We start from the raw sequence: 72,089 nt of genomic DNA on the forward strand, positions 1-72,089 counted from the left end.
AGACGCCATCATCCGAACTACTACTGTCGCACGTTCGACGTCTCTTGGACGCTACCGCAGTGACGGGACGGGCGAGAGGGTTCTGATCCCCGCCCTTCGCAAGAGGAATAGCAGGGAACTCGTCGGCAAAAGGTTTTTCATGTACAGTCACAGTGTCAGTGGAAAGGGACGGCTCATTACTTGGTAATTGGGTGCCTGTCACTAAATCAGCTAAAGTGAGCCTCTTACGTTGTTGGAAAGTAGGCTTTAAGACTGTCATTCTTTTAGGGCAATGTTGCCGTAAATGACCACTTTCATTGCAGTTAAAACACGTAGAAACTTGCCCAGAATATGTAACCTGCACCTTATACCCACAAACAAATACATGGGAGGGGATGTTGACTTTAACTTGCATCTCAACCGATCTGATGCCAGAAAAACATTGCAACTTATGTTGCCTGGACCACTTTTCAAGTCTAATGTTACGCACTTCGCCATATTTCGTGAGCACATCTTTTAAGAAACAATTGTCTACTTCAGGGGGCAGGTTGTAAATACGCACGTTAGAGATCTCGACATCCGCGTTAATAACTTGGACAGTACTCACAGTGCCATCGCGATGCCGGAACTCGACGCCGCCGCCATGTTTCTGCAAAAGTCGTTCCACTAGGAGGGGATTCAGGAGCTTCACGAAAAAGCAGTACAAATCCAGGTCGTAGTAGGCAGTGTGAACTTGATCAGTGGTTATGCCTATTGTATCGACGATCCATTCATGAACTTCCAGCGAACTTGGCTGAACTGATCGCGTAGCCTTGTCAAACTCGAACTGCAGGGTATTTTTCCTTGGAATCGTGGGAACCATCGTGCAAATTAACTCAAATGGGCTAACTGCATACAGCAAAACACTGAAAACAATGACACTAACACACAACAACGCACAATCACGTGAAACAAAAACCACAAATGCAAACGTAAAAAAGCAAGTAACACTGAGCGCTCTGAACGTCCGCACGCTGCCGCGTCTCAAGCGGTAATCCCGGTTTAGGAGACCGATGCCTTATCCATTAGGCCACAGAGGCTGACTGGCGTTAACCTGGCGGTGTGCTCGCTCAAAACACTTGCCAAGTGTACCCTTCCTGATGCGCTACTCTACGTCTGCAGAGAGTCAGGACGTCGCATGAGCCTTTCCTGTGTGCCTGTACATACTCAGACGTATCGAAGTCCAGCCACCTACTTTCTGCTGGCAATTCTTATACCTGCCGTCTTAGGCTATTCCCTTTCTGAACTGTAAGTCCTGCACACAAGACAGGTAAGTGACTATTCATATGGGTCATACCGTTTACCAACAAGTAATTTTAAAATAGCGTTTCCTTCCACAGCGCCATCACGCTTTGAAACACTTCCGCAGCTAACAGGTAGATTGATAATGGCCATCGTTTCGTTTCACGTTGTCAGTAAGTGCGTATTTTCATATCGTCGTCATACCTGTGATACCTGTAAGCACTCACAAACACCAACTTTCTCAACTATTACACCTGTATGTGGTGAGACTGATTTTGCCCCAGTGAGTAAAACGTGTACCTCTGGTGGGACTCGAACCCACAATCCCCGGTTTAGGAGACCGATGCCTTATCCATTTTTTTTTTTTTTTTATTTCTATGGTCGTCGTGTGTCTGCTTCCCTAGTCTATATTCTGCTGACGGTCACGAAACAGTAGCTATATTGCGAGCAGGACGGGAAACGGCCGCTCGGACAGCTCAAACTTGTCACGATTCGTGTGGAAAAAATTCCGTTCCGGTACCGGGAATCGAACCCGGGCCTCCTGGGTGAAATCCAGGTATCCTAGCCACTTTTTTTTTTTAATTTTTTTATAAGTAATAGGCAGAAGGAGGCAAAGTGGGCAGGGGTCAAGAATAATCTGAGGCCTGGCCACAATGTCTCCACCATACCCATCACTGATTTTCGACCTTGTCGCTCCTATGATCCAAAAATACAACTGCCCACTTTAGCAAATTTATTTTTTTTGTTTTTTTATTTTTTTCGTTTTTAATTTTTTCTAATTAGTATTTCCTCTTTTTTTATGGTTTTTTATATTATCATGATTAAATGAAAGGAATTCGTTCGTGAAATAAGTAATGGCTCTCCATGTGCATAAAATGAAAAATATAACTCAATCTTCTACTTGTTGTTCCTGCCTTCATTTTTTGTTTAATTTTTTTAAATTTTTTATTTGTTGTCGTTTTTGACCATTTTGTCATAGTGGAAAATCAACAAAAATGAAAGTATAAGAAATGAAACAGACAATAATTCTGCACATAGTAATATAGTCACTCAATACTGTGTGCTTTAGGTTGATGGTGTTTAGCCTATCCCCATTCTATCAAATATAATTTGTAGCATATTACCATATTTCTTCTTGTGGTCTGCATACGTACGTATTTTGTGGTATTTGCACTGTAAGTATATCTTGAAATCTGTAACGGTGTCAGTTCCAGCGTCATGAGTTACGTAAGTTACATAATTTCCTAGGAGCCAATAGACGGCATTATTCTTCGTCTCTGGAAAATAACGGTCTTGTGGTCTGTGCAGCACTGACAGCGAGATGTACTGAGGTGAAGACCTTGTAATGAGAGCTATTTGCACTTTGAGCCAATTCCAGATATGTATATTGCCGCCAAAAGTGTATCGATGGATAATTGTGTCCACTAGTCGACATCGTTGACATAGATTGGTGTCACTGAGGCCAATTTCATATAATCTTTCGTTGGTGCTAATGATATTATTAACGGCTTTGTACCATGCTGTTCTTATGTCAGAAGATAAAACTTTTAAATTGATGTTTTGCCAGATAGCAGTCCAGTGTATGTGAGGAAACTGTCTCTCTACTTTATTCTTTCCTTCACACGTCTCCCAGACCCGCATAGTATCTCTTGACGTTAGCTGACGTAGCCGTGTAACTTCGTCCCTCAAGTAGCTAAGTTCAATATAAAAGGCTCGCACGTGCTGGAGACGATTGTTAATTTTTTGCACATCAATAGGAGGCTGCAGGCTGCGAGGTTTTAGAATTTCAAAAAGTCGGCTTGAAATACTTTCCGGTACTTCTCTAATGATAGTTAATTGCCTTTTGACGAAGAGTGCAGAGGCTTTGTTGGTAATATTGATGAGACCTAAACCACCATTTCGGGGATGTAAGGTAGCCACTTTGGCGGTTACTCGAAACAGTTCTCCTTTCCACAGAAAATTTGTGATTCTGGACGTTATGTTCTTGGCTATCATTTTGGGTAGTGGAAAGAGCTGAGCGGTGTGGTATGCTGTAGCTAAGATACACGTGTTGATGTACTTAATCCTCTGAATCTGATTCATATTCCGTGATAAATTTTCCATTATAGCACCCTGCACTTTCCGTGCCGCAGCTTTCCAATTCAACGCAGTCATTTTCATTGGGCATGCGGTCAATGTGACACCAAGCGTCGTATGCTGCCTGACCAACTTTGCCCACTCTACGTTTATGTGCTCAAAACCCCTAAGATGTAAAATTTTGCTTTTCTTTTCATTTGAATTTGCCCCAGACGCACTGCAGTAAGTCTGAATCACTGCAGCTAACGTAGCTACATCGTCATTATTTCTGATTATGACGCCTACATCATCAGCATAAGCTTTTATAGCTGTTTTGCACCCTGACAGTGTTATACCTGTTAATTTATCGTGAATACGTTTAAGAAATGGGTCCAGTGAAATGGCAAATAGTGACATAGAAAGGGGGCTTCCCTGAGGAACACCGCGTCGTATTTGGAATTTTCTCGTAGCCTGACTTTCTTTAAATTCAGAGGGTATCATTGCGCCCTGAAGAACTTCATTTACAATCACTGTAATTGTCCCTCCCACTATCGGCCAATAGCGGACGTAAAATTCTGCAGGTAGACCATCAGGCCCTGGGGATTTTTTCAGAGGGGAGGTACACAGAGTCACTGCTATGCATGCGTTTATTCCTGTCGCCACGTTTTTTATTACTTTTAAGGCTCGTTCCTGGAAACCGAGCTTTTTTAACGTCTTGAAAAGGTAGATATGATTCACGAGATCGAATGCTTTATGAAAATCCAGGAAAACCAGGGCACATTTGATGTTAGTGACGGAAGTGATTGCAATTATATCCCGAAATTCCGCTAAATTGTGAAACAGAGTTTTACCTGCAATGCAGTGTTGATACGGACTAATCAGTCTACTTGCTAAGGATGAAATTTTCTTGTTGAGAATTCTTGCTATTATTTTATAGTCCGCATTGAGCAACGAAATCGGTCGGAAGTTAGTAAGATCTTTGTGTCCTTTAGTTTTGGGGATAAGGACTATTTTACTTTCTTTAAATTCAGAGGGTATCATTGCGCCCTGAAGAACTTCATTTACAATCACTGTAATTGTCCCTCCCACTATCGGCCAATAGCGGACGTAAAATTCTGCAGGTAGACCATCAGGCCCTGGGGATTTTTTCAGAGGGGAGGTACACAGAGTCACATAAACGTCCTCATTACAGACGTGCGACAGGAAGGTAACGTTGTCATCATCCGTCAGCTGTGGCACAAGAAAGTCGAGGAAATCATCAATAGATTCCTCGCAGCTGGAATTTTCGGAATATAAGTTATCGAAGTAGCGATAGATCTCATTCAAAATCTCTTTCTGTGTCCTAAGACTTGTACCATTCGTCGTCCGTAATTCGTCGATAAGCATTGTTCTTCTGTTTTGAGCGTGCTTCAGAAGGTGGTATAGGGAAGTTGTTTCGTCCTCTGAGACAGATTTCGCCTTGGATTTTATTTTAAGTCCTTCCAGTTGATGCCTCTTAATGCTGAGTAATTTAGCCCTAATTTTTTTGATATCTGTCAGGCGAAGATGTGAACGAGATGTTTGACCGTATAGCTCTCTGAGTACTGAGTAATAGAACTCTATAGTGTTCTTAAGATCTCTGGCCCTCTGAAAGCTATATTGCATTATCGTCTTTCTAAGTTTCGGCTTTGTCATTTTTGTCCACCATTCTATGGTAGTCGCGTATCTAGGAAGAGCACGCAGGCATAACGTCCATGCGTCTTTTATCTGATCTTCTAATTCACGGTCTTGTAACAGCGAGACATTTAAATTCCACTGGTTTTTGAAGCGGCGTATTGGCTGCGCTTGTAAATTTATACAGGCCAACACACCGGAATGGTCCGAAAAGTAGACAGGAACCGTTTCTGTTTTCAATAAAGCCGTTTCGAGATTGTCGGTAATGTAGAATCTGTCGATTCTGCTGCATGCATTGGAAGTTGAATAAGTGTACTCGACAACAGCAGGGTGTTTGCATTCCCAAGCATCCTTTAGCTTTAAGCTAGTGACGAGATGTTTTAATTCAGCAGAATAATTAAAATTTGGACTCTGATCTTTCCTGTTGAGGACGCAATTAAAATCACCCCCCATTATAAGGTGACTGGGGTTTTTGCGTAATAAGTATATTACCTCGTCTTTAAAAAATCGTGTTCTGTCAGATCTATGTGAACTGCCGGAAGGGGCATACAAGTTAATAAGGGACACGTCATAAATCTTGAGCCCTATTCCCCTTCCAGATTCCAGTCGTTCTACTTCCGTTACTGGAATCCCATCCCGGATTAAAAAAGCTGTCCCCACGCTAGTTTCGTGGGAGACATTGAGGTGAGCAACATACCCGGGAATATTTAAATCCGACGTGACAACTTCCTGCAGCAGGGCTATATCAGTTCCCGAGTCATATAAAAATTCTTTTAGCGCTGCTATTTTCAATGCCGACCGTATTTTATTAATATTGACAGTAGCAATAGTATAACACTGGGTCATTGCGTTATTACTCGTTGGATGTTAGGACAGTGAGTAAATAACATGCGACTAAATTATTACTTAGAAGACACAGAAAATTTAGACAGAACAAAACGTCCCATTGAGAGGTTGCTAATTACAGTATTAATGCAGTCTAGGTTTGAGATTTCCCTCCTGAATCAGTAGAAGATAGATTATCAGGAAGTTCCTCAGGAGATTCTTTCAATGACCCGTGCCTGACAGTTTCGTAACGCACATTTTGGGGTTTCGTGTCACTTTTCACGCTCTTTAACTTCGCTTGATTACGAGGAGCATTGACATTCGGTTGTGGCTTTAACTTCCTTCGTGGAGCATCCGAAGGCTCTGTGACGGGTTTTGTGGTGGTCGGTTGTGACGCCGATCCCGTCGGGTCGTCCAACTGTACGACACGGCCTGTACTGCTTAGCCCTGTCGTGTGGTCAGTACCCTTCGGGGAAGCACTAGCCGTTACAGAGGGTTGATCCAGACACACTAATTGTTTCTCGTGACTGTCAGGAGGCTGCTCGTCTTTGCAAACTGTGTCCCCTCCTGATGTTTCGCGGTTATTGCTAGAAACATCCCCATTTTCGCAGTTTCCCACCAATTGTTTACGTTCTGATTGTTTACAAGCTTCCATCTGCATTTCCTGGAGTTGTGGCAATACTTCCTCCTCGCATTGTTTTTGTTTGCGTGCGGAGTGAGATTTGTCAGACAACTCTTCGTCAGAACAGCTATCAGTTATCTCATGGGGCCGTTTCTTTGTCTGCAATTCGGAGGATGCGGGGGTGTCAACATCAGCCTTTTTACCTAAACATGGAAATTGAGTAATATCATTTACGGATATATCAGAGTGGTTTGCTTGGGCAGTATCCACACCCAGCGGGACAGATACATTATTTGGCAAGACATCATTTAGGGTAAGTTTCTGGCGTTGCGTTAGATTGCTTTTCAATACAAAAACCCGCCGCGGACAATCCTGTCTAAAGTGGCCAGACTCATTACAAACATGACAGGTCGGTACTTGACCTGAATACACAATTTGCGCCCTGTAGCCATTTACAAATATATGAGACGGAATATTGGTCTTGATGTCCATCTCCTCAGATCGAATTCCGTTAAAACACTGCAGTTTGTAGTGTCGAGACCAACGTTCATTATTAACAGATTTCACGTCACCATACTTGCAAAGCGCATCCTTAATGAAATCATTATCAATTTCAATAGGTAAATTAAGCACGCGAACGGTAGTGTAAACAATATCAGCTCGCCAGATCCGAACTTTGCTCTTCGAGCCGTCTCTGTGAATGAATTCTACTTCACTACCCCACTTTGCTAAAAGTCTATCTATCGTCACCGAGCTCTCAAACTTAACAAAAATACAGTATTTATCATTGTCTAACTGCATTGTATGGACGGAATCAGAGTTAACACCAATTACCTCAGTAATCCAATCGTCTATTTCCAGTGACGTTGGCTGGATATGACGGGTTTCCTTGTCGAAAGCGAAGACCAGTGTGTTTTTCCTGACGTTCGTCGACATGATTCAGAACAGGGATGAAACTCCGGTTAAAAAACCGAAATTCCGGCGAATGACAGAACGGTGATGAACAGCCAAACACTTACGACGATACACAAAAACGAAGATGAACGGACAGCCAACAAAGGAGACAGCAGCAGAACACGTATGTAAACAACACAATCGGAGCGCAGCAGTACACACGTCCACGCGGTAGCACAGCTGAAGCGCGACTGTCCATTAGGCCACAGAGGCTGACTGGCGTTAAACTGGCGGTGTCCTCGCTCAAATCAACACTTGCCAAGTGTACCCTTCCTGATGCGCTACTCTACGTCTGCAGAGAGTCAGGACGTCGCATGAGCCTTTCCTGAGTGCCTGTACATACTCAGACGTATCGAAGTCCAGCCACCTACTTTCTGCTGGCAATTCTTATACCTGCCGTCTTAGGCTATTCCCTTTCTGAACTGTAAGTCCTGCACACAAGACAGGTAAGTGACTATTCATATGGGTCATACCGTTTACCAACAAGTAATTTTAAAATAGCTTTTCCTTTCACAGCGCCATCACGCTTTGAAACACTTCCGCAGCTAACAGGTCCATTGATAATGGCCATCGTTTCGTTTCAGGTTGTCAGTAAGTGCGTATTTTCATATCGTCGTCATACCTGTGATACCTGTAAGCACTCAGAAACGCCCACTTTCTCAACTATTACACCTGTATGTGGTGAGAGTGATTTTGCCCCAGTGAGTAAAACGTGTACCTCTGGTGGGACTCGAACCCACAATCCCCGGTTTAGGAGACCGATGCCTTATCCATTTTTTTTTTTTTTTTTTTTTTTTTTTGGTAGGTCAGGGGGCAGAGTGGGCAGGGGTTGTACTTGGAGGCCTGGCCACGGTGTCCCCGTCCCCTGATAGGATAAGGGAGAGGCAGCAGGAAGGAAACATTGATATTGTAATTTTTTTTTTGTTTTTTTTTAGTAACAATAATATTTTATTTATTCATTTAATTTTAATGTCCCAAAAGAAAAATCATATATAAAAAAGAAGGGAAATAAATATAGGGCCGAAGTGACATCCTCGTCACCTCACTGGGAGTAAATCCTATCCCTCGATCCAACGTAAACCTGGGACTCCCCACCGCTCCGGGGGGTTATGAAACATGCTGCCTAGAAAGTTCGCAAAATGCGTTTTATATTTAGAGTGGCGTCTGATGATTTCGTGTTGTTCTAGTAGATAATGCCAATAGTCCATGACCGATATCAAGGTCCGCGAGAGCACGTAGTGTGATGCGTGTCCTCCAATCCATCGGATTGCCGATGTTTTGTGTGAGGGGAAAAAGACAGGGTCAGGGAAAAATAAAGCGTCCGTCGTGATCGTGGATTCGTCGGTGCGTCGGAGGAGGGCCATGATGCGTTGCGTCAGCCGCCAAACATCCTTTGCCTCACCGCACTGCAGAGAATGTTCGTCGGTGTCCTGCATGCCACATATAAGGCAGAGCGGGGAATCTACCATGCGAATGTCGTACAATCGTTGGCGGTTGACTGTCTTGCGGTTGATTAGTGTATACCATGACGATCGCGCTGCTGTGGTGAGGAGAGGTGTGTGGACAGCTCGCCAAATCTGTCGCCAGTTTTGTGTTGGGTATTTAAGTTCGACAACATTGCTGCCATGATGACGCCGCAAGTATCGATATATCTCACGGGTAGTGGGGATTCTGGTAGAAGGTATCTGTAACTGAACATAACTAAAATCAACAAAAAATCGCGCGACGTGAGAAAACGAGGGCGAGATGGTGCCTACTGCTACCGGTGGTTCAAAGGACGTGGGAAGAAGCACATCCAGGATGGCCGACGTGATGGCGTGTTGCCGCTGGTTCCAAGTTCGTAGCGTCGCTCGCAGGTATAGAGCTAGAGCCTTGTTCCGCACATCCGTGAGGTTAAGTCCTCCAGAGTGGTATGGGAGAGTTAAAGTCTCGTATTTGATCTTAAACAACATTCCTTGGCTGACATAGTATCCAAAGGCCGCCATTAATCTGTCAGCGAGACCATGTGGCATTGGCAGTACCTGTGCCAAGTGCGGCAGTCGCGAGGCCAGGTGAACATTAGTGTAGTCCACCCTTTGGAGCAGGTCGTGCGTTCGGAGTGAATTGTTGCGTATGTGCAGTCGGACGTTCTGGAGGAGACGTCGATAGCTCGCCGCCGCTGATTGCCGTAGCGATCGGGTGAACAAGACACCTAAGCATCGCAAGATGTCCACCGTCGTAAACGGACTTCACAGAGCGTCCAGCCCTCGACCGATGTGCATGATCTTGGTTTTATTCATGTTGACCCTGCTTCCCGCAGCTACCCCGTACGTAGTAAGAAGGGTAACCACCTGACTTACTTCGTTCTCCGACCGGACGAGTATCATCAAGTCGTCGGCATATGCACGACACGTGAAGGAGCTCGCACGGAGTCGGACGCCTGTTAGAGTTCGTCTAAGAGTCTGCATCAATGGTTCGAGCGCAATTGTAAACAGTATCATCGACAAGGGACATCCTTGCCTAACTGAGCTGCGAACAGGAATCGTTCCTACCTCCCTGCCATTGACTCTCACCGTCGAAGAAGCGCCGCGAAGGAGGCGCATGAGGACGGTAATAAAATCCTGTGGTATCGCCATGCGTCGCATGGTCGAGTCAAGGAAATCATGGTTGATCCTGTCAAAGGCACGATCAAAATCCACCGATACGAACGCCGCTCGCATACGACAAGCGTCCGTCAGGGAAATTACGTCACGGTATTCGCCGAGGATAGAATGTATGTTGCTCCGAACCCCTAGACAAGCCTGGTCTGGTGGTATTGTTTTGGATATTACAATCCTGAGCCTTGCCGCCAACATTCGAGCAAAGATCTTATAGTCAGTATTGAGCATCGTGAGCGGTCTAAATTGATGGGCGCTGTCACTCGCTGTCGATTTCGGTATTGGTATAAGCAGTCCCGCCATGAACTGCGACGGAACATCCGTGTCAGGGCTCAATAACTCGTTATACATCAATACCAACTGAGACATCATTAAATCCGCAAATGCGCTGTAAAATTCGAGTGTCAACCCATCTGGCCCAGGGGATTTATGCACCGCACCCTTCGCGAGTGCGCCCCGGATGTCATCTTCCGTTAGGGGTGCCATCCATTAGGCCACAGAGGCTGACTGGCGTTAAGCTGGCGGTGTGCTCGCTCAAATCAACACTTGCCAAGTGTACCCTTCTTGATGCGCTACTCTACGTCTGCAGAGAGTCAGGACGTCGCATGAGCCTTTCCTGTGTGCCTGTACATACTCAGACGTATCGAAGTCCAGCCACCTACTTTCTGCTGGCAATTCTTATACCTGCCGTCTTAGGCTATTCCCTTTCTGAACTGTAAGTCCTGCACACAAGACAGGTAAGTGACTATTCATATGGGTCATACCGTTTACCAACAAGTAATTTTAAAATAGCTTTTCCTTTCACAGCGCCATCACGCTTTGAAACACTTCCGCAGCTAACAGGTCGATTGATAATGGCCATCGTTTCGTTTCAGGTTGTCAGTAAGTGCGTATTTTCATATCGTCGTCATACCTGTGATACCTGTAAGCACTCACAAACACCAACTTTCTCAACTATTACACCTGTGTGTGGTGAGACTGATTTTGCCCCAGTGAGTAAAACGTGTACCTCTGGTGGGACTCGAACCCACAATCCCCGGTTTAGGAGACCGATGCCTTATCCATTAGGCCACAGAGGCTGACTGGCGTTAAACTGGCGGTGTGCTCGCTCAAATCAACACTTGCCAAGTGTACCCTTCCTGATGCGCTACTCTACGTCTGCAGAGAGTCAGGACGTCGCATGAGCCTTTCCTGTGTGCCTGTACATACTCAGACGTATCGAAGTCCAGCCACCTACTTTCTGCTGGCAATTCTTATACCTGCCGTCTTAGGCTATTCCCTTTCTGAACGGTAAGTCCTGCACACAAGACAGGTAAGTGACTATTCATATGGGTCATACCGTTTACCAACAAGTAATTTTAAAATAGCTTTTCCTTTCACAGCGCCATCACGCTTTGAAACACTTCCGCAGCTAACAGGTCGATTGATAATGGCCATCGTTTCGTTTCAGGTTGTCAGTAAGTGCGTATTTTCATATCGTCGTCATACCTGTGATACCTGTAAGCACTCACAAACACCAACTTTCTCAACTATTACACCTTTATGTGGTGAGACTGATTTTGCCCCAGTGAGTAAAACGTGTACCTCTGGTGGGACTCGAACCCACAATCCCCGGTTTAGGAGACCGATGCCTTATCCATTTTTTTTTTTTTTTTTTTTTTTTACGTGGTGAGAAAAATTAATGTCTCCATCCAAATGAACTTATTCTGTAACGTTGGATGGTTGTTCAAAATGACTGAATATGATGTGAAAATTGTGAATAAAGAAAGAAAAATTAATGGGAAAACTGAGAAACGTAGGCTTCTTAAGGACACACACAATACAAGACACTGATCTCAGAGTTACCCCTAGACCAACGAGCCCTATGACACGGCGAATGCCAAATATTCCGGTCCCTCGATGTCGTCCAGGGTGCCTTGGAAGTCTCGTGTAGGCTGGCGGGATGTGGGTGGCGCGAATTCCCGCGGTCGTCGGCCTTCCTGGGCTATGGTTTTTTTTTTTTTTTTTTTTTTTTTTTTTTTAGCATGGGTATAGAATGCAAGGCCGTTTCAGGGTTCTGCGAAGGCCTTCACGGCTACCGTAGCGGCCCTGGGGCCCACGAAGTCACCACCGTACTTCGCCCTTAGCAGCAATCCCCTACTTTGTCATCGCAAACTTTGATAGTTTATCCGCGATTCGTCATGGCGTACTTCATCCGATGCCTTGTTTGTCAAATAATATTTTTAGCATATTACCATACAATGTCTTGTTGTGTCGTTGTCCACATATTTTATAATATTCCAGTAATACATGTTGCTCATAGTCCAGTACGTCGGGCAGGCCGAGGTTATTAATGACATAATTGACATAGTTCCCCAGTAGCCATAGGGTAACATTATTCTTCTGAATAGGGAAAGCAACGCTTTCGGGGTTGACGAGAATGTCGACAGTAAGGTGTCTGCCGTCGTTCCTATTGATAAACGCCACCTGTTGGCGGACTCTGTCCCAAATGGGCTGGTAGGCGTTGCATATGAGACGATGCCGTAGGGTGTCTATCACATTACAACGTGGACACTGATTTGTGTCACTCAATCCTATAGACTGTAATATTTCATTTGTGGCAACGGTATTATTGACAACCTTGTACCAGGCACCGCGCACATTGGTGGACAGTACTTTATTGTTTATATTCTTCCATATATTTTGCCAATTTCGGGTGGGGTATTTTAATTCCATTCTGTTTAGGTTGTCCTTTGTAATAAGGCAATCCATGATGAAACTACAGTTTCTTTTGGTCCTATCCGCGACAATGCAGTGAAGATAACTGAGTTCTAAATAGTAGAATCTGATGTGCTGCAATTTGTAAGATATTTTACTTATATTAATAGGTGGTTCCATACTCTCCGGCTTAAGGATTTGGAAAAGTTTCGATGATAAATTATTGTGGCGGTCTTCTAAAAGCTGAAGTGTACGCTTGATATAAAGAGCCGTAGTTTTGCGGCGGATATCGGTCAGTCCGATGGCTCCTTCTCTCGGTTTTAAAGTTATAGTACTGGCCGCCACTTTAAATATCTCACCTCTCCAAACATACTTGCTTATGTAGCTCATGATGGTTTTGGATATCGCTTTAGGTATCGGCTGTATTTGACCTACATATACTGCTTTCGAAAGGACAGCGCAGTTGATTAATTGCACCCTTTGGATAATGTTCAAGTCTCTAAGTCGGTTCATTATTAAAGTACCTCGGATACTATGTAAGACCTTCTTCCAGTTGAATGTCGTTGTTTGCAGGGGGCATCGGTAGAACCTCACACCTAACGCAGTGTGATGGTCTACAGACCTGGCCCATTCGAGGGCAGTGTTCCTGAAGCCATGGAGATTGAGAAAGGAGCTTTTCATATCGTTGATTTGCGCTCCCGTTGCGAAGCAGTAAAGGCGAACAATCGCTCTCAGCCTTACAACGTCGTCATTGCTTCGGACGATGACTCCGACGTCGTCGGCGTAAGCGTTGGTAGCGGTACTGACCCCTGAAATTGAGATGCCTTCTAATTCCTTGTTTAATCGTTTCAGCAAAGGTTCTAGTGCAACCACGAATAGCATCATTGATAAAGGACTTCCCTGCGGGACACCATTTGCTATTTCGACATCTTGAGTATAGTGTCCATTTATTTAAATTTTGGTTTTCATGCCTTGCAATAGATTTTTTAAGACAATTAAAAAGTTGTCGTTAAAACCTATATGCATCAGAGTGGTAAATAAATATTCATGGTTTACCCTATCAAAGGCTTTAGAAAAGTCGATAAAAACGAGGCCAGCCTTCGTCAATGTCGTTGAGAAGATACTGATTATGTCCCTGTATTCGCAGACTGTTTTAAAAATATTCCGACCCGGGAGACACGTTTGATGGGGACCAATTACTGTATCAAACACCGGTCGGAGTCTGTTTTTTACAACCCTGGCAATAATTTTATAATCAGAGTTCATTAAGGATATCGGTCTCATTTTGTTGAGCTGTTTGACATCGGAATTGTTTCCCTTAGGAAGTAAGACAGTGACACACTCTTTCATTTCGTCAGGTATGTGCCCTCCACGCAAGATTTCGTTGACGACTTGTGTGAATTTATTCCTTATAATATGCCAATATTGGGAATAAAATTCTACGGGTAAACCGTCGGGCCCAGGTGATTTTTTAACAGGTGAGCTGTTAATTACTTCGAAAATGTCTTCAGACAGGATTTCAACAGTGAGGCTCCTGTTGTGTTCTGCAGTTACTAGTTGTTCCATATCACAGTTTCGGAGCAATTCCCGTCCATGATCTGGGTGATACTGGTGAGCACTGTACAATTGATTATAATACCTATGAGCCTCGTTTAAAATATCTTTTTGTTGAGTTAAAAGACTTTGATCTTCAGAGAGCAATGACTGAATAAAATTTCTTCGACGATTTTTTTCGTGCTGGAGTAGATGATAGAGTGAAGCGTGTTCTTCGTCCACTGTGGTTTTAACTCGTGATTTTATTGTCAGTCCTTCCAGCTGTTTGCGTTTAAGACTAAGAAGTTCGGCCTTGACCTGTTTGATACCCGTTCTGACAGCCGCGGACATGGGCATATCATAAAGGTCACGCAGACAACTATAATAGAATTCGACAGTGCGCCGAGACCAAAGTGCCCTTTCCCTGCTGTAAGAAATTAGAGTAGATCTAAGTTTCTTTTTGGCGCATAAAGTCCACCAATCTATCGTTGACCGGTATTTGTGGCTTTGTCGGAGTGAAAGTTGCCAAGAAGCTTCTAACTGCTCAGTTAGGGCGTTATCTCGAAGCATGGCGATATTTAATTTCCAAAAAGGACGGCCCCAGTATGTCTTCTGTTTAGGAAGTCCAATGCTGCACCTTAGTGCTAGATGGTCGGAAAAGTAAGTTGGGATGCGTTCGACGCCACTGATTTTGCTGGCTAAATGTGAACTTACGTATATGCGGTCGATCCGACTTTGCGCTTTAGTGCTAAAATATGTGTACTGGACAGACACGGGGTATTTGACCTCCCAAGCGTCCTGCCATTTCATTGTTTTCACAAGACCATCTAGTTCTGGGGAGTAATTGAAATTTGGCGTTTGGTCTTTCCTGTGTAGGACACAATTCCAGTCACCTCCGACTATTACATCAACGGGGTTTTCCTTTAGTAAAAACACTAGATCATTTTTAAAAAAATTGGCTCGTTCTGTTCGACCACTGCTTCCCGAAGGTACATAAACATTTATAATCGTAACACCGAAAATCTTAAAACTGATTCCCCGCCCCGATTCCAACATGGTTACATCTGTTATTGCAATACCTTCCTTGACCAGGACAGCGGTGCCGCAAGCGCCTTCTGAGGCGACATTGAGAATTGCAGTAAATCCCGGAACACACAAATTTGAAAAACACACTTCTTGAAAAAGCGCAATATCGGTATCGAACTGATATATGAAGTCCCGGAGGGCAGCAATGTTAGTTGCACTCTGGATCTTGTTAATATTAACAGTCATAACGTGATACGTTTGATCCATAAGCAAGAGCTGTTATTGGTTACTGGACTTTCCGGCGATTAGGCATATGAAGGCCGAATGCACATATCATTCGTGGGTTCAAAGTATAGTCGTGAGCTTGAGAGGTTGCGGTTAACATGCCATACCATTGTTCGCAGATACATGTGGCAGTGTTGTCTCCGTATCGTCTGCCCATTCAAAACGACTATTCTGGGGAGATTGTCTACGTTGGGAAGTAGGTACGTCCTGATGGTCTGAAAATTCGAGGCCTGGTGCTCCTTCGTCCCGGACACCGTTCTCAGGTGATGTCCGTAGATGCGATGGTATGCTACCGACCTCAGGTTCCCTCCGGCCATGGTCTTCGATCGTTGTCTGTTCCTGAATGCTCCTCAACCTATCCCGCAGAGCCGTGGCTAAGCTTTCAGCAGCCTGGTGTGCTAACCGCTTTTTGCGACGTTTCCTAGCTTTCCGAGGCGATCTTGACCGCTCTGGAGACGAATCAGGGGACTTTTCGGACGAATGCGGAGACGAAGTCGGCGATGCAAGCCGGTCTTGTGTCCTAGTCGAAGAGCCAACGCTGCTCTTTTCACCAGGCGTGGAAGAAAGGACTACCGCAGTTAGACTCGCCTCTGTCGCAGGGGGCCTGTCAGCCGCGCTGTGGGAAGCAGAACCGTAGTCATTGACTCCTTGTGTCAGTTTCATGATCGAGTGATCTATGATCATGTCTTGCCCAACAACAGTCTGAACTGGATCGTCCGTTGCCGCTACTTTCGTGGTGGTCTCGTCCTGTCGTGCGCAATCAGGCGGTTGCAGGGAGGGATCCACAGTAACCGCAGAAGGTTCTGCTCGCGAGCTACGAGAAGGCTCGGCACAGTCGTAAGGTACCTGACTTTCACTGGTGGTACACTGGGGCGCTGTATGGTTAGTCATAGCTACGGATCTACCACTGTCTATATGGCTGTTAACACTCTCGGGATGCTCGCATTGGTCCCCCAGTTCGAAAGATGCCTGCCGAGCTGATCGCAAAGGTGACGTGGCAGCAGCGTACGTCATCTGCAGGTGAACTACAGGCCCTGCACCTTCGGATTCTACACTTGGTAACTGAGGAACCCTCCGTCTACTGCACTCAGCACGCACGTGCTCTGTCGAGTTACAAATGGCACAGGTACGAGGCTGTCCATCGTAAATGATCAACGCACGGTATCCTCCAATAATTACAAAGGAAGGAATGTGCTTGAGAAGTTCCATCTTAACCTGGCGAACGCCATTCAAAACGGGAAACATGTGTGGTTCTGACCACATTTCCGCAACATTGGAAATTACTCTGCCATACGCCCCGAGAACACGATTGATTTCGACTACAGGCATTTCAAAAGGAAGCTCAAATACTCTTACTGTTCGTATTCCCATCCCAGCATAGGATACTACGACATCGCTAACTGAGCCGTCTAAGTGATTAAACTTAATAATACCTCCACATTGTTCAACAAGTGCGACACATTTAGCAGGATCTGCCAATTTCACATATGCCGAGTTAGTCACAAACGATAAATGAACTCCAACTAAATCATCTTTAGTAATGCCAACTTTTTCTGTGAGCCACAATTTGATTTCAAAAGCTTTCGGCCGTACGAAATTTCTATCGAAAGCGAATTTAATCGTGTCTTTCCTCATTTTCATCAAACCAATACACAAGTAAGTGAAGTAATGCGCTTGCGAGCCGGCCTACCTGGCTCGCAGGGAAACAGCCTTGTTGACACGAAACGTCCGCAGCGGCCGCCACACGTCCGTCTCGCGCCGAAGACGAGGCGCGAATGTATCCATTAGGCCACAGAGGCTGACTGGCGTTAAGCTGGCGGTGTCCTCGCTCAAATCAACACTTGCCAAGTGTACCCTTCCTGATGCGCTACTCTACGTCTGCAGAGAGTCAGGACGTCGCATGAGCCTTTCCTGTGTGCCTGTACATACTCAGACGTATCGAAGTCCAGCCACCTACTTTCTGCTGGCAATTCTTATACCTGCCGTCTTAGGCTATTCCCTTTCTGAACTGTAAGTCCTGCACACAAGACAGGTAAGTGACTATTCATATGGGTCATACCGTTTACCAACAAGTAAATTTAAAATAGCGTTTCCTTTCACAGCGCCATCAAGCTTTGAAACACTTCCGCAGCTAACAGGTCGATTGATAATGGCCATCGTTTCGTTTCAGGTTGTCAGTAAGTGCGTATTTTCATATCGTCGTCATACCTGTGATACCTGTAAGCACTCACAAACACCAACTTTCTCAACTATTACACCTGTATGTGGTGAGACTGATTTTGCCCCAGTGAGTAAAACGTGTACCTCTGGTGGGACTCGAACCCACAATCTCCGGTTTAGGAGACCGATGCCTTATCCATTTTTTTTTTTCTCTTCTTGTTCATTAAGTGCTCTGCCAAATTTTTTTTTTTAACCGTTACACCATTTTTTTTTATTTTTTATAGTTGCCACAACGCAATGTCCTAACCACTTTTTCTTTTTCTTTTTTTTTTTTTTTTACGAGCGGGGCAGGCAGATGGCGGCAAGGAGGGCAGGGGTCAATTAGTCCGAGGCCTGGCCACGGTGCCGCCCTCATACCCGTCATCACTCACATTGACTGTAAAGGAACATTGATTTTTTTAATTTTTTATTTATTTATTTATTTATTATTCCTTTTTTTTTTTTTTTTTTTTTTTTTTGGAAAATTATCAATATGGGATTGGAGCCAGCTCATTCGGTTGATACATAAACGGTTAAGGTTTTATAGCTCGAACTGCTATCCAATACCTGTTCTATTGAATGCAATATGAAGCATATTACCGTACTTGCGACGGTGATCCGCGTAGTTTCTAATTTTAGTATATTCCGTTTCCATGTGTAACTGAAACTCGCTGTAATCTTCGCCCGTCAGCCGATTGAAGACATGACTTGTATATTGGCCCAACAGCCACATGACGGCATAATTTTTAGTTGGCGGAAAATATTTGACGTCTGGTCTGTGCAGTAAGTTCGTGTCGATGTTATTTTCAGAAGTCCTAGTTATAAGGGCGACTTTTTGACGAACCCATTGCCAATTGCGCATGCGGTGACTGCAAGTATATCTGTGGGGCACATTATCCACTTGGTGACAATCTGGACAATGGGCTGTGTCGCTTAGCCCAATCGCATGCAGGCGCTCATTTGTGCTAATAATGTTGTTAACCGTTTTGTACCATGTCGACCTGACCAAGGACGGAAGTACACTGCTGCTGATGTTCGCCCACAGGACATCCCAATTGACTCCAGTGTGCTTTTGTTCGATTTTGTTCTTGCCCTCATATTGTTTCCTGTGCTCCAGAATGTCCTTGGCAGTTAAGGGTCGATGTTGGGGAAGGACCTCGCTCAAGTAGCTCTTTTCCAGATAATATGTGCGGATGTGGGAGAGCTGGTAGTCGATCGTCTGCACATTGATCGGCGGTTCTACGCTTTTCGGCGCGACTGCCTCAAACAACTTTGCCGTAAGGATGTCAGAGTAGTTTTGGATTAAGGATGTCATCCGTTTAATGTACAAAGCCATTGCTTTGGCGTTCAGATCGGTCAGACCCATACCGCCATGCAGAGGGTCGAGGGTCACAGTCTTCACGTCAACTCGAAATATTTCCCCCCGCCACAGAAAATTGGTCAACTTGCTCATTATCTGTTTGGCTATGACAGTAGGGATTGGAAAGACCTGTGCCACATAATATGCTCGCGACAGTATACATGTATTTATAAATTTAACCCTCTGAATTTGGTCCATACTGCGATAAACGTTATCTATTAAAGCACCCTTGACTTTAAACGAGACATCCCGCCAATTTGCCGTTATCATTCTTTGTGGAGGGACCGTCAGTATCGTCCCAAGAGATTTGTGTGCCGTAACATGGGTAGCCCATTCTAGGCCGACATCGTCAAGTCCCCTTATACGTAGAAATTTGCTTTTAGTTTCATTCATTTTTGCGCCAGAAGCGGAACAATAGCTTCTGAGGTCTGCCTCCAGTTGAATCACGTCATCCCTGTTCCTCACGACGATGCCGACATCATCAGCATATGCCCCAACTGCAGTTTTCTTCCCGGCTATCGTTATGCCCGTCATGTGCTCTTGTACTAGCCGCAGCAATGGTTCTAGTGAGATGACAAAGAGCAACATGGAAAGGGGGCTTCCTTGGGGGACACCCCTTGCGATGGTAATTGGTCTTGTGAGCTGGCAGTTGACGGAGATCGTGGCGGCCAGACCAGTGATCATATTGCGCACGACAGCGATGGAGTCATGCCCGAAGCCCATCCTCCGCATCGTTGCGAAGAGGTATTTGTGGCTGACACTATCGAATGCTTTATAAAAGTCGACAAAAAGGAGGCCGCAATTAATGGTGCTGGCAGACGACAGAGCGACGATATCTCTATATTGTGCTGTAGTCTGAAATATTGATCGCCTATAAGCACAAGTTTGCTGTTGCCCAATTATGTTTGCGGTCAACGGCATCATTCGATTGTTTAAAGCTCTCGCGATAATCTTATAATCTGAATTAAGAAGAGAAATCGGCCGGAAGTTGTTAATCTTTTTACATCCCTTATTTTTAGGAATCAACACGATTTTACATTCTTTAAGTTCTAATGGTACAAACTTTCCCCGCAGTACGTCGTTAACGGCTTGTGTCAACTTATCACCTATGATACTCCAATATCGTTGATAAAATTCAACCGGAAGGCCATCAGGGCCCGGCGATTTACTTTTAGGGGAGCCACGAATTATTTCAAGAACTTCATCCGGACTAAAAGCTGAAAATAAGCTAGCGTTGTCGTCGGCAGTAATTGTGGAGGTTGTAAACGCAAATAACTCATCCAAATCGTCCTCTTGCGTTGCTTCTGCCTCATACAGGGCGCTGTAATACCTGTGGATTTCTCTGACTATCTCGTTTTGCACAGTGAGGACAGTACCGTTTTCTAATTTAAGTTCGTCCATGAATATCCGTCGTCGGTTCTTGCGATGTTTAATCAGATGATATAACGCAGCCGTTTCGTCCTCGCTAACAGATCTGGCTTTTGACTTAAGTTTAAGACCCTCCAGTTGTTTTCTCTTTAAGCTTAATAATGTCGCTTTAATTTTCTTGATGTCGGACAAGCGCCTGTCTGAGCCATCTGCCTGATCATACAAATCCCTTAAGACCATGTAGTAAAATTCCATTGTACGGTGAACTGCCCGAGATCTCTCTATACTATAAGATATAATTACTTTCCGTAATTTGGGCTTCGCCTTGCGGGTCCACCACTCCAAAACACTCGGAAAGTTGTGTACAGAGCGCAAGCAAAATTCCCAAGCTGTCTTTAATTCGACCTCGAGCTCGTCGTCTGTTAAAAGGCCGACATTCATGCTCCACTGATTCCTAAACCAGTGAGTGGGTTGCCGGTCTAAGTTGATGCAGGCACTCACACTACAGTGATCAGAGAAGCTGACTGGAGTGATTTCCACTTGTAGCAAATTCCTCACTATGTGACTTGACATATAGATTCTATCAATCCTGCTACTGGAATTATGTGAAATGTGCGTGTATTTCACAAGCGTGGGATACTTAACTTCCCACGCGTCCCTCAGTTTCATTTGGGAGACAAGAAAGTTTAATTCAGGGGAATAATTAAAATTGGGGGATTGGTCTTTATGGTGCAATACACAATTAAAATCGCCTGCAATGATCAAGTTTGGAGAGTCTCTCCGCAGTAAGTAAATGATATCCTCCTTAAAAAACTTCGATCTATCAGCGCGCCGAGTACTTCCAGATGGTGCATACAGATTGATTACACTGACGCCCATGATATTCACGCCTATGCCCCGTCCAGCGTCTAACTTTTCGACATCGGTTAGAGGTATTCCTTCCCTGACTAAAATCGCTGTGCCAGCACTGAATTCAGGAGCGAAATTGATTATTGCAACATAGCCGGGAATGTTAAGCTGCCATGTTGCAACCTCTTGTAAAAGGGCAATATCTGTACCAGAGTCAAACAAAAATTGTTTTAATAAAGCAAGTTTTAACTCTGACGTAATCCTATTGATATTAAGGGAAGTGATAGTATAGGCCTGTAGCATATATGTAATGAGATGTAAAAGTATAACAAAACGATGGCATCGAGCTCAAGAGTGCCGGCTGCAGGATTAAAAAAAGGTATAATGTGAGCAGCCACGAGAGGATTATTGAATCAAGAAGCGAAATAGAAACCATAACAAGTGATACACTACGAATCATAGGCCGGTTGTAGCAAAAACGACACAGTGAATGCTGCGAACCATAACCGGGTAAAAGGACAGAAAAAACACGAAGAAGCTTTGCAGCCTTAGGCCTTTGTACCAACGGAATTACTACTGTGGAGGATGGGCTTCGCCGAGTTCTTTGCTGTTGTCATCACCGGATCGTTCCCTCACAATTTCATAACTAATATTTCGGGGTACTACATCCGCTTGCGAGGAAGTGGAATTTCCCTTGTTGCGAGGAGCGGAGAGATTTGGCTGTGGATTGAGCCTTCGTCGTGTGGCGTTTTGAGGTCCCGAAGTTTTTGTGGATTCTTTGAGACGCGGTCGTGTCGTTGTCGCAGCACTGCCGCCGGCAGCTGGCAGGTTGGTAAACACTTTCACTTGTTTACTTCCGCCCGAAGCTTGTTGTCGGGCGTCAGCTGTAGCGCGTTGTTGACACAACACTTCCTCACTGTGTGCGCGTTGTAGCGGCTGTTGTCCTTCGGGCGCGGCACTCAAAATTGGAGGTTCCTGTTCATGACCCGGCGTCTCAGAATTCGGCATCCCCTCAAGTCCATCCGCACTGGCTTCAAAATCGACCCGCATAACATCATCTGGTACTAAATCCTCCGCGATTGATGGTTTTGGTTTCCGGGCTGCAGGAGTCGTGGGAGATACTTCCTCATCTGAATGCTCATCACTACGTTCCAGCGGCCTTTTCTTTTGCTGAGATTCACTTTCAAGACAAACTGGCGCAGCAGTTTGCCGTCCTACGAGTGGTGGAAGCGCATCAGCGGTTATGGGCGGAGTCTCGGAGGTAGTTGCCTGGGGAGCATCAACATCAGGGTGCGCAGAAGAACCAGAAGTTTCTACTGCCATTACCTCGTTAAGTGTTAATCTACGCCGCGGATGCGGGTTTATTTTTTTAAGACAAAAACTCGACGGGGGCAGTCCTGGCGAAGATGGCCTAGTTCATTGCAGATATGGCAGGTGGGGGCTTGACCAGAATATATAATGTGAGCCTTATAACCATCAACTGTGATGTGAGAAGGAATGTTCATTTTGACTTCCATGTCCACAGATCTAATCCCATTGAAACATTGTAATTTGTAGCGAGACGACCACTTTTCGTTGACAATTTCTTTAACCTCACCAAACTTAGAAAGTGCATCTTTAATTTTAGCGTTGTCAATCTCTATGGGCAAGTTAAGGACTCGAACTGTCTGAATCGAGGTATCGGCACGTGTTACAGTAACCATACTAGTGGTACCGTCGCGATGAACAAAAGGGACTTGTTTGCCGATTTTTTCAAGAAGTCGATCAACTGCTACTGGACTGAGAAACTTGACAAACACGCAATAACGATCAGAATCTAACTGGGTGGTGTGCACAGAATCAGAAGCGATGCATATTACCTCGGTTAGCCAGTCATGAATCTCGAGGGCGGTCGGTTGAACTCGGCGGGTATCCTTGTCAAAGCCAAAAACCAGGGTGTTTTTCCGGATGGTGGTAGACATGGCGCTGAAGCTGTATGGAATCCGGTCAAGCCCGAATCCCGTACAAGATCGGCAATTTGCTGACGAAAAGGACGACCACAAAAAAGTACAATGCACGTGAATCACTCAGTACACAGAAACACACGACGGCAAACAGTAAACACTGGCAACGACACCGACGACGCGGAGCAACCAGCTAGCACGTCCGACCGTGGCGTCAGCGAAAGCCGGAATGTGGGGACTCGAACCCACAATCCCCGGTTTAGGAGACCGATGCCTTATCCATTAGGCCACAGAGGCTGACTGGCGTTAAGCTGGCGGTGTGCTCGCTCAAATCAACATTGCCAAGTGTACCCTTCCTGATGCGCTACTCTACGTCTGCAGAGAGTCAGGACGTCGCATGAGCCTTTCCTGTGTGCCTGTACATACTCAGACGTATCGAAGTCCAGCCACCTACTTTCTGCTGGCAATTCTTATACCTGCCGTCTTAGGCTATTCCCTTTCTGAACTGTAAGTCCTGCACACAAGACAGGTGACTATTCATATGGGTCATACCGTTTACCAACAAGTAATTTTAAAATAGCGTTTCCTTTCACAGCGCCATCAAGCTTTGAAACACTTCCGCAGCTAACAGGTCGATTGATAATGGCCATCGTTTCGTTTCAGGTTGTCAGTAAGTGCGTATTTTCATATCGTCGTCATACCTGTGATACCTGTAAGCACTCACAAACACCAACTTTCTCAACTATTACACCTGTATGTGGTGAGACTGATTTTGCCCCAGTGAGTAAAACGTGTACCTCTGGTGGGACTCGAACCCACAATCCCCGGTTTAGGAGACCGATGCCTTATCCATTTTTTTTTTTTTTTTTTTCACCGAGATTCGAACTCGGATCACTGGATTCAGAGTCCAGAGTGCTAACCGTTACACCATTTTTTTTTTTTTCTTTTGCAGAACTGGAAAAAGTCGACCGTGACAGGATTCGAACCTGCAATCTTCGGATCCGAAGTCCGACGCCTTATCCATTTTTTTTTTTGTTTTTTTTTTCTAAACGAAGGTTCCACTGAGATTCGAACTTTGGTTTTTTTTTTTTTTAATTCTGTCGCCGTAACCACTTTTTTTTTTAATTATTATTTTCCCCTGTTTCTTTTGACGCCTTAACCACGTTTTTTTATTTTTTTTATTTTTTATTTATTTTTTATTTTTTTTAATTTGTTTTTTTTTTAAATGAAAAACGAAACCCTTAACCTTCTATGAAAATAAATTGGAATGGTGAAAATGACAACGAAAAGTCTTCGCCCTTGGGCATAGTAGATGTGCTGCTCGAAGAATAAACGTAACATAAACACAGCTTCTTATCTCACTCAATGAAAGTTCCTGTATCCAGTGTCCAGCGAGTCAGTGAAGGCCGCGGTGTGAGGGGGAGTCCAGACGCGACACAGAAGCAGTGGGGCCTCTTCGCGGCACTACTGGTGTCCCGCGGCCCGGCCTCACCCCGTCACACTCAGTTGACCTATCCGATACCCATGCGATGAAACGCTATTTTAAGCATATTGCCGAAGAGTTTCCCATGATTCGGGTACGTGCAGGTTTTGGCGAATTCGATAGCCATAAACATCTTGAATTCCAAATAATTGTCACCGCCAAAATTATTAAAGACGTAGCTGGAATAGGTACCCAGCAACCACAAAACTGCATTGTTTTTCGTCTGCGGATAAAAATGCACATCGGGACGAGACAGTAGTGCTGACGAAACATTGGCGGTTGTTTTCCTGGTAATAAGAGCTATTTTTTCTCGAAGCCAAACCCAGTTCTGGAGACGTTCCCCGCAGGTGTAACGGTGGATAACTGTATCCGTCAGTTGGCAGCGACGACAGAGAGGGGTGTCACTGAGCCCGATTTTGTGTAACCTCTCGTTTGTGCTAACCACATCATTGATGGCTTTGTACCAGGCAGTGCGAGCATCGGAACTGAGGACACGGGAACTGACATTGCGCCATACGATATCCCAGTTCATGCCACCGAGCTTCGTTGCCAATGGATTCGTCCCTTCGTGTTGTCTCCAGTCCGCTATTATGGCTTGTGCAGTTAAACGTTGAGAGGTTATGACCTCTTGACTGACGTAGCTCCGTGAAAGGTAATAATCTCTGATATGTTTTAGCCGATAACTGATGGGCTGAATATTCAGCGGTGGGTCAAGACTTTGCGGCCTGACGGCAGTGAATAATTGCGCTGTAATGCCGGAAGGATCATTGTTAATTATAGCGGCCGTCCTTGTAACATAGAGAGCCATCGCTTTCACCTTGATATCTACTAATCCCATCCCTCCATTCTGGGGGTGGAGTGTCGCAGTTTTGGCAGACACGCGAAAAATTTCCCCTCGCCAAATAAAATTGGTTACCTTCGACATAATTTGCTTAGCAATGACTGCAGGCAGTGGCAGGAGCTGCGCCATGTAGAAGGCTTTGGATAAAATACAGGAGTTGACTAGATGAATCCGATCAAATTGATTGAGGCTTCTGTGGGAATTGTCAATGAGAGCACCGTTAAGTTTACGCACTATTTCCCTCCAGTTTGCCGCCGCCATCTGTAAAGAGGACGCCGTCAATATGATGCCGAGAGCCTTGTGGACGCTGACTTCCTGAGCGTAGCCAACTCGCAAATGCTGGAGGCCGCAGAGGTTAATAAATTTACTTTTCTTGTCATTCAATTTAGCCCCCGACGCCAAACAGTATTGCTGGAGGTGAGCCGCCAAAGTGGTGACATCATTCTCATTGCGGACAACCACACCCACATCGTCGGCATAGGCGCCTACGACAGTTTTTTCTCCTGAAAGTGTTAGCCCTGTGAGTTTCGCCTGCAGTTGGAGTAACAGAGGTTCGAGTGAAAGAACAAAAAGTAACATGGACAAAGGGCTGCCTTGTGGAATCCCTCTGTTGATTTGAATCGGTTGGGTTAGTTGCGAGTTGACAGAAAGTCTTGCGGTGATCCCCAGTGCCATGTTTGTGATCATGTCAATCGCGTTCTGCAAGAAACCGAATCTTTTCATGGTTTCAAGGAGGTACTCGTGAGCGACGAGGTCAAAGGCTTTAAAAAAGTCCAGAAAGATCAGCCCACACTTCACGTTACTGGCGTTCGTTAAGGCAATGATATCCCGATAAAAGGCTGCCGTTTGCAATACAGTTCTCCCGAAGGCACATGTCTGCTGACGTCCAATGAATTTTGCAGTGAGGGGCATCATTCGCGTGTTGATTGCACGGGCGACTATTTTATAATCGGAGTTTAACAATGAAATGGGGCGGAAGTTGGCGATATTTTTGGTACCTCTGCTTTTAGGGATAAGCACAATTGTGCATTCCTTAAAGGCAAGTGGTATAGGCTTCCCTTGAAAAACTTCGTTCACTAATTGGGTGATTTTGTCCCCGATGATGTGCCAATACCTCCTGTAAAATTCAATGGGTAATCCGTCAGGACCAGGGGACTTCCTGATCGGCGAGTGGCAGACAATCTCCAAAACATCTTTATTACTAAATTCCAAAGAAATGGTGTCATTGTCTTCCCTAGTTATAGTAGAGGAAATGGCACTAAATAGTTCGTCAGAGCAGTCGTCATGAGTAGCCGCTGACGTGTAGGTGTCAACAAAATAGGCGTGTAGTGCCTTGATAATCTCTCGCTGGGTGTCGACAGTCGTGCCATCACCGAGTTTCAGGGCCTCAATAAAAGTCCTCCTTCTGTTCTTAGCATGTTTGACAAGGTGGTATAGAGCGGCTGTTTCATCGTCCCTGACCGACTTCACTTTAGATTTGATCTTAAGACCTTCCAGTTGCATCCTCTTAAGATTGATTAATTTCGCCTTTATTTTTCGAATGTCGTCTATTCTGGTGTTCGCGGCCTCGGCTCTATCACAGAGGTCGCGTAAGATAGTGTAGTAGAACTCCATCGTCTTCTTTATCGCGGCGGCTCTTTCAATACCGAAGAATATAACAACTTTTCGCAGTTTGGGTTTTGCATGCTGAGTCCACCACGCTATGGTGCTACGAAAGTTTGTGGTAGTGCGCAAGCACTGCTCCCAAGCGCGTCGCACCGCCGCCTCTAGGTCAGCATCCGTTAATAAGGAGACGTTCAAGTTCCATTGATTTTTATACCAACGCGTTGGTTGTGGCAGCAAATTCAGGCACGCAACGACACCACTGTGATCAGAGAAGCTGGAGGGTATCGTTTCAATTTGTAACAAGACATTCTCTAAAACGTCGGAAACATAAATCCTGTCAATTCTGCTGCAGGAATTCGCGACGATGTGTGTGAATCGTACCAAAGTCGGATACCTAATTTCCCACGCGTCTTTCAGTTTGAGGTCGGTCACGAGACGCTTTAATTCAGGCGAATAATTAAAATTCGGGGACTGATCTTTCTGGGATAAAACACAATTAAAATCACCTCCAATGATAACACGTTCGGGATTTTTCCGTAACAAATAGATGATTTGTTCCTTAAAAAAGTTTGCTCGTTCCGCTCTATAGGTACTGCCAGAAGGCGCGTACAAATTAATGATGGTGACGCCAAAAACGGTGACACCCACACCTCTACCGGAATCTAATTTGTCAACCTGAGTGGCGGGAATGCCTTCTCTAAGTAAGATGGCAGTCCCCACGTTCGAATCGGGGGAAAAATTTGTAATAGCAACAAAACCAGGAAGAGTTAAGTGTGGCACGGCCACCTCCTGCAAAAGAGCGATATCTGTTCCTGACTCATAGAGATATTGTTTTAAGGCACTGAGTTTCACCTCCGACCGGATTTTATTAATATTTAATGTCGTGATCGTATATGCCTGCAACATAATGACAGTACGTTGGAGAGGCGGAAGGAGCAAATATCTTTAAAGGGCAACATCTTCATGCCATTCCATATTTGTGGCCGGGAAATTCGTGTCTGTGACGTCAATGAGTTGTATTCTTGCGTCTTTGTTCTTACTCTTTTTACGCACAGCATTTACATTAGGTTGCACTCGGATCCTGGGGCGGACACTGTGGAGCACCTCCGCAGCTGGCGGCGTGGGAGGGTCGTGGGTGATGTCAAGCTGCTCTCCCGGCACATCCCGCGAAGGGATCGCACGCGGCGACACCGCCGGCGAGCGAGCAGCTGAACTATCACCCGCACTATCAGGCTGTTTGGCAACATTCTCTGCCCGCAGCTGTTTGTTGTCACCGACAGACCCGGACAGCTGTGTTTGTATTATTTCCTGGAGTTGTTGACATTCCCCATGTTGTGAGTCCTGAACCGAAGCGGCTGCCACGTGATGTGTACCGTCGGCGCTCAGAGATGTTTGTATACCACCATCACAGGCCTCTGTGTGTGTACTTCCTGCAGGAATGTGAGCTACACGTACAGGTTGGTCGGCCGGTGTTGGCTGTCGCGGAAGTTCTAAGGCACTAGCCAGCGGCAACTGCTTAACTTCCACGGAAGTATCGGCACTTGAAATTGTGGGAGGAGAAGCGTCCACAATAGCCTCACCGATTGGAGCGTTCGCTTCCGAGCCGGATTCCTGATCGTCCATTTTCGCGGTCTCATGCGCACTAGAGGTGTCGTTATCAGAGCCACTGCTGTCACAAGTCCTGCGCCTCTTATTGGTCGCGGCATCGAGTTTTGCAGGGGGCAACGCACCTTTTTCTCTCCGAACCAGAACCGGAAACTCCTCAGAGCGAATTTCCTGTTGCTGTTCCGAAGGCATTTCAGAACTAGGGAGCCCAATCTCTGTCCTCGGGTTGGCTGCCACTACATCCGCTAAAGTAAGCCTTTTACGCTGCTGGAGGGAATTCTTTAACACAAACATGCGCCTGGGGCAGTCTTGACGCAAGTGACCACTCTCATTACAGATATGACAGGTCGGTGTTTGGCCAATGTAAGTAACGTGAGCCTTATAGTCACAAACAAGTATATGGGATGGAATATTTTGCTTGACATGCATTTCTACAGATCGAACGCCACTGTAACATTGCAACCTATGTTGACTTGACCACCGTTCATGTCGAATCTGTTTAACGTCACCGAATTTGGACAGTACCTCCTTTAGGTAACAATTTTCTACTTCAGGGGGTAAGTTAAAAATACGCACGTTCGTGTAGTCTACATCGGCATTGGAAATGAGCACTGTACTTACAGAGTCGTCCCGGTGTCGGAAAATAGCACTTCCTCCGTGCTTCGTCATGATCTTCTCCAGTAATACAGGATTCAGTAATTTAACGAAGAAACAATACTGCTCGGTATCATAATAGGCGGTGTGCACTTGGTCAGATGTAATCCCAATAACATCAACGATCCAATCATGTATCTCCAGTGAACTCGGTTGCACAGATCGGGTGGACTTGTCGAACTCAAAACGGAGTGTACACTTTCGGGGAAATAACCTGGACATTGCAGCAGATAGCGAGCGGTTAACCCGCTATAATAAGACCGCAACAAAAATACAAATAGAAAACGATATAAACTGCAGAATAACACAACACTTGTAATCAGAAATATGAGTGTAAACACGCCTTGTGAACACGCGGCGGAGCGGAGCACTAATACGTCCGACCAGCAAGATGTCGCAAGCGCGACTGGTCCATTAGGCCACAGAGGCTGACTGGCGTTAAGCTGGCGGTGTGCTCGCTCAAATCAACATTGCCAAGTGTACCCTTCCTGATGCGCTACTCTACGTCTGCAGAGAGTCAGGACGTCGCATGAGCCTTTCCTGTGTGCCTGTACATACTCAGACGTATCGAAGTCCAGCCACCTACTTTCTGCTGGCAATTCTTATACCTGCCGTCTTAGGCTATTCCCTTTCTGAACTGTAAGTCCTGCACACAAGACAGGTGACTATTCATATGGGTCATACCGTTTACCAACAAGTAATTTTAAAATAGCGTTTCCTTTCACAGCGCCATCAAGCTTTGAAACACTTCCGCAGCTAACAGGTCGATTGATAATGGCCATCGTTTCGTTTCAGGTTGTCAGTAAGTGCGTATTTTCATGTCGTCGTCATACCTGTGATACCTGTAAGCACTCACAAACACCAACTTTCTCAACTATTACACCTGTATGTGGTGAGACTGATTTTGCCCCAGTGAGTAAAACGTGTACCTCTGGTGGGACTCGAACCCACAATCCCCGGTTTAGGAGACCGATGCCTTATCCAGTAGGCCACAGAGGCTGACTGGCGTTAAGCTGGCGGTGTGCTCGCTGAAATCAACATTGCCAAGTGTACCCTTCCTGATGCGCTACTCTACGTCTGCAGAGAGTCAGGACGTCGCATGAGCCTTTCCTGTGTGCCTGTACATACTCAGACGTATCGAAGTCCAGCCACCTACTTTCTGCTGGCAATTCTTATACCTGCCGTCTTAGGCTATTCCCTTTCTGAACTGTAAGTCCTGCACACAAGACAGGTGACTATTCATATGGGTCATACCGTTTACCAACAAGTAATTTTAAAATAGCGTTTCCTTTCACAGCGCCATCAAGCTTTGAAACACTTCCGCAGCTAACAGGTCGATTGATAATGGCCATCGTTTCGTTTCAGGTTGTCAGTAAGTGCGTATTTTCATATCGTCGTCATACCTGTGATACCTGTAAGCACTCACAAACACCAACTTTCTCAACTATTACACCTGTATGTGGTGAGACTGATTTTGCCCCAGTGAGTAAAACGTGTACCTCTGGTGGGACTCGAACCCACAATCCCCGGTTTAGGAGACCGATGCCTTATCCATTTTTTTTTTTTTTTAAGGGAGTTAGTTGTCTAGTGAGTTCCTCTTATGGCATGCACTAGACAACCAGAACAGCTACAGGAGAGAGTCATTTTGTTGTCAGCGGTAGTTGCATTATCACCAACGCAGAGCAATTCCATTGGCGTTGCATCAAAACGAATACCTGCCGAAATCCGGGTTCGAACAAGGTACCTTTAGATCTTCAGTCTAACGCTCTCCCAACTTTTTTTTTTTTTATGGCTTATCCATTTTTATTTTTTTTATTTTTGTATCGCTCTGCCAACTTTCTTTTTTTTTTTTTTTTTTTTTCCGGATCCGAGGTCCGACGCCTTATCCATTTTTTTTAACCAACTTTTTTTTTTTTGCCTTATCCATTTTTTTTGCCTTATCCATTTTTTTTGACCACTTTTTTTTTTTTTTTTTTTTTTAACGGGCCGCCCACGTCGAAAGTGAGCATTCTTCTACCCTTTTATTATTACCATTTTTATTTTGTGTTTTATTGTATTTAGTTATTTTTTTTATTTTTTTATTTGTTGTTTTTTATTTTATTTTTTATTTTATTTTATTTTTTTTTTTTTGAAATGAAAGAAGGAAATTTATTTGAAGATCCACTTCGGGAAAAGCATGAACTGGGATTATAAATGCAGCTGCTATTAGTGATACCGCCGGAAGCATAGCTGTTTCGGGGTTCTGATGAGGACTTCACGGCTACCGTAGCGGCCACGGGGCACACGAAGTCCCCACCGTACTTCACCCTCACCAGCAGTCCCCTACTTTAGCTCGCTTCGTCCTGGGTATGATTGATACTGGGACATCTTAACCTACTCCCTGTTTGTGGAACAGGATTCTTAACATATTTCCAAAATTCTTTTTGTGATCCTGTTTGTGGAGTATTTGGAAGTATTGCTCATGGAGATATGTCCGGTATTCCATAATATTATCGTCACCTTTCGAATTGACAATGTAACTTACGTAGTTCCCAAGAAGCCATATTATTGCATTATGTTTTGGTGTAGGAAAAAAGACCTTTTCTGGGAAGAAAATTAGATTCAAATTTAGCTCTCTCCCATCGCTGCGGGTCAGAAAGGCGACCTGCTGCTTTACCTCTTCCCAAATATCTTTACACCCTTTGCAGACAAAACGGTGATCGAAAGTGTCAGTCTCGTTGCATTTCTGACAAGTGTTTGTGTCACTGAGACCTATGGAATGGAGTTTCTCGTTAGTACTAATGACGTTATTCACCACTCTGTACCATGCCACCTGAACTTCCGTTGGTAGTAACTTGTTGTTAATGTTGTTCCATATAGTTTCCCAGTCGCGGTTTGGGTTCTTGGCCTGTGTCTTATTGCAATTTGCCGCCGTTCGTAAACTATTGAATATATAGCGATAGTTTCTCTTGCGTTTATCCCGTACTATACAGCTCATGTAGCTTAATTCAAAGTAGAAGAACCTAATATGTTTTAATTTATAATTAATCAGACTTATATCTACCGGCGGTTGGGAGCTTTGTGGTTTGAAAAAGTTGAATAATTTAGCTGTCAGACCGTCTGGTTGACTTTCGATAACTTGCAAAGAGCGCTTAAGGAATAAGGCAATAGACCTTTTGTGGACATCTGTGAGACCGAGGCCTCCCTCTTCGGGTGGTAAAGTCAACGTGTCCACAGCAACTCGAAAGATATTCCCGTGCCAAATGTGTCTACATATGGTGGACATTATCGCTTTAGCTATTCCTTTGGGTATTGGCAAAATCTGTCCGATGTAAGTTGCTCTGGATAATACTGCTAAGTTTATCAACTTAATTTTTTGCTTGATATTGACGTCCCTCATATGATTTAAAATGAGCGCGCCACGGATCTTGTCGAGTACAGTTTTCCAGTTAGATGCTATTAGCCGAAGAGGGCAGCTGTAGAGGGTAACTCCCAGGGCAGTATGCCGGTCCACACTCCTCGCCCAAGTGATGGTGACGTCAGATAGTCCGTGCAGATTTAGAAAAACGCTCTTCGTGTCATTGATTCTCGCACCCGATGCGGTGCAGTACGACTGCAAGTTATCTGTTAACGTTGCGATGTCCGCGGCGCTGCGAATTATCACTCCTACGTCATCTGCGAATGCGTTCGTCACCTGTTTCATGCCTGACACTAGCATGCCCTCTAATACGTCGTCTAACCTCCTTAAAAGTGGTTCCAAGGCAACTACGTATAACATCATTGACAATGGACTCCCCTGAGGGACTCCACTGGCTATGGGAATATCTTTAGTGCGATGACCATTAATAGTTACTTTCGTTGTTAAACCATTTAAGATGTTGGCTAAAACGTTCACATTACCATCATTAAATCCCATGTAGGTCATGGTTTTCAGAAGATAGTCATGATTGACCCTGTCAAATGCCTTGCTAAAGTCTATAAAAGCCAGACCACCATTTGCTGTTGTATTTGCAAAAATGTAAACTATGTCCCTGTACGCACTTACAGTTGTAAAGATACTGCGCCCTGGAAGACAAGTCTGATGACTACCGATGATCTTTCCTAAAATCGGTTGCAGTCTTTCTTTAAGAACCCTAGCTACGATTTTGTAGTCAGAGTTCAATAGGCTTATGGGCCGTGTCATTGTGATATCCTTTAAACCTGTGGTCCTGCCCTTTGGAAGTAACACTGTTATGCTCTGTTTGAAGGCCACTGGGACATCCACCCCATGAAGAATTTCGTTGATCATGTCCGTGAATGCATTGCCTATAATGTGCCAATACGTTCGGTAAAACTCCAGTGGCAGCCCATCTGGACCTGGTGACTTCTTAGAAGATGAGCACCTAATTACGTCAAAAACGTCATCCGTGGTGAGGTCAGCATAGAAGTTGCGGTTGTCCTCTTCCGTTATAGTGTTCTCGAGGCCTGTTGATGATAAAAGGTCTCGTACAGCATTGTCGTCTATCTGATTGACACTATATAAGGTATTGTAAAATCGATACGCCTCGTCGATCATGTCCTTCTGGTTGGTGAGGACTCTCTGATCTTCGGCTCTGAGGGACCCTATAAAATTTCGTCGCCTTTGTTTGGCGTGTTGTATGAGGTGATATATTGAGGCATTTTCGTCGTCCACGATACTATGTGAGTGCGATCTGATTTTTAATCCTTCTAGCTGTGATCTCTTAATATTGAGTAGCGCTGCTTTTGTTTTGTTGATCTGTATTAAGATGTCCTGGGACATTGGCTCCTCGTAAAGATCGCGTAAGCAGGCGTAGTGGAACTCTGTTGTGTGTCTTATCCACCTCATCCTCTCCTTGCTAAAAGCTATCAGAGTCGCCCTTAATTTCTTCTTCGCCACAGCGGTCCACCATTCAACGTTGGACCGATGTTTGTGACGCACTCGTAAGGCGGCCCGCCAAGTCTCTTGTATTTCTGCAGCTAAGGCGTCCTCCAATAACATGCTTATATTCAGTTTCCATAAGGGCCTGCCCCAGTAAGCCGACTGTTTTCTTAACCGTATGCTGCACTTAACGCCTAGGTGGTCGGAAATAAAGGTAGGTATTACTTCAACGCCAGCAACATCATTTTCTAAAGTAGATGAGACATAGAATCGGTCAATCCTACTTTGCGACCTGCTACTAAAGTAAGTAAATTTGACCAATGTAGGATATTTCAATTACCAAGCATCTGACCATTTCATGTGCGACACCAGATACTGTAACTCCTCGGACTTATTAAAATTTGGCCGTTGGTCCTTGTCATTGAGTACGCAATTCCAGTCACCTCCAAGCAAAACATCAGCAGGAATGTCCTGAAGTAAAATTAAGATATCACGTTTGTAAAACGTGGCCCTTTCTTCTCGTGCATTGTTGCCTGATGGTGCATAAACATTTATAATAGCTGTATTATGGATGTTACACCGAATGCCCCTCCCAGAGTCTAATTTACAAATGTCTGTCATTTCGATGCCCTCTCTGGCAAGAATAGCCGTCCCACAACTATGTTCAAGAGAAACATTTATAATGGCATTGAATCCTGGGATAAGAAGGTCTCGAATGAGCACTTCCTGTAAAAGGGCAATATCGGTGTCCGACCGATAGAGAAAATCTTGAAGTGCGGCTATTTTAGTGGCATTTTGAATTTTGTTAATATTTAATGTGGTCACATTATAAGTTTGGAGCATGTGCCAGATAGTTCAGGTAAGTTTATTGACTGCATAATACTTTCATATGAAATCTGTCTGTTGTCATCAGTCCCTCGTTTAGTCTCAAGGCGATCTTGCCAACTCTATTAATAAAAAAGGTCTTCTTCTTGACTTGGGTCACCGTCCATGTTATCGACACCCTGTTCTGCGTCATCGTCCGCCCAATTGACTGGTGCTGCTGGTGCGTGTTGACCTGGCAATGAACCACCCCCTGGAACTTTGGTCGTGATCCCAGTTTGCGCTGGGTGATGTTCACCCCCCGGGTCTTCTTGCCTTTCCTTTCTGTTTGAGTGCCCAGTAGTCCCTGCTGGCTCCAGATCTTCTGCCTTCTGATCCTTGTTCTGTAGATGTTTCAGCTTTTCCCTGAGAGCTGGGGCCAAAGACTCTGCCGCTTGGTGTGCCAAACGACGCTTTTTTGACTTCTTCCTCCTCCGCAGGGATCCCGTAGGAGACAAGTCAGGCGAATGTTCTGGTGGTTCGGTGGAAGAAGACAGTGGTGAGAGCGGTTCTGTCGTTGTCTCAGAGATCCTCGCGTTAATTTCTCTAAGAGCCTCAGTTGGGGGTTCCTTCACTTCCGCATCTGTCGGTTGAGGTTCCGGAGTTTGGCCTCCTTGCATTTCTGGGTGGTGTACGACTGGATTACGGACACCAGCGTCGCCATCACGCGACAGCCTTTCAGCCCGTTCGCCCTGTGCGTCTGGCGGGAGGTCGAGTTGTTTGTCGACTTCCGTCGGTGACTTGGTATATTCTTGGGGCACTTCGTGCCCCTGCGAGTCCGAAGACGGCTGTTCAGAACCTACGTCGTTGCCTGACTGTATCCTCTCCCGCAGTTCTGTTTGTCTGCCTTCCGTATCACATATCGCAGTTGTGACGGCGTAAGAGGGCCTAACAGCAGCTGCTCGGTCATCCACAGAGGCGGCCAACTCCGCGGCGGTTGTGGCGGCCGCCAGTGCTTCGACTTGTTCCACGTGCTCAACTGTTGACGTTTCTGCAGATTTGCGACCGTACGTGGCAGCCGCGTACGTTAACTGAAGGCTGACAGCAGCGCCAGGAACCGCAACCTCCCCGGTCGGTAGCTGTGGGACACGCCGTTTGGGACATTCACTGCGTATGTGCTCTGGTGAGTTGCACAATGCACATGTCTTGGGTTGACCGTCGTAGATAACTATGGCGCGGTGTCCACATACATTTACATATGACGGTATGTGCCTTTGAAGATCTATCTTAACTTGGCGGACTCCATTCAGGACAGGAAACATATGTGGCTCCGACCATTTTTCAGCAATATTCGAAATTACGCGGCCATACGGTCGAAGGATTGTATTAACTTCCTCTGCAGGAACCTCAAATGGCAACTCAAAGACCCTAATTGTACGTATGCCTAATCCGGCGTGTGAGACGGAAACATCACTCACTGTACCGTCGGAATGTTTAAACTTCAGTACTCCGCCACACTTATCCATAATAGAGACACACAAATCTGGGTTGGTCAGCTTCACAAAGGCCGCATTTGAAACGAACGATAAATGCACACCTATTATGTCATTGCCAGTAATCTTAACAGCATCGAGTAACCACTGTTTTACTTCATATGCCTTAGGCCTCAAGAAATTTCGGTCGAATGTAAACTTAATCGTGTCTTTCCTCATGACAGTAATCGCGTTCATTCTATCTTGAAATCAGGAAACATAACCTAACTCGCAAAGGTAACGAAGTGACTAACCTCGTGACAGCAAACAGCCGTTGTTTACTTCAAGACGCCAAGCCAGCCGCCACACGTCCGTCCCGCACCGCGGCTGCGACTCGAATTCTCCATTAGGCCACAGAGGCTGACTGGCGTTAAGCTGGCGGTGTGCTCGCTCAAATCAACATTGCCAAGTGTACCCTTCCTGATGCGCTACTCTACGTCTGATGAGAGTCAGGACGTCGCATGAGCCTTTCCTGTGTGCCTGTACATACTCAGACGTATCGAAGTCCAGCCACCTACTTTCTGCTGGCAATTCTTATACCTGCCGTCTTAGGCTATTCCCTTTCTGAACTGTAAGTCCTGCACACAAGACAGGTGACTATTCATATGGGTCATACCGTTTACCAACAAGTAATTTTAAAATAGCGTTTCCTTTCACAGCGCCATCAAGCTTTGAAACACTTCCGCAGCTAACAGGTCGATTGATAATGGCCATCGTTTCGTTTCAGGTTGTCAGTAAGTGCGTATTTTCATATCGTCGTCATACCTGTGATACCTGTAAGCACTCACAAACACCAACTTTCTCAACTATTACACCTGTATGTGGTGAGACTGATTTTGCCCCAGTGAGTAAAACGTGTACCTCTGGTGGGACTCGAACCCACAATCCCCGGTTTAGGAGACCGATGCCTTATCCATTTTTTTTTTTTTTTTTTTACGACCGGAGCAGTCGCGCGGTTCCGGACTTTTTTTTTTTTTTACGACCGAGACTCGAACTCGGGACCTTTTTTTTTTTTTTTTTTTTTTTTTTTAATATCATACATCTATACAAATACATAAATAAGATTTACATACAACTTAAATGAAAGTGAAAAAAAAAAAAATCCGTATTCCAAGCGGATGGTTTTATCTTTTTTTTTGGGAGCAGGAAGGCAGGGTAAACAAACAATCTGTATTCGTACAATTGTACTATCTTAGGGATAAGAAAAGGATCGAGACAGCAAAAACAAAGCAAAAACAATTTGGAAACCAGAAAATCAACGTAAAGGCCGCCCTTTTTATGTTGGTGTAACATGAAGAAAGTAAATGACAATCCTAGTCACGGGCGGGAGTGAAAAGGAAGTTATCATCTGCATCACAATCCCTGCAGCACGCGGTGTCGCATCATAAATCTGGCAGACAGCCATATAATCTTGACCATTTCTGCCTTTGTGGGCGGCATATATTCAAGTATGTCTCCTGCGTCGACCATGTAGGGGCGCGTTAACTTCTCAGTGTGCTGTATGCCAATATAACTGAGCCGCGCAGTATTGTTTCTAGTCGTTCTGCTGCAGGAGTCTTCTCAGTTCTGGGACACCCCAGCTGTCGGGCGGATTGTGAAAAACACTTCCTAAAAAATTGGAAAAGTAAGTCCTGTATTTCGTATGACTCCGTATGAGCTCGTGTTGTTCTTGTAAATACATCCAATAATCCATCACGGACTTAATATCGTACGAATACAAATATTTCGTCGCATGTCCAGCGATCCAATTGACCGCATACGTCTTTTGTTTGGGAAAAAAGGTCTTGTCCGGTAGAAAAAGTACATCCGATGTGATTTCTGTGTAGTTAGTGCGCCGAAGGAAGGCCAATATTCGACGCGTCAGCATCCAGACGTCCCTCGCTGCGCCACACACTAAACCATGTTCTTCCGTTGCTAACAGGCCACAGTTTGTGCAAAGAGGAGAATCGACCATATGAATTGTATGTAATCTACTCCTGGTCACAAGTTTACGGTTTATAAGAATGTACCACATCGATCTCGCTGCTGTTGACAGTAATGGAGTATGCACTGCGCACCAAATGTGGTTCCACGTTCTCGACGGGTATTTGAATTCCATTACGTTGCGGGCATGGTGATCCATCAAGCACCTGTAGATCTCCCGAGTCGTGGGTAGTCTCGTCGAAGGTACTTTCAGACGAACATAACTGTAATCAACCAGAAATGAGGCAATGTGTGCAAGAGCAGGCGAAATATTGCCCACCGCAATAGGGGGTTCGTACGAAGGCGGAACAAGTACTTCTATCAGAGCTGACGTAATGGTATGCTTTCGTTGTTGCCAATTTCGTATCATCGCGCGCATGTAAAGCGCCAGAGCTTTGTTTCGCACGTTTGTGAGGTTGAGGCCACCGTTCCGGAAGTGCAGCGTTAACGTGTCATATGTGATCTTAAACAACATCCCAGTACTAACATAGTAACCAAAGGCAGCCATGAGGCGGTCTGCAATACCCTTCGGTATTGGTAGGATCTGCGCTAAATGGGGCAGACGTGACGCTATGTGAACGTTAGTGTATGCCACACGCTGGATCATGTCAAAGGCTCTCAGTGAGTTGTTCCGTATCGCCAGACGAACATTTTGCAGAAGCCGCCGAGAACTCGCCGCCGCTGACCGCCGTAGTGAGCGGGTAAATGTGATCCCCAGACATCTCAGCGATTCCACCGTCTGAAACGGTCCCGGTATGTCTTCCAGACCCCGTCCAATGTGCATAATTTTGGATTTCGTCATGTTAATAACACTGCCTGCTGCCGTCCCGTAAGAGTCTAGATATTCAACAGCCTGATGCACTTCATGACCTGATCTGACAAGAAGGATCAGGTCGTCCGCATATGCGCGACAAACGAAAGAGTTCTCATTAAGCGCTATCCCAGTAAGTGAGCGCCTCATAACACACATCAGCGGCTCAAGCGCTATCGCAAACAGCATCATGGAGAGTGGGCACCCTTGTCGGACGGAGCTGTTAATAGGAACCGAGCCCGCTTCCCGACCGTTTACAATCACCTTCGATATAGCCCCTCGTATTAGCCTCATAATGATGGAGATGAAAACAGGTGGAATCTCCATTCGGCTCATGACTGACGCCAAGAAGTCATGGTTTATCCTGTCGAACGCACGGTCGAAGTCCACAGATATCATCGCTGCTCGCATTTTACAAGTTTCCGCAAGGGCGATAACGTCACGGTATTCACTTAACGCCGAGGAGATGTTGCTTCGCACCCCTAGGCAAGCCTGATCAGGGGATATTGTCCTGGATATCGCCAGCTTGAGACGAGACGCTATTAGCCGTGCAAAAATTTTATAATCGGTGTTTAGCATAGTGAGAGGCCGATATTGAGTAACACTACGACTCCTCTCCATCTTCGGGATGGGAAGAAGAAAGCCCGTCACAAAATCCGACGGTAGGCGCATGTTGGGACTCATCGCCTCATTGTACATCGACACCAACTGTGGCATCATCATGTCCACGAATTCTCGATAAAATTCTAGCGTAATCCCATCTGGCCCCGGTGATTTATGGGCCGCTCCTTTTGTGAGTGCCACCTTTATATCGTCTTCTGTGAGTGGCTCCATAAGCGCTGCCTTATCCGTCTCTGTCAGTGTCGTTTGCAGATGTTGCAGTATCTCTTCCCCTACCTGACGGTCCGTCGGTGTACCGGCATAGAGATGGCGGAAATGCTCTAAAAATTCATTTGCAATGTCCTGTTGTGTTGTCAGTTGACGGCCATCGAAACCGTGGAGCACTGTTACCAATGCCCGGCGGTAACGCTTATGTTCCCGCGACACATGGTGCATCGAGGTACGTTCCGCAGTGATGGTGTCAAGACATCTTGCCCGTATTGGGATGCCACCCAGTCGTCGTCGCGTGATCGATAGGATTTGTGCCTTCACACGATGAACTTCCGCATGATGTTCTGCAGACGGCACCTGGAAGGACAGCTCACGAAGCATGGTGTAATAATAATCAAGAGTGTCTCTCTGCCATCTCGCCTTATCCCGACCATACTGTATTAGAGCTCTTCTTATTGCCGGCTTAGTGCACTCGAGCCACCATTGAAGCACGGAGGTATACGTTGGTAGACGGCGTTGACATGTGGTCCATACCTCCTCGACTCTCTGACGACATTCGGGGTCCGCCAAAAGGGACGAATTGAGCTTCCATGTCCCGCGGCTTCTCCACACACTTTGCCTAGGGAGTGACATGGTACAAATGTAAGCCAGATGATCAGTAAATGCCGCAGGCCATCGTTCCGCGTCGACCACCTTATCCTGTAGGCCAACCGAAACATATATTCGATCGAGTCTGCTCGCCGAGTGACTGGTAAAAAAAGTATATCCCTCACGGTTCCTATGAATCATGTCCCAGGTGTCGCTTAACTCCAGATCCCGGCATAGCACATGCAATTCACGACAAGTATTGTAATGTGGTGTCTGGTCTTTTTGGGCTAAAACACAATTGAAGTCACCACCTATAATGAAATGATCGAATCTGCCGGTAAATAAGGGCACAATCTCTTCCGAATAATATCTCGCACGTGCCCGTCTGTTGTCTGTGCCGGAAGGGGCATAAACATTGAGAATGCGAATTCCATTAACAGTTATCGCCAGTCCTCGTGCCGAAGGTAGATAAGCCAGGTCTCGGACCGGAATTCCGTCCCGGACCAATATCGCCGTTCCACTGTCGTTGTTCGAGTGCGGCGAGGTGTAGGAGATGTATCCATGTACGTCCTGGAACTCAGGAATGTAAATTTCCTGCACCATCAGTATATCCACATCCGACGCGTATATCATGTCCCTAAACAACTGCTGTTTCACGGGCGATCTAATGGTATTTACATTCACTGTCCCTATTCTGTATGCCTGGGGTCGAGGAGCTGTCATCTCCACATGATGTTAAAATGACAAAGTTTCACCGTGTCGATAGTCCCGTTGCACATCCGCCGAGGGTCGCCCGAGGAACGTGTCCCTGCGGCATTAGGTTTCTTGAGATGCGGACGGATGCAAGGCCCCATCAATAGAATGGTCCGCATCAGTGATGTCGTCGTCCTGCTCATACCAGCTGATACTATTGGTGTGCTCCAAATTTTCCTGTACGGCATTGTTGTGTGACATCTGTTGTTCTTTCCCAGCTGTAGACTCCACCGCCGAAGGGGTAGCAGGCCCCTGAGCGGATGCGTCGTCTGAACGATATGACATCATTTCACTGTCCGAATTCATATGATCTGCGACATCCGAAGCTTGTGGTTCCATGTCAGACAGGTCCATAGTGTTAGACTCGTCTGGGCTCCCCAGAAGAGAAGGGAGCGTCTCCGCAGAGTTTAGTCGGCGCTTCTTGCGGCGCTTTGGCGAGCGTTGTTTGCGGGCCCTAACCTCGGCCTCTGGTGTTGGCGCATCTTGCATCTCCTGCGTTCCCGCCGCCGCCACAATCCCCTGGGGCCGTTCCACTTCAGCTTCCATGGCTATTGTGATGCTCTCATCCTCTTTCTGCGCCACCTGTAGTGTCTCAGACTGGAGGTTGGTGGGAGCCATTCCTTCTTCAGTGGCGTCCGAAGGCGCCTCAATCAACTGTGGCGTCGGTTTGATGGTGCGCTCCGACCTCGGCGTCACCTCCCCGCGAAGTGCCGTCACGTAAGTCATCGGCAGTGACGTTGGTGTGGTCGGATTCTGGAAGTCTCCGCTGGGGAGTTGCACGAGTCTCCTCTGCATAGACGCTGATCGAAGATGTCCTTCACCAACACACCCGGAGCATGTCCTGGGCTGTCCATCATAGATGACAATAGCTCTACAGCCGCCGATGTTTATGTACGATGGCACGTGTTTTGTAAGGGCAATTCGCACCTGTCGGACACCATTGAGCACTGGATACGTGCTAAAACTTGCCCAGCGTTCGGCCGTATGACTAATAACTCTGCCATATGGCTGGAGTGATTCAGTGACCAATGATTCGGGTACCTCGAAAGGCAGCTCGAAGATTCGAATCGTACGCACGCCCAGGCCCGAATGAGCGACTAAAACTTCGCCAATATGACCATCGGAGTATCGGAACTGGAATCCTCGTTTGGCGGCTTCAATGATCCTATCACATGCTGCGTCGTCAATCATCTTCACGTAAAGAGTGCTGCTCACGATTGATAAATGAATTCCAATAATCTCCGTGTAATTAAGATGCACTTCGTCCCTCAAGAAACGTTCGATTTCGAAATCCTTCGGTCTTGCATACTCGTTACAGAACGTGAACTGTATCGTGGTTTTTCGGAAATTGTGTGCCATTGCGTTCGATTTAAACAGTAACACACGCGAGTGACTACGGTGTAAACACCGCTTTTTCCGCGACCGTTCGCAGCCGAGACGTAAACAAGTCCGAGCTGCTCCGCGGCGAAAGGCGGACTTAGGCCACAGAGGCTGACTGGCGTTAAGCTGGCGGTGTGCTCGCTCAAATCAACATTGCCAAGTGTACCCTTCCTGATGCGCTACTCTACGTCTGATGAGAGTCAGGACGTCGCATGAGCCTTTCCTGTGTGCCTGTACATACTCAGACGTATCGAAGTCCAGCCACCTACTTTCTGCTGGCAATTCTTATACCTGCCGTCTTAGGCTATTCCCTTTCTGAACTGTAAGTCCTGCACACAAGACAGGTGACTATTCATATGGGTCATACCGTTTACCAACAAGTAATTTTAAAATAGCGTTTCCTTTCACAGCGCCATCAAGCTTTGAAACACTTCCGCAGCTAACAGGTCGATTGATAATGGCCATCGTTTCGTTTCAGGTTGTCAGTAAGTGCGTATTTTCATATCGTCGTCATACCTGTGATACCTGTAAGCACTCACAAACACCAACTTTCTCAACTATTACACCTGTATGTGGTGAGACTGATTTTGCCCCAGTGAGTAAAACGTGTACCTCTGGTGGGACTCGAACCCACAATCCCCGGTTTAGGAGACCGATGCCTTATCCATTAGGCCACAGAGGCTGACTGGCGTTAAGCTGGCGGTGTGCTCGCTCAAATCAACATTGCCAAGTGTACCCTTCCTGATGCGCTACTCTACGTCTGCAGAGAGTCAGGACGTCGCATGAGCCTTTCCTGTGTGCCTGTACATACTCAGACGTATCGAAGTCCAGCCACCTACTTTCTGCTGGCAATTCTTATACCTGCCGTCTTAGGCTATTCCCTTTCTGAACTGTAAGTCCTGCACACAAGACAGGTAAGTGACTATTCATATGGGTCATACCGTTTACCAACAAGTAATTTTAAAATAGCTTTTCGTTTCACAGCGCCATCACGCTTTGAAACACTTTCGCAGCTAACAGGTCGATTGATAATGGCCATCGTTTCGTTTCAGGTTGTCAGTAAGTGCGTATTTTCATATCGTCGTCATACCTGTGATACCTGTAAGCACTCACAAACACCAACTTTCTCAACTATTACACCTGTATGTGGTGAGACTGATTTTGCCCCAGTGAGTAAAACGTGTACCTCTGGTGGGACTCGAACCCACAATCCCCGGTTTAGGAGACCGATGCCTTATCCATTAGGCCACAGAGGCTGACTGGCGTTAAGCTGGCGGTGTGCTCGCTCAAATCAACATTGCCAAGTGTACCCTTCCTGATGCGCTACTCTATGTCTGCAGAGAGTCAGGACGTCGCATGAGCCTTTCCTGTGTGCCTGTACATACTCAGACGTATCGAAGTCCAGCCACCTACTTTCTGCTGGCAATTCTTATACCTGCCGTCTTAGGCTATTCCCTTTCTGAACTGTAAGTCCTGCACACAAGACAGGTAAGTGACTATTCATATGGGTCATACCGTTTACCAACAAGTAATTTTAAAATAGCTTTTCGTTTCACAGCGCCATCACGCTTTGAAACACTTTCGCAGCTAACAGGTCGATTGATAATGGCCATCGTTTCGTTTCAGGTTGTCAGTAAGTGCGTATTTTCATATCGTCGTCATACCTGTGATACCTGTAAGCACTCACAAACACCAACTTTCTCAACTATTACACCTGTATGTGGTGAGACTGATTTTGCCCCAGTGAGTAAAACGTGTACCTCTGGTTGGACTCGAACCCACAATCCCCGGTTTAGGAGACCGATGCCTTATCCATTAGGCCACAGAGGCTGACTGGCGTTAAGCTGGAGGTGTGCTCGCTCAAATCAACATTGCCAAGTGTACCCTTCCTGATGCGCTACTCTACGTCTGCAGAGAGTCAGGACGTCGCATGAGCCTTTCCTGTGTGCCTGTACATACTCAGACGTATCGAAGTCCAGCCACCTACTTTCTGCTGGCAATTCTTATACCTGCCGTCTTAGGCTATTCCCTTTCTGAACTGTAAGTCCTGCACACAAGACAGGTGACTATTCATATGGGTCATACCGTTTACCAACAAGTAATTTTAAAATAGCTTTTCGTTTCACAGCGCCATCACGCTTTGAAACACTTTCGCAGCTAACAGGTCGATTGATAATGGCCATCGTTTCGTTTCAGGTTGTCAGTAAGTGCGTATTTTCATATCGTCGTCATACCTGTGATACCTGTAAGCACTCACAAACACCAACTTTCTCAACTATTACACCTGTATGTGGTGAGACTGATTTTGCCCCAGTGAGTAAAACGTGTGCCTCTGGTGGGACTCGAACCCACAATCCCCGGTTTAGGAGACCGATGCCTTATTCATTAGGCCACAGAGGCTGACTGGCGTTAAGCTGGCGGTGTGCTCGCTCAAATCTACATTGCCAAGTGTACCCTTCCTGATGCGCTACTCTATGTCTGCAGAGAGTCAGGACGTCGCATGAGCCTTTCCTGTGTGCCTGTACATACTCAGACGTATCGAAGTCCAGCCACCTACTTTCTGCTGGCAATTCTTATACCTGCCGTCTTAGGCTATTCCCTTTCTGAACTGTAAGTCCTGCACACAAGACAGGTAAGTGACTATTCATATGGGTGATACCGTTTACCAACAAGTAATTTTAAAATAGCTTTTCGTTTCACAGCGCCATCACGCTTTGAAACACTTTCGCAGCTAACAGGTCGATTGATAATGGCCATCGTTTCGTTTCAGGTTGTCAGTAAGTGCGTATTTTCATATCGTCGTCATACCTGTGATACCTGTAAGCACTCACTAACACCAACTTTCTCAACTATTACACCTGTATGTGGTGAGACTGATTTTGCCCCAGTGAGTAAAACGTGTACCTCTGGTGGGACTCGAACCCACAATCCCCGGTTTAGGAGACCGATGCCTTATCCATTTTTTTTTTTTTTTTTTTTTTTTTTTTTAGGGCCTCCCAACTCCCCTTATAGCCCTCCTTACTCTCACCAAAATATGCCTTCTTCGGCGAGCTTCATCGCTATATTTGCTGGACTGTCGAACTTCGTGAATCAGTGGTATAACTTAAAACAAAATCATCTTCTGCTCAGATGGTGTGGTGTCTTCTTCCACAGAAAAATGGAGAACTAAGAGAAATTTTATCGCGGAATTCGTGGACGGTCTTCTTTCCTCCGCTGGTTCAACTCTGCTGCTCGTAGTTCAACTAAACTCATATTCCGCTTAAAAGTAAAATAATTGTCCCTCCTGACTAACGTCAGTCACTCCGATGTAGCAGAGAGTTGTTACAAAACAGGTGTCAACGCAGCACAACAGCACAACATGAGAGTGTATGTCGATGTGTGCATCACACGAAAGAAACAGAAATCACAGGAAAGTAATAAAAGGAAATCGCGACAGTCCGGGAACAGAATTTAAGAGATTGGAAAAAAACACTCCTGCAACTATGAATGTTCCACACAAACAGGCTGTATCTTCTAAATACCCATGAAGTCTTGTGAACAAAGTAAAATTCCTCAAAATTAAAAGGACACTCCTCCCTTGGAGATAAAACCAGAACGACCCGTAGTGTGGGTGTGGCACAAGTCACCAACCATAACACAAATAAAAGAAGGAAAAAGAAATTAAAAATGGAACGCGTCAGCTCAGTAAATCTCAGTTCAAGGCGTTTGCCGCAGTTCCATTTCATAGCCGTAATCCAAGGCCGCCTTCAAAAAATTCGCAAACAATTCGCGAAATTGAACGCAATCCTTCAGTGTCATATACTGGGCCCACAAATAATCCAGGTAAATCACAGTATCAGTGACGGCCATATCGATAAGGGCATAAATCGTATGCCCTAAGATCCAGACAGTGGCGTTATTTTTCGTCCGCGGGAAAGCTTTGAAGTTAGGCACTATCACACGACGAACAGTCACAAGGTGAGGAGGCGTTCTGTTAATGTGGGCGACCATTCGTTGACACAGCCGCCATACTGTCGACACCGATGCACACTCAAAACGATGTTCCCGTGTGTCCACAGCACCACATCTACCACAGTTGGCAGAGGGAAGGAGATGAATGTCGGCAAGCCGCTGGTTCGTCGCTAAGGTGTTGTTGACGATCTTAAACCAGAGCGCACTCACGTCCGACGGCAACACCGGGTTGTTGATGTTTGCCCACACGTTCACCCATTCCACTGTGGGGTTCCGGAAGACCAGTTTATGACGCGGAGGTTGTCCAGTCAGGGCAACGTAGAGTCCGCGGGCGGTCCTGTGTCTGTCGGTAGCCGTTGACAGAGCGTAGCTCCTCGTTAAAAAGTACTCCCGTATGTAGGACATCTTATACGGGATGGCCGCGAGAGAGACGGGCGCCGCTTCAGAGTGTGGGCGGTAGAGCTCCAGGAGTGCCGCGGTGGTTCCTGCCGGGTTGTCGGACTGCAGGGTGGCTGTCCGGTGGACGAGCAGAGCGCCACATTTGCGTGGAACGTCGGTGAAACCGAGGCCGCCCAGCTGCCTGTCGATGACACAGGTCGAAGCCTTGACTTTAAAAATTTCATGCCGCCACAGGAGCCAGTAGACTGCCTGCGAAATCGCCCTCCCGATCGGCTTCGGAACACTAAGCAGTTGGGCGATGTACCACGCGTTCGATAAAATGAATGTGTTAATGACGGCCACACGTTGATGTAAGTTGAGTCGGCGACCTGAGTGGCTGCGACATAGGGTCTTCACAGTGCCAAGAATGCGCCTCCAGTTTAAAACTTGCATTTTTTGTGGGCACGCTACAATGTCGAGTCCTAAAATTTTGTGGGTGCGCACAACACGGAACCAGTCCCGTTCATCAGACAGTCCCCGACGACCCAGTGGCACCAATACAGTTTTCCGCGTATTCAGAACGGCGCCAGAGGCACGTTCGTACAATGTCAGAACATCGCGAACTCTGTCCAAGTCATGTGCCCGCCCCAGGAAAAGTCCCACGTCGTCAGCATAGGCAGCACATGTGAGAGAGACGTGACAGACCTGGACACCTTCAATGATTCGACCGACTGCGCGCAAAAACGGGTCGAGCGCAATGACAAATAGGAGCATTGATAAAGGACAGCCCTGTCTGACGGATCTTGTAATAGGAATGGGCGGCGACTGCCATCCATTGATGACAATTACGGACGTCGCCGACGTTAAAAGATTCCGGATAGCATCGAGAAAGTGGCCGCCGAACCCCAGTTTTGTCATGACGGACAGAAGATAATCGTGCCCGATACGGTCGAATGCATTGGCAAAGTCGATGGAGAGAATGCCAGCGGACAGGTCATTAATGGCTGCGTACGCGACCACGTCTCGGTATGAAGCCGCAGCGTGAAAAATGCTACGGCGTTGCACACCACACGACTGAAAGGGACTGATTATCTTGTCCATGACCACATTGAGTTTCGTTGCGAGGCATCGTGCCGCCAGTTTATAGTCTGCATTTAAAAGTGTGATAGGGCGTAATGCCTCAACACGGCATGCTGTCGGTGTCTTCGGAATTAATATAATACGCCCTGCAACGAACTTCGAAGGGACAGCAGCACCACGAACAATTTCATTTATCATGATCGTCAATGTCTCACCGAAAATATCCCAATAAGCCAGGTAAAATTCGATGGGAAGGCCATCTGGACCTGGAGACTTCCCTCGACGACACGAACGCAACACGTCTTTCACATCGTCCCGTGACAACATCTCATCCAGTGACTGACGGTCAGATTCGGAGATGACAGTATCCAATTCATCTAACAGAAAGGAACGTGCGACATCATCGGCAGCTGTCCGTCCGAACAATCTCTTAAAGTGGTCGGTGACGTGGGGAACGATCTCATGCTTCGCCGTGAAACGAGCACCAGTGTCCGTGATGAGGGTGGTAATGTCTTTCCTCCGCGCCAACCGTTTCTCGCGTGCCAAGTGGTAAAGCGTTGGCACTTCGTCAATGGTCTCACACTGCGGTCGGCTCCTGATCAGAACACCTTGTGCCTTGTGTAGGTGATGCTGGAGTATCTTGCTTTTAATTCTATTCAAACGTGCACGTAAGTTTTGATCTGGCGCCACGGGCGCATCAAGCGCATCTTGGAGGCACTGCTGATAAAAGGCAATGGTGCGCCTCTCCCAAAATGACGCCTCCCTTGCATACCGCATTGCAACACTGCGCAACTGCGGTTTGGCTAAGTCGACCCACCATTGTAAGACCGAGGCATAGCTTCCCTGTTTTTCAGAACAAAACTGCCACACGTTCTGAATCTCGCAACGTAAACCGGCGTCAGAGAGATGAAGGGTATTGAGTTTCCAAACACGGGAAGGTGGCGCCTGCCTATTTGCCAGTAATTGCACGTCACACACAACACCGCAGTGATCGCTAAAAGCGACGGGATGTACCGCAACCCTCTGAAGAAAGGTTTGAAGTGGCCGCGACACATAAATGCGATCAATTCTACTGGCACCGTTCGCATAAAAATGTGTGTATTGCGTCGTGACAGGATGAAAATGACGCCAAACATCGATCAAGTCATTTGTCACAATTAGTTGGGAAAGTTCCGGGCACATGGTAGCCGTGGGAAATTGATCGGCTGCGGCAGTAACACAGTTAAAATCGCCGCCAACTACGACATTGCGGGTCGACGCAAAAAACGGAACCACATCTTCATTAAAAAAAACAGAACGTGCACGTTTATGATCAGTGCCACTCGGCGCGTATATATTAATAAATGTGACATCCTGGATCGTACACGTAAGTAAGCGGCCATTCGGTAAAAATTGAACGTTAGTTGGTTGCAATACAGTTTTATAAAGAACAGCGGTGCCACAAGTACCTTCAACGTTAATGTTATAGATGACATCATAACCAGGGACGTTATTGAAGCGCTTAACAGTAACTTCTTGGAGCAATGCAACGTCATAGCCTCCCAAAGTTAAAAAGTCTATAAAACTTGCTATTTTATGCGCAGCTATGATGCGATTAACATTGAGTGATAAAACTGAGAAGATCTTTAGATGTTGACGAGCGGCGGCCATTTAAAACACAGACACTCAAGTATTAGCAAGAAAAATGAGAAACGGAAGACGCAGATGCAGCGTCTTAAGCACACCAATAAAACTGTCAAGAAGCACTGCAACCCATTACGTAACTCGTGGACAAAACTGTGCAGAAAATTACTGTCAGCGTGCAGGAACAGCGTAACATAACGTCGCAGGTAAACGGGGCACGAATTACAGCAGGTCCGCCGAAAGCCGCTAATGGGATCCAGGGTCGTCCTCCTCCTGCTTCCACCAGGGCGTCTCCGTTGGTCGGTCGGTCGGTTGGGCGCGACCACCAGCGGTGTCTGTGTACGTGGCCTCGTCCGCCTGTGTTGTTGCTGTACCGGCGGCCGACGTCGCCGAATGCCTGCGCGTGCGCTGCGGCAGCTGCTCGCTAGTTTGCTCGCTTTTGCGCTTCGCAGCATGCGCACCCTGTTCGCGTGCCGTATTTAAGAACACCTTGAGATGTGCAGTTTGTTCCCTTATACGCTCCTGGCGCGCAGAGCTGTCAGAGGCAGGGGGGCACGATGTCTGAACTTCACTCTCACTGCCACTCTCTGATACAGGGGTGCACGGCAAATCATCTGACTGCTGACTCCTAGTACCCTTATTTTTATTTTTCTTTGTACGCCCTTTCCTCGGTGCCAGGGGAACCTCTTCAGGCGGCGGAGGCGGTGGTAAGGAGGTGTCCATCTCTTCCGAAATAGCAACTGGTGTATGATCCGAAACATCTGGGACCTCCTTAGCAACTGCATCCGATTCTACCACAGCCGAGGACAAAATGGGAGCGTCCTCCATTCGATCCTGTGGTGCGTCTGCAGTAACATTCACCTCACTTGGTACATCCTCAGCACGAATAGGGTCGGCAGGGCGGGGTTGTGATACAGTGCCCGCTACTATTTCACTCAGTAGTGGCACAAAGTGGCCACCAGTAGCCGCAGCGTCACTACGCGGGAGCTGCACGGGTCGTCTACGGGGACAATCAACACGTAAATGCTCAGTGGAATGACAAATTGAGCATGTGGGTGGTTGGCCGATATAAGTCACTTGAGCCCTACAGCCCGCAATCATTACGTAGGATGGAATGTGTTTCTTCAAGTCAATGCGGACACTACGTACTCCACTATTAACCTGGTACCGGTATGCACTAGACCACTTTTCGTTAACTACCGACAACACAACGCCGTACTGAGTGAGAGCACGTGCAATCAAATCATTGCCGCGTTCAGGGGGCACATTAAATACTCGGACCGTTCTAACACCATAACCCGAGGGCACAATCTGCACATCACTGACTGTGCCGTCGACATGCCTAAATTTACGCACTCCGCCAAATTTTTCAACAAATTTTTCACAGATGTCGCCGGAAAAGAACTTCAAAAATAGCGAATATTGCGCGAAATCCAACTGAAAAGTGTCCACTAGATCTTCCGGGATTTTCAAATCTTCGAATATAAATTCGTGGATTTCGAAAGCGGTAGGCCGCAAAGCATTTCGATCGAACACAAACTGCGCAGTGTTTGCCCTAGTAACTGTCGACATGGTACTCACGTTGAAGAAACTTGAACACGTGGACCTCGAAACACTCGCTGAGCGCCGCCCCGCGATGTAAACAAAGCCGCAACCGCTCCGCTGCTCCGCGCGATGTGCGCGGATACGCTGTCCGAATGCGTCTCATACGTGTACCTCTGGTGGGACTCGAACCCACAATCCCCGGTTTAGGAGACCGATGCCTTATCCATTAGGCCACAGAGGCTGACTGGCGTTAAGCTGGCGGTGTGTTCGCTCAAATCAACACTTGCCAAGTGTACCCTTCCTTATGCACTACTCTACGTCTGCAGAGAGTCAGGACGTCGCATGAGCCTTTCCTGTGTGCCTGTACATACTCAGACGTATCGAAGTCCAGCCACCTACTTTCCGCTGGCAATTCTTATACCTGCCGGCTTAGGCTATTCCCTTTCTGAACTGTAAGTCCTGCACACAAGACAGGTAAGTGACTATTCATATGGGTCATACCGTTTACCAACAAGTAATTTTAAAATAGCGTTTCCTTTCACAGCGCCATCACGCTTTGAAACACTTCCGCGGCTAACAGGTCGATTGATAATGGCCATCGTTTCGTTTCAGGTTGTCAGTAAGTGCGTATTTTCATATCGTCGTCATACCTGTGATACCTGTAAGCACTCACAAACACCAACTTTCTCAACTATTACACCTGTATGTGGTGAGAGTGATTTTGCCCCAGTGAGTAAAACGTGTACCTCTGGTGGGACTCGAACCCACAATCCCCGGTTTAGGAGACCGATGCCTTATCCATTTTTTTTTTCAACCAACTTTTTTTTTTTTTTTTTTACTGGTGCCTGAAACCAGCGCCTTAGACCGCTTTTTTTTATTTTTCTTTTTTTTTTCTTTTTTTTGGTGCCTTAAACCAGCGCCCTTAGACCGCCTTTTTTTTTCCTTTTATTTATTTATTTTTTTTTCCCAGGACGCCTCTTCTGCATCAAGAAAGGAAAACGTGTTGTCACTGCAGTGGAAAGTTCAAGGTGCTTTGCTTCGGCAGCAAGGGAAACGTTTCATTCCTTGTTGATGACTCTTTGCTGCAAAACTTTTATTTTCATCGCATTTTTTTGTTTTTTTTATTTTTTTGTTTTTTATTTTATTTTTATTTTTTAAATTTTATATTTTCTTATCTTTTTTAACTTTTTAATATACAACAAGTTTTGTTGTTAAATTGTTTGTTTCCACTATTCTTTGCGTGAGACATCTCGGCTCGTTGACGGCACTCATCGCTCGTCTTCTCGAGGGTTGCCTATTATGGTATACCCCAAGCATATAGCTTGGTCTCATTTCTTTCTCCTCGTTTGTTTGTGATCTCCTATGTCGGCAGTTGTCTTCTCTTAGCACTGAGAGCCCAATTGCCGGGCGCCATATACTGGTTGTAATGTGGGGAAAAAAAAAAAAAAAAAATCGCTGCCATCATCGTTATCAACAGTCGGAGGCAGTGCATACATCTACTTCGTCGTCCCTTCTTCGTTTTTGTTCATCGTCTGTCGTTCATAGTGTCGTTATCCTCAATGCTGGTATATAGTTCGCGAACTTTTGTCTGTATTTGTCATCCTTCATCAGCAGTTGCGCTTGTGTGGCTAGATATACTCTGTAGCCCTGGTAAGATGGCGCATCTTCGGCTTTAATTAGGTAATGCAGAGTATGTCCTGTCAGCCATGTCCATATATTTTTCTTCGTGATGGGGTAGTAAGTGCCATCAGGTTGCAACACCGATATGATGGAGATTGTCTGTCTAGCTGTCCTGCAGATAGAGGCAAGGTTCATTCTGCACCATTCCCAGACCAATTTATTTTCTCCGCAGACACATCTGTGTAGCAAGTTGTCTATGAGGGCACACTCTCCACATCTGTCAGTTGCCGACAATCGTATTCTGTGTAATTTTTCTTTCGTAGGTATGGTCTCATTAACGACTTGATACCACGTTGATCTGATATTAGTGCCGAGCACTTTGTTGTGGATGTTCTTCCAGATTTGAGCCCAATCCCGTAGGGGATATTTCGTTTCCATGCGGTTTACTCTTCCAGTAGTATTCATTATCCGGTATAGTTGGGCGGTTGTAAGGTCCTGTATTGGTGCGCTCATCTTCGCTCGGAGGTAACTAACTTCGAGCAGAAACATCCTGATGTGGTTGGCTTTGTAGTGGGTTTCCCCCAGGTTTATCGGTATTGCTATATTAGTAGGTGTATACATCCGTAGGGCCATATGGAGCGCGCTGTCTGGGTAGTCTTGAAACAGCTGAATAGTTCTCCGTATAAGAAGAGCCTTACATTTAAGTTCAACATCTATTAGCCCTAGGCCCCCTTTCTCTGGTGGGAGAGTAATAACATTAATTCCCACTTTGAATATTTCGCCCCTCCAAATATACCAACCAATTGCCGTCATTATTTGCTTGGAAATGCTGTTGACCACAGGGATTGTCTGCCCTACATACCAGATTTTCGAAAGTATCTTTTTATTGATAAACTGCACTCTTTGTATGAGGTCCTGTTCTCTGCCTTTATTTTGCTGGAGACAACCTCTTGTCATAGCCAGAAGCTCTTGCCAGTTGTCCGTAGTAGTTTTCAGAGGGCAGCGACTCATTCGTATTCCCAACAGTTTGATACTCTCGTGTACTACATATGGACAGTTGTCATCGATTCTAAACCCACTACCGATCGGCATTAGTTTAGTCTTGCGATAGTTGAGCTTTGAGCATGAGGCTCTTTCATACTCCCGTACACTATTAATGACTTCTTGTAGGTCTCGCTCCGAACGTACGATGACACTTATGTCATCCGCGTATGCCACACAATTTACAGTCGTCGAATACAGGGTTAAGCCCTCAAGCGTACGGTTCAGCAAACGAACAAGTGGCTCAATGGCAATGACAAAAAGAGGCATTGACATGGGGCAGCCTTGTCGTACAGATCGCTCAATAGTTATTTGCCGGGAGAGTTGGCCATTGATGACGATCCTAGAGCAAGCAGAGGTGTACATATTTTTGACCATCGTAATAAAACCGTCACCAAAACCTAAATGGTTCATAATTTGAAAAAGGTAGCTGTGCGAGATCCTGTCAAAGGCTTTGCATTGATCTAGAGCTAAAATTGCAGCCTCCGGTTGGGTAATAGCACTAAAGGAGATGATCTCCCTATAATCTGCCAGACTTCTAAAGATCGTTCGACCAGGGACGGCTGCTGTCTGGCTGTCATGTATGATTTTATGTAAAACATGTTTAATTCTCGCTGCTAGAACGCGGGCCACAATTTTGTAATCGGAGTTGAGGAGGGAAATAGGACGAAATTTATTGACATCATCTGGTGGGTATTCTTTGGGGACGAGTACAATTAGACTATCACTAAATCCTGCTGGTAGTTGCCGACCTGCTTTAATTTCATTACATATGTTCAGAAAGCAATGTTCGAGTAAATACCAGAATTGTTTGTAGAATTCAATGGGAAGGCCATCTGCCCCGGGCGATTTATTACCCTGAGCCTTCCTCAAAGCCTCCCGAAGTTCTTCCTCAGTGACATCACACAGTAATAGTTGTCTGTCCGTCTCGTCGAGGGTCGCTGTAAGGTAGTTTTTCATGGTCGTAATTGCCTCGTCATTCGTGGGCTCTGACATGTACAGCCGTCGGTAATAGTCGGTTATATATTCCTTTATCTCATTCTGGGTTGTGGTGACACTGCCATCTTCTGTTTTTAATCTGTGAATCAATTTCTGTCTAGCGCGGCGTTTCTCTTTCGCAAGATGGAAGGAGGATGGGCTTTCGTCATTAACGCTGGTACCATCCCGAGAACGTATTTTAATTCCTTCCAGTTGTCTTCGTTTCAATAGTGTTAGCTTCGCCTTAATCCTTTTGATCTGTACAAAGTTCTCCTGTGTGACATGAGGAGCAGAATACAGCTCACGGAGACATCGAAAATAAAATTCGAAAAGCTCTTTCTGCTGCCGGCTCCTTTCACAGCTGTAACCTTTCAAGCAATTAATAAGCTTGGGCTTTGCGCAGCGGCACCACCACAGCGTAACCGACGGGAAAGTTTGTTGGCGGCGTGAGCAGAGATCCCATACTTCCTGCACCCGTTCTCTTAAACCTTGATCATTGAGTATTGAAACATTCAGCTTCCAACCTGCTCTGCCACGGTACGTTCCCTGCCGTACCATTCGGATTGTACAGTGATATGCCTCGTGGTCGGAGAAGTACAACGGCCACGTCTCCGTTGCAGAGATCTTGTCCCGCAGGCGTTTTCCTACATAAATTCTGTCTAGTCGGCTGGCAGTTTGAGCGGTAAAGTACGTAAAACACTGTCGGTCCCCGTTCAGGATTTCCCAGGTGTCTTCTAGGTCCATCAGTCGAACAGTTTCGGCAAGTGTTGCACAGCCGTTAAAGTTCGGCCATTGGTCTTTAGGCTTTAAAACACAATTAAAATCCCCGCCGACGATCACGTCCTCCTCATTCCTCCGTAAAAGATACAATAAGTCAGTAGCGTAAAAATGTGCTCTGGCAGCTCTATTTTGATTCCCCGAGGGAGCATAGATGTTTATCAATCGAACTCCATTAATAAGGCACGAGATTCCTCTGCCAGACTCTAGTCTTTCCACATTCGTGACAATAATACCCTCTTTGAATAACAGAGCTGTGCCTGAGGAGCTATGTGGGATGGTATTTGTTAGTACGTCATACCCAGGAAAGTCAGGTAGGAAATGGTGAGCCACCTCTTGCAGCATCGCGATGTCTGCATCACAGCTATACAAATAATCGCGGAGACTGTGTATCTTCTGCTCTGAAGTTATTTTGTTTATGTTTACAGTGACTATCTTGTAGTCCTGAAAAGGAGGCATGAAGTTCTCTATGTTAAAAGTCGCTGACCAGTCAGCAAAAACATGATGTCGGTGAGGAAATTAATACGTATCCGAATCATCATCTTTTCTCAGGTTCGTTGAAAGCTGTCGTGTCACAAGTAATTCTGCTCTCCCGGCTGGCATAGCCTCCTTTGGTGGTTCAGACGTAATCAGTCCTCGATCCACCGAAATGTCCTCGATATCATCAGCCCAGCTGCCTGCATTTGACATGTCCATCTTCTGATCTGAGCCCTTTCCCGTTGGACACTGTTCTTTTCGCCCCTCTCTCAGGAGCTGCTGAGAGACCCGATCCTCGTCTGCTGCAGCTTGATTTCCAACCCCAGAGTTCGGCGTGGTCACTTTTATCGCCTGGTCGTGGCCACTCGATTGCTTCGCATCTGTCCTGCCACAAGTTGCGTCCGTTAATTCGCGGGCAATTTGCGCACCTTTCTCGCGCAGCAGTGGAGCTGTTTTCTCAGCATCCTTGTGAGCGATCCGTCGCTTTTTGTGTTTTTTGGGAGAAATGTCAGCCCTTTCATCTGCCACAGTCACTGAGGAAGGGCTGCAGATTGGTAAACCGGTATTGTCGTCGCTTCCCATCGATTTAGAATCCGCTCCTTTGTCGGTGCGCGGATCATTCTCAACATCTTGGGTTTTCTCGCCAACCTGGGCGCTAACCAAACACGTAGCCTCCGGATCGGTCAGTTTCATCATCACGTCGGGGGTGGTGTCAGCGTTGCCCTCTGGGGTGGCAGTCTCCATTGGTGTCTGGTCAGCTTCGGTGGTGTTGACAGTTGGGTCCATGTGAGTGACCTCCGTCGCTGCCATGGTCGAACGGACTGCCGCCACATACGTCAGAGGCATTGATGACATCTTGTTACTAGGAACCCTTTCGCCTGGTGGCAACTGCGTCACTCGTCTCTGTACGCACTGTGCGCGAACATGATCAGTTGCACCACACCCAGAGCAAGTGCGAGGCTGTCCATCGTATATAACAATTGCCCTGTATCCACAGATCGTAAGATATGATGGAATGTGTTTCTCCAGTTCTATTTTCACCTGTCGAACACCGATCAAGACAGGAACTTTGAAGGACATCCACTTTTCCGCAATATTGCTGATAATCGTGCCATAATTTTTCAAAACTGCATTTATTTCGTCGGCAGGAACTTCAAAAGGTAGTTCGAAAATTCTATCTGTGCGGACACTAAATCCTGCACGAGATACATGAACTTCGCCAATATTACCATCGCTGTGAGTAAATTTAAGGCTATCACCGCATGACTGAACAATTTGATCGCATATTGCAGCAGTTTTAAACTTTATGTGCGCAGTACTGCTAACGATCGAAAGATGTACACCAACTATTTCGTCAAAAGATCGTATCAAAACATTCTCAATCCATGCTTCGAGTTCGTAAGCTTTAGGTCGTGCATATTTCGGATCGAAACTGAATTTCAAAGTATCTTTTCGTGCTAGTTCATTCATAGTCAATTCGTGTCATGTTCCACACAATAACCCTTAACTGTGTACGCTACAATAGCGTCAACTCACCGTAAACAGCGCACAGCCGGCAGCAGCAGAGACGTAAATACCAGCGCGCGTCCGCTCGCCACGGCCGCCGAGGGCCGACTCGATATCCATTAGGCCACAGAGGCTGACTGGCGTTAAGCTGGCGGTGTGCTCGCTCAAATCAACACTTGCCAAGTGTACCCTTCCTGATGCGCTACTCTACGTCTGCAGAGAGTCAGGACGTCGCATGAGCCTTTCCTGTGTGCCTGTACATACTCAGACATATTGAAGTCCAGCCACCTACTTTCCGCTGGCAATTCTTATACCTGCCGTCTTAGGCTATTCCCTTTCTGAACTGTAAGTCCTGCACACAAGACAGGTAAGTGACTATTCATATGGGTCATACCGTTTACCAACAAGTAATTTTAAAATAGCGTTTCCTTTCACAGCGCCATCACGCTTTGAAACACTTCCGCAGCTAACAGGTCGATTGATAATGGCCATCGTTTCGTTTCAGGTTGTCAGTAAGTGCGTATTTTCATATCGTCGTCATACCTGTGATACCTGTAAGCACTCACAAACACCAACTTTCTCAACTATTACACCTGTATGTGGTGAGACTGATTTTGCCCCAGTGAGTAAAACGTGTACCTCTGGTGGGACTCGAACCCACAATCCCCGGTTTAGGAGACCGATGCCTTATCCATTTTTTTTTTTTTTTTTTTTTTGTAATCTTTATTATGGAACAAACGGAGAGTACATATATATATACACAAAGCAAAAGTTCTTCAAGGTACCCGTTAAACATATACAAAGGAGTGTTAGGTAAACAAATTATTAGAATAACATGAAATACAACAAATTAGAACATATCCTGTTTTCCTTGTTTTTGTTTTTTTTTTGTTTTTGTTTAAAAATTTGTATTGAACAAACTAAAAGTACATATATATTTACTATGCAAGAGTTCTTCCTGGTACCATTTAAAAATATACAAATGACTGTTTGTTAAACAAAAAAAATATTAAAAAAGAAAAACATTAAATACAACAAAATATAACATATTCTGTCTTCTTCCTTTTTCTTTAAAAAAAATAAAATAAAATAAAAAATAAAATTGTGTTTGTTTTTGGTCGATGCATGAGAACGTGGATAAGGGTGTTGCATCACGTGACAGGTAGGCATGGTACACCCCAACTTTGAGGGGGGTCAAGAAAGACGCTGCGGAGATAACCGGCAAAAGTTTGTCGGTAAGATGGTTTTCGGGTGAGGGTGCTATGCGCGGTCACAACTTTGTACCAGAAGTCAAGGACTGTATGCGGACCACTCCGAAAGAGATATTCTAAAGCCTGTCCTCGAAACCAGATTAGGGTATGGTGCTTAGCAAGAGGGTAGTGAAATGTCTGGGGCAACAACAGGAAATCCGGGGTTACCGTCGTTGGCGGGGCACGGAGGTAAAAGCCCACGATTCGTTGGATGAGGAGCCATACGTTTTGTTTCAGGGGGCACGTAAGACGGTGCTCGTCGGTGTCTTCGAGCTGACAGTCAGGGCAGAGTGGGGAGGTGGCCAGTCCTATGCGATAAAGTCGACTATTAGTCGGGAATTTTCCATAGACTAAAACATACCAGAGTGCAGACACAGACGACGGTAAAAAGGGTGCATGCACACACCCCCAAACCGTGCGCCAGTTAATGTCAGGATGCTGTAGCACCATGGGGTCGCAAGGGTTGGACAGCATAAACAAACGATAATAATCTTTTGTACGGGGAGGACGGGTGACTGGAAGATCGGCCCGAACGTAGCTGAGTTCTATGAAACAATTGGCGACGTAGTACAATAATGGAGAAATAGGTGCCACATTGATCGGTGGATCGAGAGAAGCTGGTCGGAGGATATCTAAGAGACAGCGTGTTAAAGACGGGACCGGCCCCTGCCAGTGCCGCAACAGAGTGTGGACAAAGAGTGCAGAAGAGCGTGCCCGCACGTTGATGAGTCCGAGGCCACCTTTTGCAGGAGGCAGTGTTAGAGTGTTGTAGCGGACTTTGAAAAGTGCCCCTGCTGACACGAAATATCCAAAGGCTGATTGGATGCGGCGGCCAAGGAGTAACGGCAGTGGGAGGATCTGGGCGACGTGTACCAGTTTAGGGGCGACATAGATGTTTACATAGGACACACGTTGGAGTTGGTTTAAGTTACGGTGCACTTGACCGCGGACATGGTGCCGAATCGACTGCAAAAGCCGCCGGTAAGCCAGGGCCACTGTGCGGTGTGTGGAGCTCGTAAATTCGATACCCAAGTAACGAAGGGTGGCACTAACTGGGAGTGGGGTCGGCACCATAGCCGGGAGGCCGCGCCCAATGTGCATCATAGTCGATTTACGGACATTAAGAATGCTACCAGAAAGACGTCCATACTGCTGGATCCATTGGATGGCGTCATTGAGTTCCGTGGAGGAGCAGGTGAGAAAGAGGAGATCGTCCGCATAAGCCCTACAGTGAAAGGTGTGGTCACGCAAAGTGAGGCCCTGCAGTCTGGAGGTAAGTCCAGTGATGAGGGGCTCAAGTGCAATGGCATACAGTAAAGTAGACATAGGGCATCCTTGACGCACAGAGCGGCGTATAGGAATCGGTCCTACAAGCCTCCCATTAACTTGTACCATCGAGACCGCGGGAAGGAGTAACCGGCGAATGGCATCGACAAAAAGCAATGGGAACCCCATACGTGTCGCCACCATGAGGAGGAAAGGGTGTCGAACGCGATCAAAGGCACTCGTGAAATCGACGGATACCAGTGCTGCACGAAGGCGACAAACCGACGCCAGTGCAATGAGGTCACGGCATTCTCCCAGGGCTGTTTGTAAGGTGGCCCCACAACCACGTGCAGTCTGCTCAGGAGAAAGGACCGTAGGTAAGACGGTGCGTATGCGCGCTGCTAAGAGGCGTGCATAGATTTTATAGTCTGCATTCAGTAGTGTAAGGGGGCGATATGCAGAGACATGAGACCCTCCCTTCGGTTTAGGCACAGGTAGAAGAATGCCAGTGACGAATTCAGGTGGAATTGGGAAGGACGGAGTAAAGAGTTCCTGAATCATTTCCGTCCAGCGAGGAAGCATTAACGTGGTGAACGCCCGGTAAAACTCCACTGGGAGACCATCTGGTCCGGGTGATTTGTTCTTGGCCCCTTTGTTGATCGCTTCTACCACCTCTTCTGCGGTGATTGCAGACATCATGGACGTTGACTCCGCTACGGTGAGGGTCCGTTCAGGGGAAGGACGGAGATCATCAGGAATGGGCGTCGCCATCGCTTCATCATCATAAAATTGGCGATAATGTTCAGCAAAGGCGGACACGACCGCCGCCTGTGTTGTGTGGTGAACACCATCGGAGGTCGTGATGTTGGGGACGAAAAGCCGACGTCGACGACTATGGTCGGATGCGGCATGGATTGTGGATGGGGTTTCGTCGTGGAGGAGGTCTTGTCGTCGGGAACGCACCACGACACCATGCAGTCGTGCACGTTGAAGAGAGAGGAGACGAGCTTTAGTACGTTGTCGTTCCCTGTGGGTGTCAGGTGATGGAGGGAGCGCATCGAGCTCACGGAGGACGGCGTAGTGAAAATTTGTGGTGTCTCGATGCCATGCTGCTGCTTCCTTGCCACATTGTATGAAGGCCTTTCTGATCGCAGGTTTGGCACATTTGAGCCACCAATTGAACGTGGATGTGTACTGCGGAAGGCGTCTTTCGCAAGACGCCCATGTAGCGGCAATACATTGTCGGCAGTGTGGATCATTAAGGAGGGAGGTATTAAGCTTCCAGTAACCTCTGCTGCGCCACACTGACTGAGGTGGCAGAGCCGGGGAGCAAATGACGGCGCAATGGTCCGAAAATGCAAGGGGCCATCGTTCAGCTTGGGCGACTTCATTGCCGAGGTGAGCAGAGACATAAAACCGGTCCAGTCTGCTCGCAGAATGTGCTGTATAATGGGTAAAACCGGGGGTATTGCCATGAATTTTCTCCCAAACGTCCACTAGATGAAAATCTTCGATTAAGGTGAGCAGCGCCGGGCATGGCGAATAACCAGGTACTTGGTCCTGCGGATGGAGGACACAGTTGAAATCGCCTCCCATGATAAGGCGATCATAGCGTCCAGAAAACAGGGGCGCCACGTCATGTCCGAAGAAAGTGGACCGCTGCCGACGGTTCGTGGAGCCAGACGGAGCGTAGATATTGATGACGCGCGTGTCGAAGATGGTAACAGCCATGCCTCTTCCACAGGGAAGGATTGTCGTGTCCGTGAGTGGGATTCCTTCGCGTATGTAGAAAGCCACTCCACGCCCTGATTCATCACATGTGGACGTGTATGAGTCGTAGCCGTAGACTGGTGGTAGTGTGGCAACGCGTACTTCCTGAAGAAGGGCGACGTCGACGTCAGAGGCCCGAAGCATGTCACATAGGAGTTGCAGCTTGGGTGCAGTGCCGATCATGTTGATGTTCAGTGTGGCAAACCGGTATGTTTGTTTCAGTGGTGGTGGACGCGCATCTACCATCACCAAGGGAAGTAAGAGGAGGGCACCGACAGGAAGTCCCGTCCCATCAGCTGCAATGCCTCGCTTTTGATGTTAACAGGCAGCCTCGTCCGGCGGAGGTAACTCATCCGGAGGAGGGGGCGTACCTTCCTCAATGTCGTCGGCCCATGATCCTGTGCCGTGGGTCTGTCCAATGTCCATGGGAATTGCGTCGTGGTGAGAGAGATCTGGAGTTGTCGGCGGGGAGACAGGCGTCTCAACCGGCGCACCGATCGTTACATTGTGCGTGGCGACCTCCATAGTGGTCCCGTCCTGCGAAACGTCTTGTTCATCGTGAAAGTTGTCCGCCGACCTCTGCGTGGAAATGTCGGCTGCTTGGGTGTCGTCTTCGTCGTCGCGGGTGGCAACGCTCTGAGAGCCCGTGGGGGAACGGCGACGGCGTTTGCGCCTACGTGGCGAGCGTTGTTTGCGCACGTGTTCCTCAGTGTCGGACGACGGCAAGGAGGAGCGTCGACCTGGTTCGAGGGCGTCGGTGGGTACAATGAGATTGTCAAACAGGTGTTGTGAAGATGTACTGGTCTCCTCAGCGTCCGGTGCGGGAGCCTGTTCGGCGGCAAGATTGTCAGGTGGGACGTCTGTACCGTCCGTTGGTGACTGGGACGGTGGGACGTGCCGATCGGAAGGACCGGGCGACGGACTGGACGAAACTGTAGACGTGGCAAGAGCCGCTGCGTAAGTGACCGGTAGGGCGATCATCGTGGGTGTGACGGACGCTTCCGACAACGGGAGCTGCGCGACACGTCGTTGAATGCATTCAGACCGTAGGTGACCTTCTTTCCCGCAACCGGAACAGGTCCGAGGTTGGCCGTCGTACATTATAATGGCACGGCAGCCTCCGATACGTAGATAGGAAGGCACGTGTTTCTGCAACTCGATGCGGACCTGTCTAACACCGTTTGAAACTGGATAGGTCTGAAATTGGACCCATCGTTCGGCAACATGTTCCAGGACGTTGCCATAGGGACGGAGCGCCTCGATGACGACGTCTGCAGGTAGTTCGAACGGCAGTTCGAAGATCCTTATCGTCCGTGTGCCGAGACCTGCGTGATCGACGGTAACGGGTCCGACGTTGCCGTCGGAATGACAGAAGCGCAGTCCACGTTTTGCCTCTTGAAGCACCTTGTCGCACGCCGCATCGTTGATCATTTTGACGTAGACGGTACTGCTAACTATGGACAAGTGGATACCAATTAGATCCGTTGGTGGTATTTTAACTTCATCGCGTATAAATCGTTCTACCTCCAGGGCCTTGGGTCGGGCGAAGTCGGAACAAAAGTTGAAACGTAATTTCTTCTTCCGATAGTTGTGCGCCATGGTGGTCTAGAAGGAAAACGGCACTTACAGCGGCCGAAGTAAACACAAACACACCGTGCGCGCCTCGCCCGCAGCGCTCTGGCGCGTGACCGCCTCGCAGCACTGCCGGCGGCAGACTGTCCATTAGGCCACAGAGGCTGACTGGCGTTATGCTGGCGGTGTGCTCGCTCAAATCAACACTTGCCAAGTGTACCCTTCCTGATGTGCTACTCTACGTCTGCAGAGAGTCAGGACGTCGCATGAGCCTTTCCTGTGTGCCTGTACATACTCAGACGTATCGAAGTCCAGCCACCTACTTTCTGCTGGCAATTCTTATACCTGCCGTCTTAGGCTATTCCCTTTCTGAACTGTAAGTCCTGCACACAAGACAGGTAAGTGACTATTCATATGGGTCATACCGTTTACCAACAAGTAATTTTAAAATAGCGTTTCCTTTCACAGCGCCAACACGCTTTGAAACACTTCCGCAGCTAACAGGTCGATTGATAATGGCCATCGTTTCGTTTCAGGTTGTCAGTAAGTGCGTATTTTCATATCGTCGTCATACCTGTGATACCTGTAAGCACTCACAAACACCAACTTTCTCAACTATTACACCTGTATGTGGTGAGACTGATTTTGCCCCAGTGAGTAAAACGTGTACCTCTGGTGGGACTCGAACCCACAATCCCCGGTTTAGGAGACCGATGCCTTATCCATTTTTTTTTTTTTTTTTTTTTTTTTGCCTCCTGGATGAGAGCCTGGTATCCTAGCCACTTTTTTTTTTTTTTTTTTTTTTTAGATTTCAGTGTCAGATAAGCGGCGGCAAGGAGGGCAGGGGTCAAATAATGCTGAGGCCTGGCCTCAATGCCGCCTCTCATCTGTCACCTAGTGACGGTATTTCCATTATATTGCGTGCTTTGAATTTTGTATTATTAATTGCCGATCTTGGCTAGGTTTCATAATTGCAAAAATTGAATTGAATTGCTGGTTGAGGATAATCGTAAAATAAATGACTTTCTTCTCTGAATAAATTCGTGAAATAAATTGCAGGACTCCCTTCATTTGTTGCTACTTAAATATGGTACTTAAAATGTAAAGATGAGCTGAATCATAAACGGTTCTTTGCTGCTCCAATTATTGTTGTATAAAACGGAGTCTTTTGTTTGCTCTTCTCTGTTATCCGACCCCCAGTCGCTCAAAGACAATTTTGAGCATGTTGCCGTACCTCTGCTTATGGCCTGGATATTTAACTATTCTATCATATTCATTTTTCAGGTACATATGAAAATCAATGAGATCGTCGGTTCCTACGTTATTAATAACATAGCTAACGTATGTTCCCATTAACCAATGAATTGAGTTGTTTTTGGTTGCAGGGAAATACTGTACCTGTGGCCGGAGAAGGATCAGAGGCTGAAAATTGTCTGTGGACGATCGTGTCAGAAAAGCCAATTGGTCGCTCAACCATTGCCAGTTCTTCATATGCCCAGCACACGTGAATCTGTGTACTGTTGTATCGACGAGATTACATTTGAGACAAAGGTTTGTTTGGCTAATCCCAATTGAGTGCAACCGTTCGTTGGTACTGACTATATTGTTGACCGATTTGTACCATGATATTTTTGAGTCGGAGGAGAGAACACGCAGGTTAATATTCTTCCATATAGTTGTCCAATTGTAATGCAGATATTTTTCCTCTATTTTATTCTTCCCTTCATTTTTCTTCTTGAGACACAGAATTGCTCGGGCCGTTAACTGCCGCGAATTAGTTATTTCGCTATTAATATAACTCAGATCGATGAAAAATGTACGCACATGACGAAGGCGGGGATTGATTTTGTGCACATCAACTGGCGCGTGGAGACTTGCAGGTGTAAGAATTTCAAATAACTTAGTTGTAATGCTGGTAGCGTTTTCGTTGAGAAGACTAGTGGTCCGTTTGAGGAAAAGAGCCGAGGCCTTATTCTTAATGTCCGTTAATCCCAGACCTCCATTGCTGGGATCGAGGGTAGCTGTTCTCCCAGTCACTCTAAACACTTCACCTCGCCATAGGTAGTTAGTGACGATTGACATCTTTCCAGCGATCATGGTGGGGAGTGGAAAGAGTTGCGCCGTATAATAAGCTTTTGATAAAAGGCAATTATTAATTAAACGAATTCTTTGAAATTGATTTAAAGGTCGGAGCAGGTTTTCTCTGGTGGCTCCTTGAATGCACCCGGATGTTGTTTTCCAATTAATGGCCGCCATTTTGATTGGACACATAGTCAGAGTCGTCCCAAGTGATTTGCACTGAGTGACCTGTGTTGCCCAAGTGACAGTTACGTGTTGAAAACCCCGCAGGTTTAGCAATCTGCTCTTATTAGCATTGGTGGTAGCACCCGACACGCTGCAGTACTTTTTAATGAGCAATTCTAATTTGGTAATGTCATCGACGTTCCGTAATACGACGCCTACATCATCAGCGTATGCATTTGTGACTGTTTTGTGACCTGCTAACGTAATACCTGTTAGATTGACGTGAAGACTGCGGAGTAACGGCTCCAAGGAAAAGACGAATAGAAGCATGGAAAGCGGGCTGCCTTGAGGAACGCCACGCCGTATCGGGATCTGCTTAGTTCTTTGGCAGTTGACAGAGATACTTGCATTGATCCCCAACGCAACATTCGTGACCACACTGAGAACTCGTTCGTCAAAGCCTATTTTTCTCATTGTTGTAAGAAGGAACCTGTGATCCACACGGTCGAAGGCTTTGTGAAAATCGATAAAACAAATGGCACATTTGATGTTCGTCACAGAGGCGATGGCAATTAAATCCCTGTATTCCGCAATACTTTTGAAAATAGTTCTGCCAGGTACACATGACTGATGTGGACTTACTATTTTTTTGGCTAAAAGTGAAAGTCTGTTATTTAACAGTCTAGCTATGATTTTGTAGTCGGAGTTAAGCAACGAAATAGGGCGAAAGTTGTGTAGATTGCGCTTCGATGTAGTCTTAGGAACTAATACTATTGTGCATTCTTTCATAGCAGCAGGTAGTGGTTTTCCTTGGATAATCTCGTTTGCCATTTGAGTAAACTTTTCTCCGATGAGTGGCCAGTATCGTAGATAAAATTCAACGGGCAACCCATCCGGCCCCGGTGACTTGTTTAAAGGAGACTTGCGGACGGTGTCGTGGAGATCCTCTTCAGTGAAATCAGTAAGAAGTCCTTCATTTTCCTCTTCTGACAGCTGAGGAACTATGACGCCAAGAAATTCTTCGAAGGATTCTTCGCATAACTGACTGGCTGAATAGAGATTGTGGTAATACTTGAAAACCTCGTTGACGATCTCTTTCTGAGAAGTAATGGTCAGACCGGTCGGAGTCTGGATCTCATCAAGAAAGGTTCGTCTCCTATGTTTTGCGTGTCTCAATAGGTGATATAAGGAAGCAGTTTCGTCCTCTGATAATGTCTGGCTTTTGACCTTACTTTTAGTCCTTCCAGCTGTTGTTGTTTAATGCGGAGTAATTTGGCCTTAGTTTTTTTAATGTCTTCCAAACGAATGCCGGAAGTGCTCGCCTGTTCATACAAGTTCCGTAACATTGCGTAATAAAATTCTACGGTGTTCTTGAGTTCTCGGGATCGTTGAAGACTGTACTGAATTAAAACGTTCCTCAGTTTTGGCTTGGCCCTGTTGCACCACCAGTCCGTAACAGTCACATAGCGATCTATCGAGCGCAAGCACATGTTCCACGTTTCGTTGACAACATCTGCTAACTCATTGTCCTGTAGCAAAGATACATTCAGCTTCCACTGACTTCTTAAACGGCGAGTTGGTTGTGCCCTTAAATTGATGGAAGCCAGCATACTGCAATGGTCGGAAAAATATACAGGAATTGTCTCGACTTTAACTAAGGATCTTTCCATACCTTGTGACACATATATCCTATCAATCCTGCTACAGGACTGTGTAGACATATACGTATATGCAACAACAGTGGGATATTTAATTTCCCAAGTATCTCTGAGGTTTAGATCCGTTACTAACCGCTTCAATTCGTTACAGCAATTAAAATTGGGAGTCTGATCTTTTTTATTTAGTACACAGTTAAAATCGCCGCCAATTAAAAGTTCTGGTGGGTTTTCCGTAATAAATATATTATTTCTTCTCTAAAAAAATTTGCCCTTTCCGGTCTATTGGAGGTCCCTGACGGGGCATACAGGTTAATAATAGTAACGTCAAAAACTTTAATTCCTATTGCTCTGCCCGAGTCCAGTCTCTCGACATCAGTTACAGGGATCCCTTCCCGGATTAAAATTGCTGTGCCCACCTTTGTTTCGAGTGAGATATTTAGTATTTCTACATAGCCGGCAACTTTAAGGTCAGGCATCGTGACTTCTTGCAGCAAAGCAATGTCAATTCCGGATTCATAAAGGAAATCCTTGAGAGCAGCAATCTTCGTGTCTGACTTAATCCTGTTAATGTTTATAGTTGTTATTGTGTATGCCTGGCACATGTAGGTTCCTCGTGAAAATAAGGAAAAAAAATCCCTACTGTCAGAGAAAAGTAACAATTACTCCTGGAGGTAATAGAAGAAAAAGAAGAAAAAAAAAACTATATTAAAAACAGTCAACTACGAATTTGGCAGATTGGTAATTCCGTTGTCACCGAAATTGTGCAGGAACATGGTGGCACTTAGCAGTATCATTTCTCGAGTTAGACTTGGCTGTGTCAGTTCAATGATGGATTCTCTACCGGGTCAGACTTATCTTTACAGTGGGGTTTTGCACCATCAAGGTTCTTTGAGTTTTTCTCAGGGGATACTGCAGTAATTATTTCATATGATACGTTTTTGGCTTTCACATCATCTTTTCCTAGTTTTTGTTTATCGGCGTGACGAGATGCTTTGAGGTTCGGTTGAGGTTTTAGCCTGCGTCGTTGAACCTCTGCAGTGGCAGTGTGTGGCCGCGAGTGATCCGCATCTTGCGCCGATTGTTCGGAGGTGGCCTCTCACAGTCCTGTTTGCTAAGTCTAGTTACAGTTTCAGTTCCTTCCGCGACTTCTATCTGTGCATCGGGGAGGGAGTGCTGTGTGTCTGTAGATTCGCAAGGCTGAGTCGGATCCATCACTTGCTGTTCCTCAGAACTCGACTTCCGTGTTACCGTGGTCGGAGCCAGTGTTTTCGCGTCCATGTTTTCTAACACTGTGGCAACAGCAGCTGACGGCGGGAGGGCCTATGCTGCTGGCGTCACTGCCGCATGTTTACTGTCTACGTCCTCACCCGCACCCTCGCTGCATTGCTTTTGTTTACGGTTGGACTGTGATGTATCATCGTCTGAACAGTCTTCAGTTGTGTCTAAAGGTCTCTTTTTAGTTTGCAGATCGCATTCACGGGTAAGAGAACTGCGATCGGTAATTACATGCAAGGGAGGGAAATCAGCGACATTTACGGCAGTTACTTCAGAAGTACTGGCTCCATCATTACCGGCCGGGGGAGGTTGATGGTTGTTAGGCAGAACATCATTAAGCGTAAGTCGCTGACGCTGCGTAAGGCTATTTTTAAGGACATATACACGGCGGGGACAGTCTTGACGGAAATGACCCGTTGCATTGCAAATATTACAAGTCTGCACCTGCCCTGAATATACGATATGCGCTTTATGACCAGCAACAGAAATAAAAGATGGGATATTGGCTTTAACTTCCATTTCTACTGATCGAATGCCATTGAAACACTGCAATTTATACAATTTCGACCACCTTTCGTTGACAACGGACTGGATCTCCCCGTATTTCGAAAGCGCCTCTTGAATCAGCTGATTATCTACTTCAATAGGAACGTTTAGCACTCTGACTGATTTATACGTGATATCCGCTTTGCGAATTGAAACACTACATTTAGACCCATCTCTGTGCACAAATTCAGCAACACTACCACACCGCAATAACAGCTTCTCAACATCAACAGGATTAAAAAATTTTACAAAGACACAGTACTTGTCAGCATCTAACTGGGTGATATGTACGGAATCAGAACTTACTCCAATTACGTCGGTCAGCCAGTCATGGATTTCCAAAGCCGTAGGTTGCACTGCACGCGTTTCCTTCTCAAAAGAGAAAACCAGGGTATTTTTCCGTACAATTCCAGCCATTTTGCTTCAGTCGCGAGGAGATTCCGGTAATCAACCGAAATTCCACCAAAACACAACCGTTATAACGGACGAAAATACACAGAAACTTAGCACAATGACACCAGACACGTAGAAACACAGAAATTCACAAACAGCAACAAATTAAACTCAGGACGCGGCGGCACCACTAACGTAAACACGGAGCAGCAGCGGACACGTCCTAACGCGCTGACAGCTAGAGCCGGAATCCCCATTAGGCCACAGAGGCTGACTGGCGTTAAGCTGGCGGTGTGCTCGCTCAAATCAACACTTGCCAAGTGTACCCTTCCTGATGCACTACTCTACGTCTGCAGAGAGTCAGGACGTCGCATGAGCCTTTCCTGTGCGCCTGTACATACTCAGACGTATGGAAGTCCAGCCACCTACTTTCCGCTGGCAATTCTTATACCTGCCGTCTTAGGCTATTCCCTTTCTGAACTGTAAGTCCTGCACACAAGACAGGTAAGTGACTATTCATATGGGTCATACCGTTTACCAACAAGTAATTTTAAAATAGCGTTTCCTTTCACAGCGCCATCACGCTTTGAAACACTTCCGCAGCTAACAGGTCGATTGATAATGGCCATCGTTTCGGTTCAGGTTGTCAGTAAGTGCGTATTTTCATATCGTCGTCATACCTGTGATACCTGTAAGCACTCACAAACACCAACTTTCTCAACTATTACACCTGTATGTGGTGAGACTGATTTTGCCCCAGTGAGTAAAACGTGTACCTCTGGTTTTTCTCGAACCCACAATCCCCGGTTTAGGAGACCGATGCCTTATCCATATTTTTTATTTTTTTTTTTGTTTTATCTTTCTTTTTGGGCCTCCCATCTCCCCTTCTAGCCCTTCCATTCGCTCTCCTTCATGCGCCTTCTTCGGCGAGCTTCATTGCTAAGATTCAAATGAAATACTCCTTCGCACGTAAGGGAATCCATACCAAACGTGGTGAGAAAAGTAAATGTCTCCATCCAAATGAACTTATTCTGTAACGTTGGATGGTTGTTCAAAATGACTGAATATGATCTGGTGAAAATTGTGAATAGAGAGAGAAAAATTAATGGGAAAACTGAGAAACGTAGGCTTCTTAAGGACACACACAATACAAGACACTGATCTCAGAGTTACCCCTACACCAATGAGCCCTATGACACGGCGAATGCCAAATATTCCGGTCCCTCGATGTCGTCCAGGGTGCCCTGGAAGTCTCGTGTAGGCTGGCGGGATGTGGGTGGCGCGAATTCCCGCGGTCGTCGGTCTTCCTGGGCTATGTTTTTTTGTTTTTTTTTTGTTTTTTTTTTTTTTTAAGCATAGGTATAGAATGCAAGGCCGTTTCAGGGTTCTGCGAAGGCCTTCACGGCTACCGTAGCGGCCCTGGGGCCCACGAAGTCCCCACCGTACTTCGCCCTTACCAGCAATCCCCTACTTTGGCATCGCAAACTTTGATATTTTATCCGCGATTCGTCATGGCGTACTTCATCCGATGCCTTGTTTGTCAAATAATATTTTTAGCATATTACCATACAATGTCTTGTTGTGTCGTTGTCCACATATTTTATAATATTCCAGTAATACATGTTGCTCATAGTCCAGTACGTCGGGCAGGCCGAGGTTATTAATGACATAATTGACATAGTTCCCCAGTAGCCATAGGGTAACATTATTCTTCTGAATAGGGAAAGCAACGCTTTCGGGGTTGACGAGAATGTCGACAGTAAGGTGTCTGCCGTCGTTCCTATTGATAAACGCCACCTGTTGGCGGCATCTGTCCCAAATGACCTGGTAACCGTTGCATATGAGACGATGCCGTAGGGTGTCTATCACATTACAACGTGGACACTGATTTGTGTCACTCAATCCTATAGACTGTAATCTTTCATTTGTGGCAACGGTATTATTGACAACCTTGTACCAGGCACCGCGCACATTGGTGGACAGTACTTTATTGTTTATATTCTTCCATATGTTTTGCCAATTTCGGGTGGGGTATTTTAATTCCATTCTGTTTCGGTTGTCCTTTGTAATAAGGCAATCCATGATGAAACTACAGTTTCTTTTGGTCCTATCCGCGACAATGCAGTGAAGATAACTGAGTTCTAAATAGTAGAATCTGATGTGCTGCAAT

The 72,089-nt window shown here is 46.2% G+C and overlaps 7 non-coding genes across 7 annotated transcripts; all 7 read right to left on the bottom strand.

The window, feature by feature from the left end:
- Positions 1 to 11,011: 11,011 nt before the first annotated feature.
- Trnar-ccu (transfer RNA arginine (anticodon CCU)) lies at positions 11,012 to 11,084 on the bottom strand. Its single transcript has one exon. It is a non-coding gene; the product is annotated as a tRNA-Arg (tRNA).
- Positions 11,085 to 30,379: 19,295 nt separating this feature from the next.
- Positions 30,380 to 30,452, bottom strand: Trnar-ccu (transfer RNA arginine (anticodon CCU)). The gene has a single exon. It is a non-coding gene; the product is annotated as a tRNA-Arg (tRNA).
- A 13,126-nt stretch (positions 30,453 to 43,578) lies between these two features.
- Trnar-ccu (transfer RNA arginine (anticodon CCU)) lies at positions 43,579 to 43,651 on the bottom strand. The gene has a single exon. It is a non-coding gene; the product is annotated as a tRNA-Arg (tRNA).
- Positions 43,652 to 44,152: 501 nt separating this feature from the next.
- On the bottom strand, positions 44,153 to 44,225 carry Trnar-ccu (transfer RNA arginine (anticodon CCU)). The gene has a single exon. It is a non-coding gene; the product is annotated as a tRNA-Arg (tRNA).
- Positions 44,226 to 44,726: 501 nt separating this feature from the next.
- On the bottom strand, positions 44,727 to 44,799 carry Trnar-ccu (transfer RNA arginine (anticodon CCU)). The gene has a single exon. It is a non-coding gene; the product is annotated as a tRNA-Arg (tRNA).
- A 497-nt stretch (positions 44,800 to 45,296) lies between these two features.
- Positions 45,297 to 45,369, bottom strand: Trnar-ccu (transfer RNA arginine (anticodon CCU)). Its single transcript has one exon. It is a non-coding gene; the product is annotated as a tRNA-Arg (tRNA).
- A 6,345-nt stretch (positions 45,370 to 51,714) lies between these two features.
- Positions 51,715 to 51,787, bottom strand: Trnar-ccu (transfer RNA arginine (anticodon CCU)). The gene has a single exon. It is a non-coding gene; the product is annotated as a tRNA-Arg (tRNA).
- Positions 51,788 to 72,089: the final 20,302 nt, after the last annotated feature.

The sequence above is a fragment of the Schistocerca serialis genome, chromosome 1 (genome assembly GCF_023864345.2).
Source record: "Schistocerca serialis cubense isolate TAMUIC-IGC-003099 chromosome 1, iqSchSeri2.2, whole genome shotgun sequence".
Classification (NCBI taxonomy): domain Eukaryota; kingdom Metazoa; phylum Arthropoda; class Insecta; order Orthoptera; family Acrididae; genus Schistocerca; species Schistocerca serialis.